Below are 71346 nucleotides of genomic sequence, written 5' to 3'. Positions count from 1 at the left end.
TATGATGAGCAGTACTATGACTAGAAATAATAGTAGTAGCAGTGCAGGGCGTAGCAGGGCGTCGAGCAGGACCACAGCAACAGGTGCAAACACAATTTAGCTGCCACCCCAGTCCAAGAAAGTCCAAAGACTCCGGGGAATAAGCTCCCCGGAGCCAAGTTAGTAACAAGCATTACTGGGACATGAATGCACACAGATGGAAAGAGAGAGGAGCTCAGTGTGTCAAAGGAAGTCCCCTGGCAGTCTAAAACTATAGCAGCATAACTAAGAGCTGGTCTGAGGCAGACCTGAGCCAGGCCTACAAAGGGCTGGTAGATGAATCTGACAACTATGAAGAGAAGCAGAGCAAAGGAGGGGGCGGGTCGAGGCTGTGGCTACACACCCTCCCCCGCCGGCCTAGGCGAACGCTGCCACTCCTCACTCCCTAACTATAAGCTTTAAGAGGAGAGTTTTAAGCTTACTTTTAAATGTGAGGACGGTGCACAGCGTTGTTTGGAGCTAAATGCTAATGTTGGTATGCTTACATTGACACAATGACATGTCATTGTCGTTTAGAAGGTATCTTTGTTATCAATGATAGCAGGCTTAGTTTGTTAGCATGCTAACATTTGTCAATTACCACTAAATCCAAAGTACAGCGGAGGCTGATAGGAATGTAATTTGTTTTGTTTTTTTTCTAACTTATATTTTCCCCAAAATACTTGGCTAAGACAGTGTTGCAAAATCAGGACCCAACATGAAGGAGACAAATAAGCAGAGGTGCACGAATTCCAACACAGATCTTGACACATGCATTTTGACAGCTTAAGATAGATGTTAACTTTAATGAGTGTTGAGGAAATCAGCAAAAACAATATTCAATTCTAATACAAAACGTATGTTGCTCAAACAGCTGGTTACCAGGCCTTGAACTTTCTGACACTGAAAGTAATGACAAAGCTTTGCAAAAAAAATCCTCTCTGACATTTTCACTTTATATGGTGCAATACGCTTCTGGGAGTTAATGCCTTGAACTTCACAACTTTAGTTGATTATGTGTTAGTTGCTGTATCGTTCAGTCTGGAACATCATTAAAAAGAATGGTTCGGCATTTGGGGAAATGTGCTTTTTGCCCAGAGTTAAATAAGAAGATCAATACCACTCTCGTGTCTGTACTATAAATTTAGCAATCTACAGCCAGCAGCCAGTTAGCGTATCTTAACATAAAGACTGAAAACAAGGGGAAACAGCTGGCCTAGCCTCGCTTTGTCCAAAGGTAACAAAGTCGGCTTACCAGCAGCACCTCTCATTAGGTCACTAACTAACACATTTGTTTCACAAAAATTGGTTATGTGCGCAGGGGCGTCCCCACAACATTTTTGTACCAATTTAACAAATAAGAATTAAACACCTTTCCCTCTCTCCCTCCCCTCCCCTCTGCCCCCAAGAACTCTGGACTCTGACCCCCCCCCCCCTCCATCAGTTACAGCAATGGCCACTGAGGAACACTTTTTCACTTTCATTTTATATTTTTCCTTTATATTACACATTTTCAGTTTCTTTAGTTTTCTATACTGTTTGGTTTTGCCTTACTTTTGCACTATTTAGAATGTATTTATTGTTATTAATTAGCTAACTTTAGAGGTGTTGGTAGGTGGATTTTGTTACTTTTGAACAATCCCTCGTCTTTAACCTAAGCTAAACTAAGCTAAGCTATACTAAGCTAACCGGCTGCTGGCTCCAGCTTCATATTTAGCGTACAGACATAAGAGTGGTATCAATCTTCTTAGCTTACTCTCTGCAAAAGAGCAAATAAGTGTTCATCCCAAAATCTCAAACTATTACTTTAATGAAGTTTATCATGACAATATTCATAAATATGGTCAGTGCAGGTCTATTAAATGATAATACCTTCAAATATTTGACATGCCTGTGTTCATATGAAAGCATTATTTCAGACTTTTTGTCATAAGCATGTGACTTTTGGTCGCCTAAATCAGGATCAGTTATAGTAAACATCTTTATGTGTAAAACAAAATGCAGGTGACGCTTCACAAATTAACACAGTCAACGTGTGGCTGTTGTGGGATGCTGTTAGTGACAGTGCACAGGGGTTTCCACGCAGCGCAGAGAGGTGACAGAGTTTCTATGGTTGGCTCACCAAACAGACCTGCTCTGTCCCAACCCGCGGAGCGTCGGGCTCCCTGCGTCAGACCTGGCCTTGGAGAGAAGGGCTATATTATGGGGCCTTGGCCCCTGCCTCTCCCCTGTAGTTCACAACTTTTTCACCACAAGAAAATGTCAGGGATGGAGTTTTTTATTTCACCCCAAAATTTCCCTTTCTAATCACGCGTCTCAACTCTTGGCTCAAGCAGCTATGGAAACTCACCACCACATCATGTCCAGAAACAAGTCTGTGCTATCAGCCACTCCATCAAAATCTTATTTGCCATCCAAACAAGCAATAAATTAATTCAGAGCTGGGACACTGATTTAAATAGTCGTCTGGCTGTACCTTTGCAAATACCTGCACTGATATGTGATACTGGGAGGATTTACATGAGTGCTTTGTAGGCTTTGTCAGGAGAAATATATGACCAATAAAGGCAGCAGAGTCCTCATGTCCTCCTGCCGCACTGGAATGGCCTTGGTTTTTTTTTATCTAACTTGCCTAAAACATAATGCAAGATGAACCTTCCAAGCAGAAACGACGAGCAGGGATAGAGGATTTAAGACATCCAACTGATAAAACTTTCCCACAGCCACGCTGACATTTTGTAAATAGCTCCATGTGCTCCGCCGCTTGACCTTTGGCTCCCTCTATTTAAGGTGTCATGTCCAGGTCAAAGGAGAATATCATTCACTATAAAGCAAGACTTTAACAGTCTGCAAGTTTAGAACGCTCATTCTTCAAATATGTGAGGAGTGCTTCACTCAGAGGAATTTGCAAACATTTGCTGCACATTATCTTGTTACAAACACTTCTAATCCACACACTCACCCTGATAGAGGGGAAAGATAATTGCTCCTCCTCAGGGAGAGATTCATAGCAATTGTTTCTCTTAGTGTGCCGAGCCCTCTTTGCCAGATTCGTTGTACCTTAAATGATAGATAAACGTGTTGATTTGATGTTTGTGAGTTGGCTTCTGAGATGAAAATACATTAAAATGGTAGTCTTGGGAAAGAATATGCTCTAGATTGATCCTGTTTGCTCATAATTTAAATGACACGCTAGTTGCAATGGTTTAGGGGAAACACCTCAGAAACAAAAGATACATTTTTCAGTGGACTCTGGCTCTATGATTGCTCTGGGAAAGCGGCCCCCGAGTCTTTTGTTTGTGCAAAATCAAACTTTAATCTGGTGCTTTTGATAGATGTAGCCTTTTATTTAAAATGTTTATGGAAATACCCAACAACAGTCTTGTGTGGTCCTGTGTCTAATGAAACACACTCACGTACGCCTCCCGTAGCCATCAGATCCCTGGCCAGAACACAATGTTCACCATGGAGTGTGGTTTCTGAAGGGGCGAGCACATGGCGGGCATGGGACAGAACAAGAGGTTTTTCCTCCTCATCGGGGACTATCACATCTGTGAACGTGGGTGCTAAGAGGCTTTCAATCCCAGCTCGCGGCTCAGCAGGCCAGCTGTGTTGGTGCTGTCAGCCTCATCCTCCTCCGGTCCATCTCCTCTGTGGGACACATGAGCTCCCATGGAGGGCTCCAGGAGGATTAGCACACCAGAGGAGGGGGTGAAGGGTTCAGGAGCAAGTGTTCAGGGGTCAGCCTGGGGTTTTACATTTGATCTCCTCTCAAGTACAAATTAATGTGCTCTGATGTATTATTTTGATTGAACCGGTTTACACTGATTTGAACCTCAGCTCTTCAACCTATCAAGTGTAATTTACTCACACCCAAGCTTACACTTGGGATTCTGCTTGTCTAAGGGACACAAGATCACCTCGTGTTTTCCTGTCGAGTGCAATCGAGGAGAGAGCTGCAGGTTGTTTTGATTTGGGATGACGGATGGGGGTTGGGAGTGGTGGTCACAAACCACACAGCACATTGGGTTGTCATCAGTGTTCAACAACACAAGACCTCACATTATCTTCTTATTATTATTATTATTATTATTATTTCTGAACAAGGGAAAGGTGGTGGAGTGGGGCAGCTGTGTGTGCACATTTGATGAATAACAATTCTGTGTAGACAAATGGATTGTAATGCCACCCTGAGGCCAATTCTGTCAAACTCCCCACAGGTGGAAAAACTTCAAGTGATTCTGCAAATAAAGAGGTCTCTTTAAATTGCACACCTGCGTGGAGACGGCAGCATTTCAGAACTCAACCTGTAATAGCCTGTGGTTATATTCCTATGAACCCAAAAATCTAAAGGCTAAATATCTCAGAACAAACTCATCTCATGAAGATTTGATGCCACGATCAGATGCTGATCAGACATGAGGGAAGTTTAGACAAGAGAGAGTTTGGTTCTCCTGAGTCTGTGTTGCAACTGCATTGCGATAACTTAGTGGATGTCCCAAGCCACGTCTGCTGGTGTTCCTGTGTGCAAGAAGAAACTTGCTCCGTCAAAATAGCTGCCCTTTTAAAGGAGGAGAGGAGATTTAGTTGCTGCAGCCGAACCAGGCTTTTATGTCTTTGCCACCATCTTGATAAAACGTACATAAACAATGCACACAGACAGGACAAAGGACACAACAACTGACATTGTGTTGTATTTTTTCTATGACAGCAGAGCTTCCCTTCCCTAGATGCTGGGTTGGACAACAGACTTCCTCTCTGTGTGCATCAGTTTGTGCGTGAGAGAGAGGGGTGGATAAGGGACTGTTTATTTTAAATTCCTCCCTTTACACTTTTGCCTTTAAAAGGTTTAGTTCAGATCTTGAGACTTTGTTGAGGCAGACTATTAAAATATAAATGTTGGTCTTAATACATAATAGGGGTGTAAATCACAAGTTTTATCACAATACGATATTATATTGTTTTGTCGCACAACTATGCAATATTTGGTAATATCAGAAGGTCAGGGGCCTGCGATCAATATGATACTGTATCATAGGCTCATTTAACACAATCGCTTAAATTTATATCATCTCACAAAAAGCAACTAAAATATGATTTGACCATTTGAGCACTTCCAGACATTTTAATGAAAAAGAAACGATTGTTTTTAATAAAAAGAATAAATATAAAGTGGCAATTTCAAAAGAAAGGCACATTTTTAAAGATGCATCAATGGTATTTGATCGTTGATCATTCAATCAATACATCAATCCAGATCAATGTCTCGTTACATGCCTTATACATAATATAACAACAAAAATTGTCACTCAAAATCACAAATGTGAACCTCATGATGGTCAGAGGATCACCAAAGTCATTAGGATTCATCCTCTGGGTACCACTAATATCTGTACCAAATGTAATGGCAATCCACCCAATAGTTGTTGAGGCATTTCAGTCTCGAACAAAGTGACGGACTGACCGACCGACCGACCAACATTGGCATCCCCAGAGTGGCTAAAAACAGAAACAATCCTGTCTTCAGAACTACAGCTCTCTATGTACAATTTCACAAAACATCTCTTTGTGCAGCTCGATTGAGCCACAGTCGTTACTCCAAATGATTGCTGACTCAACCACCGTTGCACAATGAACATCTTTGACCAAAAGAAGAAATGTCGGTACCCTTAAGTACGTTCTTTGTGTGCATGCTGAGACTGTTGCTCAACTCTGTTACCCAGAAGTAAATTGCCACCTTAAGAGCTGCACTAATAAACTGTTTAAGATCAATAACTGTCTGGTCTGTTCTGCTGTTTGGACAGAAACAGAGCAGAGACTAGCAAACCACAAGAGGCTGTGATAGTGTGTCATCATTTAAATCTGGTTCGCACTGTAGTAATAATGTTCCTTTTATTAACAGATGTTGAATTCAGGTTAGTCCCTAACTCAGCAGAGGCTGCAGGGAAGTGTGGGTGTCCAGGGCCCTGCAGACAGGGTCAGTTAAGTACCATGTCCAAGTCTTACACAGCTCAGACATGTGTCTCCTATGAAAAGATATGGGCCATTTGAGACTCAGTGTCTCTTGTATGGACTTTGACACTTTTACATCCATGCCTGAAATGTAGCCTGCCTTCCCAGGGTGAATGATGTCTTTCAGACTTGTGTCTAGTTAATTTTGTTTTCCCCAAACAGACACATATACTGTTCACAAATATAAGTTGTCTCAAACCTCTATAAAATATTTGTGGGAGAAGCAGGTGTAAACAAAACAAACATGATAAAAAAAACTTCACATCACATTCACGGCAATTGTGCGTGGCACACTGTGCCCCTTGACAAATCCCCTTGGGGTTACACAGGGGGGGAAAAAACATTTTGCAAACAGCTCCCCCAGCTTGTCACACAAGAGGTATAGACCATCTACTGCTTTAAATTCTCCATGGGATCTTGCAGCACACTGCATTCATAGGTAAGGCAACACTAAATCAGTTAATTTAGACTGATGTCTTTATGATTTGCAAGAGTTCAGCATGAAAGCCAGACTCCCTCACTTGCTGAATAAACAAAAATTTGTTCAGCTCAAATAAAATTTGATGAGGAGATAATTTTGCAAGCACATGGCATAAAGGTCTCTCTTATGTGCAGGGGTGCTGTACTCTGAGGGGAAATCAACTGAAAGTCTAAATAGGTAGTTCAGCACACGGTGGACATGATGATAGAAAGAGATACGGCTGATCCGGTCCACCATTAGGGACAGGCCTCCACGTGCCCACAAAACAGTCTGCTATCAAAAATCCTCTTTAAAAATTATTCAATTGGTCTTTTTTTTTTTAACTTACAGGACTCAAACATTATAAGCTTCTCACAATGTGACTGGTATAACTGAGGAACCAATTCTAGAACTGCTTTAATGAATACCCCTCTGTATTATTTAATTAAATGTCCCTATTGGATGAAGTAAAGCAACCATAAAGATAATTCCAACATTAGACAGTTCATTCAACGTTTTTTGGCACGAACAACTCTCAATCAAAGCAAAAAAAAAAAACACAGAAAGAAGCCTCTAATCTGGGATTTCATCAGGAGATAAATCCTGGAGCTGCTCCACTGTCAATGAATTGGAAAACTGACATGGTGGATTGTGCAGTGACTGTCTGAGCTTTTGCTCTTCAGTAGGTTTGACAGCATCTGTAGGCGCTACCAGTTATAAAGCAGAACATATCTCAAATACCTTGTAAAAACCCTGGGACCTGTTACACGCATTGTCGATGTTAGTCAGTGTCAAAAGCAGCGGCGCGTTATGTTTCTTGGATACAGCTTTGAATACATTGGAAGTGTCCAATAAATTCAGAACAACAAATGAATTCTGCTTTCTGTTTCAGGATTTTAAGACACAAACAGCCTATCCCTAACATGTCTCATTGGTGAGATAAAGTTGGAGTGTTTTAGATTAGAAATCACTAGCGGCATTAAAAATAAGTCTATGGTTTCAAAACACCCAAAACCAAAGTAGAGGTGAATTCACTGGAAGCCTTTCTTTTAGAAGGATGTATCTATTTAAGAAGCTGCAGATAAAGAACAGATACATTTCATTTACAGTAAAACTCTCTTGGAAATAAAAATCTAATTCCATAATCTCGCTCGGTAACTCAGGAGCAGAGATCTACTGGTGAGGGGCCACATGTTAACATCAAAACATAGGGTGTGAGGTTCAGTCACACACTCATTCTGGCGTGTGGTGATTGTGCTGGAGGTGGTACAGTACAGCAGTGATCAGAGGTAGCAGAATGACGGAGGCTCTGTTATGAGACACGAGAGGCCACTTTGATCTCTGAAATTCCCTATCTTTGCCTGTGTTGATGACAGAATACCTGGGAAAGGGATTTTCAATCAGAGAACCTGCATGGGAATCCCCTGACACGCAACAAGAACAACACACGCAGAAATATGTGACAATACACAACGCCCCCCCCGGAAATAGCTCAAAATCAACAACACCCATCATAGGAATCCTGCTTCTTTTCAAGCAAGCATCGGAGTGTCTTCTGTATGATATCAGATTTGCCTCCTTTGAAGTCGTAAGCTCATAATGCCTACATGTGAAAAGTTTTTTTTTTTTTTTTTTTCCATGGACACAGAGCTGACAACAGATTCACTCCCTGGCTCTTCCTCTCACACATACACACAGACACTCACTCAGTCCCACATATGACAACACCCAATGTTTACCCCTCTGACTTCCATCCCACGCATCCTGTTTGTGGCAGCATCTTCCATTGTTCCCGTCTGTATCGAGCAGGTACAAACTCTTTCCACTGCAGCTGTTTTGAAGAAGTAGCATGGCTACAGTAAAAGGGATCCCTGCCCGTGTGCTTTTGTTTCGTTATCAACATTTGGCTGCTTTATCATTTCTTAAGTGGATGGGGGAAAAAGTGGGGAGGATGGAAAATCTGCTGATAAAGGCAGAACACAAAGGAGAAGCCACACAGAGAAATCCCGAGTGAGACAAAGTTGTTTGGAGTTAGCCTCGCAAAGTGGTGGGTAAAACATTTTTATTTGAGAAGCAAGACTGGATTTAGAAGTTGGCCGGCCATGTTGACTCCAGTACAAAGCCAACACTTGACTGCTAAATAGAGGGCACCTTTTGGAGCAGCACCCCAGCTGATGTCACCCTGAAGGAAGTGCTTTGAAGGGGATGGGGGCAGAGGGACATCCAGGCATCACAATGCAGCGTTGTATGCCAGCAGCATCACAAGGACATGACGCTATCCCTGTAAGGAGTGAGCTTCACAATGCACTGTATATTTTTGCTATAATGGGAACATTTTGATGAGGGGCCTACCTTCAAAGTGATGGGGATGTGTTTTTGCAATCAGGGATAAGTAAACAAGTGATCTAGCTCCATATCTCCCAAAGAAATCTGCAAATTCCATGATTAACTGCATGGTGAATGGATGAAACAGCTTCAGCTTGTGCCCAGGGTCATTCAATTTCATATTTCCGAATGAGAGAAATATGCAGCATCCATGAAATTGTCCACCAACAATATTTCGAAGTATAAAAAGAATCTCACAAGATTGAGAAGTGATGTGACACCGCCCTCTAGTGTCTTATTATTATTATGTTGTACATGTAATATAATTGTCTGTGAATGATGCTATTGTATTATATGCCATTCACAGCATGTAATCCATAGTTTAGCGATGAGAAATGTAGTTGATTTAGCTACTGTTTAAAATATTTTATAAATATTAATATCACCTTAACTCTGACAGACCGTATGTGTGTGTGTGTGTGTGTGTGTGTGTGTGTGTGTGTGTGTGTGTGTGTGTGTGTGTGCATGTGGCGTTTTGGTATTTTCTTTTAACTCCAGCTTCAAGATAGCTGCAGATATCAGCATGAAAGAATCTCCCCACCTGTGATACAGTGCGAACAGCAGCAGAGTAGGTGGATAGTCTGTAGACTACCTCACGTTTCCTTCACCTGTGATGAGGGCTCAATCATTCCCTCATTTATTTGTTATCAGATTATTGACAATGAGAACAAGTGCTTCCTTCGTCTCAGCTAGATGAACCGCAGCTCAGACGAAGAAGAAAAGAAGAGAAATACTGGGCCTGTGAGTCATATTGCTGTGAGCACAACAGAGATAAAACAACGAAGTGATATGATTTCATAAGGTATGTTGTTAGTAACTAAATGACGAAGCATAGACCTACAACAAAAAATAGTTTCACTGATTCTATATTACTACATTTAAGCACTGCCCCCAATAAATGAATGACATCCTTCTTTTTTTACTTACTTTACTTTAAAGTTTAGATACAACTGTTGACATTGACATTCTTGAGTTTTCAAGTACTTGCAAAAAACTAAACCACAGTCAGTGTCCTTTTATTTAGGCACTCGTAGCCTCAAACACAATATCACTGAAGTTCATATTTGTAGTAAAGTCTTTATTTTCATTTGCAGGCGTACTGTCATGCGTTTCATTATGTGGACTTGTTTCAGCCATTGAGTACATTGACTTAGGTTTGGTGAGTGTACTTTCATCCAATTGATAGTTTCCTAGCAACCATTAAAAGTATGCATAGGATATATCTTTGGTCTATGGCATTTACATCTTCAGGTATTCCCACAGTAACGAATACATTAAAATAATAAGTGGGATATCAAAATTCCTTTGTTTTTAACTTCCTCTTTTAAAGGGGACATATTATGCTTATTTTCAGGTTCATATTTGTATTTTGGGTTTCTACTACAACATGTTTACATGCTTTAATCTTCAAAAAACACATTATTTTTCTCATACTGCCTGCTTTCACTCTGTGTATGAAATGCTCCATTTTAGCGCCTTTGTCATTAAACACCCTCCTTAAAAAAGCCCAGTCTGCTCTGATTGGTCAGCGTTTCCCGGTCTTCCGCATCTGCACTCTTTGAGTCTCAGCACCGTCATTGCAGCCGGGGAATGACTTTCTACAGTATAGTTGTGACATACAGAAGTTCTGACGGCTCATTTAAAGGCACTTTCTCCAGCAGCACAGAGCTGTTAAGGAGCCTTTACTGAATGCTGACACTATTAAAGGTCCCATGGCATGAAAATTTCACTTTATGAGTTTTTTTAACATTAATATGTGTTCCCCCAGCCTGCCTATTGTCCCCCAGTGGCTAGAAATGGCGATAGGTGTAAACCGAGCCCTGGGTATCCTGCTCTGCCTTTGAGAAAATGAAAGCTCAGATGGGCTGATCTGGAATCTTCCCCTTATGACGTCATAAGGAGCAAGGTTACCTCCCCTTTCTCTGCTTTGCCTGCCCAGAGAATTTGGCCCGCCCATGAGAGAGAGACATCATGGCTTGAAAACAAGCTAAGCATGGCAGTTGGTCAAGGCCACACCCCCACCCTCCACCTTCCCCCCCCCCCCCCCCCCTCTCTCATTTTCAATAGCTTTTAAAGCTACAGACACAGAAATGGCACATCCTAAATAAAGCTCATTGTGGGGCTGGCTCTAGTGGCTGTAATTCTGGACCAAGGCTGAATTTCGGAAAAGAGACTTCAGATACAGTATTAGGGGACCACTAAGACCTATATAAAAGCATCCAAAAAGCAGCATGTCATGGGACCTTTAACCTAATTTTCAACATCCAATCAGATCATCCAATGAGATCTTTCCATGAATGACTTATTGGTGTCTTTGGAGGTAGCTCTTTACTCATCTTGTCCACAACAATTACATGTATATTCAGCTATTTCTTCACAAAGAAATACTGTCCTATTATCTTATTTCAGAAGTCTTGAAAGACATTTTAAGTACTTGTGTAAAGCCTCTCTCTCTTTATGTAGACTTTCATTTTAAGATCATTTATAGGTAGCTAACTTCTCAGCATAGGAGAGACACATGCATGGGGCTTAAACCCTTGAGCAGGTCAACAAATTGTAGTATTCTTTACAACCACAAGGGGGTAGCATTCATCTATCACCGGTCGATATTGTCACAACATCTATATTTTGTTTTCTCTCTCAAGTCTCTATTTCGTAGGCAAAATAGAAACACTAGCCTACTACTAAATGATTTGTGTTATATTATATAAACTAAAAAGTAATGTATGTGCTATAGATATGCTTGTTGTAAAGTAAAGCTTTGAGTTTGCACAGAACTATACATATAAGTTCAGTCCTTGTACAAAACATGTGGATTGAACTGCTTCAATGCCTGCTTTTCAGGTGATTACATTGTGTTTTGATTTGGTGTGTGATTGTTTCGTGATAATGAGCAGACATGCCATTTTACTCCCTGAAATCACTTACAGACTTAAAGTTGATCACATATCTCTCGGTAGCCTACCACTGGTGAGAATAACAGCAACACAACAATAGTGTAAATAGCATAATAATATGCTCATCATACCATGTGGTATTATGCAGATGATCTCAGTACATGCCTGGGCAGCTCTAGTGAGAACTTGAATGGGGAGGATTAGTACCAGATGTTCATTGGGACTCAGTGGCCAGCCAATAGGGAGGAGGGCCGTTTGGTCTGTGGGAGGAGCTCAGGCTCTCCTCTAAACTCAAGATTTATTCTAACAGGTAGTTTAAAAACCAAACAGGCCCCCAGCAGCAGCAGTAGTAGCAGAAAGACAGTAACTAACGAAGTCTGAGCAAAGGACGTTTCTTCAACAGCATCTTATTTCTGGATATGCCCGGACGCCGCTCTCCAGCATGCTGAGCAGGAAGGGTTCTAGTGCAGGGATGATGACCGCTGCTGCAGCGGGAATAGACCGCAGCAGGGTCGGGGAGAGGCTGCAGGCTGCTCTGGCCGGGCTGCAGGAGCTGCATCTGCTGAAGGACAGACAGAGCGACATGGTGAGCTGGGCGCTGCGGATGGACCGAGAGGAGCCGGCCACTGCTGTCCACGCAGGCCCGGAGAGTCCCACGATGATGGGGATTGAGGAACAGCGGCTGGAGGCGACCCTGACAACCCTGAAGCAACAGCTGGTAGGAAGCCGTTTCTATCAAAAGCCATAAAACAGAATCATTAAAATATCTTTCTAAGACATTATGTGCAGGCACTAGTTTGGTGTCACCATAATATATGTACTATTTATTATAGATTGTATTTATAACGATGGGACAAACACTCTCATTTACTTTTTTTAATTGTCCTTGGAATAAAGTCGTTCGTTTGAATATTGTAGTCAGCTGATGCTCATGTGCATTCCGTCTTCAATTATTAGCAGACACACTTTCTTGCTCTCAGCTGGGGGTAGGAAGTAGGATAGGTGTCATAAATCAAGGTTCACCGCAGGACCAAGAGGACTTTGAGTTGTGTATGGGCGCGCACACAGTGCATGTGCAGACTGCAGGGGGCCAAACCTCAATCATTAACCACTAATGCCAGGGAATATAAAAAACAATGATAAAGTGTTTTTTTAAAGGTGGTTAATTTGCTGTTTGACAGTCAGTCATGAGAGGCCTCTGAGTGTTAGAGACAGCTGGCTGTGTGGAGTTTTCCATGACAAGCTTTTTCCATTTAGGCTGCTATTATAACCGTTTACAGGAAGTGCAGGGATTAGGGTGCTATGCTTGACTTTTAGTAGAACTGGGCAAAAGCATGGAAAGACACATTGTAAAGTACTAGGGCAACATATGGTTTAAATTGTGTTGCAAAATGGAGCTTCTGCAGACTCTCAACACCCCATATATATTTTTTTAAAAACGCCACAGCTAAATATATAGACCTAATATAGACCCCAAGAAACGCTTTCCAAGAACTCTTTTTTTGCCACAGTTTGAATAGAAGTCAACCAAACTAACTTCATTTTACAAGAAAATGAGACATTAATTAAATGGTGCATTTTGCAGGCAGTGACCCCCAGACCTCATTTGAAGAGCCACTGTAACAGTAAATGCCCAGCCTGAGCTGCAGAGCAAACAGTCCTTCATCCCAACCCCCAAGCTTTCCTCCTCTATTAGTTTACACAATGGCCAGGACCTCGCTGTGGGGGAGAAATGAGTTACCCACCACTGCTTCTTCCATGCTCCCCCATGTCCTGCTGGGGTTAATCATCAGCCACAGCTGAGTCGCCTTTGTTTTTCTGATGGCTGTACATTAGAGCATCTTTTATCTGAACAACGGGCATCGTCTTAATGAAATTAAAGCATTTGCTAACCATCGTCCTGACTTTTCTGCTTAATTTTCACCTGTACAGAGAAATACATTTTTTGTGTAATTTTATACATGTGTGTGCGTGAGGAGATTTATTGCATAATCTTGAACTCCCTCCTTTCCTAAGATAATGGAATACGACTGGCCCTTTGGTTCAGGTCGTATTGCACATATTTCCAAGGGTGTTGGCTAAAATGTTATATGTTGTCTGTTTTACAGTCTCGTCTTCGGAAACAGGATGTAGGCCTGAAGACTCACTTGCAGCAGCTGGATCAACAGATCAGTGAGCTGAAGCTGGATGTGAGCAAGGCCTCCACAGAGCAGTTGGAGAGTGACAGCAGGCCAAGTTCAGGTGTGTAGGCAAACATTCGCACAAAACGCCCTGCAGTTGTTTACTCATAGCAAGCATCCACCAAAGCTACCATCACATGATACAAGAAAATACTCATGTGCATAATTGTCCCTTCTCTCTCCAGGCTTCTATGAGCTCAGTGATGGCGGCTCTTGCTCGTTGTCCAACTCCTGCACCTCTGTGTACAGCGAGTGCCTGTCATCCTCCCAGACAAGCCTTCTCCTCCTTCCCACGAGCCCTGCTAATTCCCAAATCAGCCCGCCATCACACATAGACGTATGCCGCCGGCGTTCTGCTGACGAGAGCACTACGCAGCCCAACCCGCCGCGGGCCACAGGCCTCCACCTGGGCAGCAGCAGGATCCGAGCAAGCAGCGAAAAGGCGCGACCAAGACCTGTGTCAACAGGTAACCATATCTCTCAATCTCTAATTCTTGGCATTAAGTCTCTTATGTTGTCATGGGGACCATGCAACTGCTGTTACAACATGTATTTTGCTGCATAATACCATATTTTTCAGTGGATGAGTGATTTGAAAGGTTAATCAGTATTTTGTGTTGTTTTTGTGTTAATCAGGTGATCTTGATAGGATGATGGCTCAAGGACCAAGCTACTACAAATCTGTTGATGCAAAGAAACCCTCAATGTGCTCAAACCTGAAGACCACCACAGTGGACCCCAAGTTCCACAGCAACCTGGTGTCCCGCAGTGGGACGGAAGTGTACCACTACCCCAGCCCCCTGCATGCTGTGGCTCTCCAGAGCCCAATCTTTTACCATGGTGGCGACCCAGCCACACCTGGACTTCTAGAGGGACAAGGACCCCCTACGAACGGTTCTGACACCCTCCAAAGAGCACAAATGGGCTATGAGACCAAGACTCTGGGTTACATTGACAAGCTCCTCCTGCGCAGCTTGAACAAAATCCAGAGTGAAACGAGCACAGAGACTCTGCAGAAACACAGTGACAATCACAGGAGGCCTACTGAACTTTTAACTGTGTTTTCTGACATGTCTCAGAGAGAGGTGTCTGTGCTGCAGCCTCTTCCAGCCCAGACCACGAACATTATCCCACTTGATAGCGACCCAAAGAGACACTGCATGACATTCTCCAGCCAAGAGCAAGCTGATAACGCAAACCACAATCAGTCAGTGAGAGCCCCGGAGGTTTCATACCGATACTCCTATCCTGCTGCCATGAGGGAGTACAGCTCTGATGAGGTCACCACTTTATCCATGAGAAAGAATGATAAAGGTGAATATGCTACTGTAGCAAAAGGCAATTCAAAGAATATATGTGGGGATCATCCAGAGTCAATGCCACAAGAGAGGAAGGGCAATAGGCAAAGATCGGTGATGGCCCACAGCTCCAGCACAGAGGAGAGTCAAAGCTTTGAGGTTCATGCTGGTCACAGAGCTTCCCCTGAGTTTGTTCATGCCAAATTTGTCCCTGCTGGATCTCAGAGGGTCAAAGTAAGACAGGCAGACCGTAAAACCAAAGCCGTGAAACTGAGAAGAAAAAACAGCGAGAAACCTCGAGCAATGAGGCAGCAACATGGCTACTCCTCGGGGGAAAGGACCAGAGAGGCTAGTGGCGGAACCAAGGGGGAACAGAGAAGATCAGGAAAAGGAAAAGTGACCCAGAAATGTACCACCTGTCAAACAGAGGAGCGCAGACAGGGCTCAGGCTCAGACTCCAGCCACTGTAGCCCTGGACTCATGTACACCCACAAGGCCCATCCCAAGCCACATCCCATCCCTGTTGTTACAAAGTCAAGCAAAAGCCGCAGACTGCAGTGCCTGGAGTATGAGCAGCCTGTAGAGCAGAGGAAAAGGAGGGAGGGGGCTGCCAAATGGCCGTCCGATGTGGAGATGTTCCAGGTCTCATGTGCTCAGCGTCAGAGGTCCAAAGAGCGCCATGTTCAGGCACCAGGGAGCATGCAGATGGTCCGCAGTATGAGTGCCAAGTCAGGCCAGTGGATAGGACCTCCTCGCTCCTTCCAATCCTCCACGTCCTCTAACTCTTTCTTCCAAAATCTGAATGCCAGATACCCTCCAGCAGCCTTCCACATGTCCAGCAACTACCCACCCAGATGTGAATCTGAGTACTCGGCCGAATGTGCCTCACTGTTTCACTCCACCATTGCTGAAAGCAGCGAGGGGGAGATGAGTGATAACACCACCAACCGCTTCGGAGACAGTGAGTCCAGCCAGAGCTTCCAGTCCTTCTCGGACTCTGACAGCAGCCTTTCCCTGGACGAGGAGGACCAGGTGGACAGCCAAGAGGAGAGAGGGTTGGTGTGGGCTCAGGCTGCTCTGGGGCCCACCGCAGCTGGACAGCCCCTCCAGCAGCTCCCACGCCCCGAGCCGTCAGCCTGCCGCATCAAAGCTTCCAGAGCCCTGAAGAAGAAGATTCGTCGATTCCAACCGGCCTCCCTTAAGGTCATGACCCTTGTGTAGCAAAGTTCCCCCTGGGCAGAGTGTGAACTTTTGGGAAAACACAGAGAGCTGTGGTCTTTGAGCTCAACACCCTTAATCATCACTGAAAAGCAGCAATTAAACTGGACTGCATTTGTGCACTGATTGTTTTGTTAAACTAAAAGAAAATGGCAAGAATTTACAATGGTTGAACCTGAAACTGTAAAGATGGTGCATGGTACAAAAGCATGTATAACACAATTATTACACTAACACTTAATTTGTAAATATTTATGTTGTAATTCAAGTTTATCATAGCATGTGGCTGCATTTGACAATTTCACAGACATTTCTGTCATATAATTGTATGTACCTGAGAAATAAAAACAATCTTTTTACATTTCCTATTGCAAATAGCTGTTTATTTTCTCTTCATTTTACTCATTGATTATAATTATCCATATCTGTCTTATTAGAATAAAAATATTTTATATATATTGGGATAGTTTATGTATTCTTCACTTTTATTTCATCTTTAGACAGCCAACGACATTATTGTCCGTAAGCTGATTGGAGTAAGTACTAGCTCTGGTATTAATGTCACCCAACTTTTCTTCATCAGTAGTCATGTTTCCATGTAATTGTCAAGGGAATTTTAGGCAAACTTTTAAAATGTCGCAAAAAAGAAAATGTGAATTAGAAGTGTTTCCATCAACTGGTTTAGAGCGAATAAACTAGACTATGCAAAGCATTGTTTCGTCACAAGTTGACGTTACGCATGGTTGTAGATTGCAAACTAGTCTATATCCTAACTCTAACCCTAACCCTTCCTTCCACTTTCTTTGTGTTGGAATTTTAAATTTGGTGGATTTATGAGGACTATTTTTGACTGCTCCTCAGATCTCTGCAGGGTAAATTGAAACAGCTAGCTAGACTATCTGTCTATCTGAGTTTTCTCTCACACAACTATTTTGCAGCGGCTCTGTGCGGAGCTTAGCGCCGCCCATGATGATTCTGATTGGTTTAAATAAATGCCATTAAACCAGAGCACGTTTTCCTCCCATCCCTGAATGCTTTGTGGAGTAGCCAGACCCTCCTTCAGCGCGCTTTGGAGGAGGGTCTGGCAAGGCGAGACTAATTGCAAGCCGGCTTGCTAAATCAAAGAGTTTAGAAGCTAAGTTAAATGGAGAGAGGTAGCATTGTATAAACTGGCCACCTGTGCAGAACACAGGGTTGTGGCAGAGACATTTGGTGTCAGTGAGACAAATGTTCACCGCTGTGTATACGCGGTGTGCAGGGCCATCCGATTGAAGCTGTTGAACCAATTGGTCAATTTACCCGATGTGGCTGAGGCACAGGCTATAGCGCACTGCAACTCCACTACACGCCCTGTGCCACAAGTGTACGGCACACTGGATGGGACCCATATCCCGATCCTTCCCGGGCATAGTCATGTGAGTTACATGTTCGCTACGTCACAACTTATTCGGCAAAGCTGTGTTATTAACTATTTTTCAAAAAAGTCAAAAACCACCTCAAGCGAGTGTAAAAACTTTTTCGTTCGGAATTTTTTTTTCAAATTTTGCTGTTTCCATCAACATTTTCTAATGCCATACTTCAAAATGCACATAAAAATACGTTGATGGAAACATGACTAGTGAGTACGCAATGTTTGCAAAAATTTGTAGACTCATTTTCTGGTGACTATTTGTCAGACATGTTGAAAAAAAATCTCCACTTAATCCTCACAGACGTCCCGCTGAGACTGACCAATTTAGCACAGATAGTGCTAACGGCTCCTTATCTGGTTTCCTGCCCAGCTGTTGGTTAATAAGTCGCGTCTTCAACAATCAACCCAGACGGTTTTGTTTAATTAGAGGGTGAAACCTATCAGTCTCAGTCATTTAAATGTAAGTAAACACAGTTGCACTGAAGTATTAAAACATATAGTCACACTCCTACAATTTCACAAACAGACATTAAGATGACGGGTAGCAGAAGCTCAGGTTTCTGAGGAGAGACCTGTGGTTTTAAAACAGTTGGTGTATATGGCAAGGGGCACATGGGATTTAGAAGGAATGACAGATGATAAGAGGCTCCTCATTTCGGAGCTGTCATGAGGAGATTAAACAGTGGGCAGCTGCACAGAGTTGCCCAATAATCTCATTTCCAAAATCTGCCTTGGTATCTTTCCATTAAAATTCTTTCAAAGACGGGGTGAGCAGAAGGGCACTCGTGAAGGTAAGTAGTCCAGTGACTGGCCTTCCACACATCAGCACACTCTCCCGTGGTCATACATAATAATGTTCTCTCCCATTAAAAAGCCACTGTGACCTTAAAGTTCCCAACTAAGAAGCTAATAGGGCTGACAAACATTTTCAGCATTTCATCAAATTTTACTTTGAAGTTTTGTTCCCTGCCGATTTTAACATTCGTGGATCCTTCATTTATTCATTCTCTCTCCTTTAACTGGAACTGTTCAGTTCGACATCAAAGAAGAAAAGGCATCTTTCAGTAAGAGGCATGTGTTAATTCGCTTGCATTCTTTTCTCTATTCATCAAACACAATGCAGGTCTAAAGGGGACAAACTCCACACATAGAATTTTTAGTTTAGGAGAGTTGCTACAATTGAATCAACCTATTAGGATTTGAACATCCAGCTGACCTCTGTCCTCTCCGAAAGAGCGTCCGTGAGTCGTGGGATCGGTGGGATTAGTGCTGCTGTTTTCCACCCGGCTCAGAGGGAGCATGACAGGCGCTGGACTTGTCTTTGATGTTGAGTGTTGCGGGGCCGTGTCGGCTTGACCGTGTGTGTTTGCTGACCCTTCCAGCTGTAGAGCTGGCTCATCTCTGAGGGCACATCTCCCCACAATAGAGAGGTCAGGGGCCTTTTTGTACCCTTGCTGTCTTTGGGCTTGTCTTTTTTGTGTTCAACATGTCTGTCATTTACTTCCTTTTGACTCATTGTTTGAGTCTGTTGTAAGAAGGTAAGTTCACATGTCTACTCCAAGTCCCGTGCAAAAGTTAGTTATTTCAATATAAATACATTACTTTTTGCAGAATCAGTACCTTCACAACTACATAATTGCATAAAGCTAATTCGGCAAGGGAATAAAACGTCTCTAGGGTTCGAATTGGAAGCGGCAAGCTGTGCAGCAGGTGTACAGGTGCACAACTGCAAACAAGATTTGGTCATTATATTTTATAGGGTATTAAACTGAGTGCAGAGGGGGGCGTTACTGAACCTCCTCCCTGTGGATGGATGTCAAGTCATACTGAAGGACTACAGATGTCATGTGGGATCTCATTACACAGAAGTGCTCTGACTTTGACATCATATACATGAGAACACATGGGCGAACGGTCGCGTCAAATCAACATCAAACATTTTCAGCTGACACCACACCTGCCAATAAAAGGTCTTAACTGAGATCTTTTAACCGTAACAAAGATAGAGCTGTGATGGCTAGAAATCCATGAATACAGTTGTATTTTACTTTAACTTTTACCTTAGTCTGGATAGAAAAAGTGAAATGTAATAAGAGTGTATCTAAGCAGTAAAAGTAGGGAAAGTGCATGGAAAATTAAAAATAATCGATTATTGACTTCACACTAACACCCAGCTTTCCTCACACGTTCATTCTAAAACAGTCTGCAGCAGAACATGCCTGTCAATGTCCAGTGAGATATAAATAGGTGGAAGTGTCAGGCCGAACTACTCTGAGTACTGAGACAGGTAAACACTGAGGTAATGCAGAGAACGCATGCCTCTGAGCCGCTTTGGACATTGATCTTATTTCACATCAGGTCACTGTACTCCTCTTTTCTTCTGCTAACACACATCTTATTTGATTGACAAACATTCCATTCAAGTCTCCATAATCAAAAGTAATCTAAAAAAAAAAGAAGAGTTATCAAAAAATGTATCCTAATATTAAATCCAGCACTGTTAAGTAGATTTAACAATACCGTGGCATCTGTTAAACAAGAAAAACATTGCAAAGAAATGCAAGAGAGCGAAAAGGGAGTTAAAATAACAAAGGGTGTGCCGCAGACAGGTGTTAATTAAACTTTGACTTGGTTCACATTGGGTCACAGTTGGAGAAGGGTTCTCTTCTTACGTGTGCATGAGTAATCCCAAAACCCAACACGCACCAGCCCTTCCCAGTCTGTCTCCACGCTCAAAACACATAATACCCCATCAAGCCGTCTGTGTTTTCTCTCTTCCTCATTGTCGATCTGTTGCAGCATGTAATACTCAGATTTTCCATTTACATTGAGAGTAACACTACTTATCTTGTAGTACAGTTTCTTGCCTGTGTATCTTTACCCTCTACTCATAAATATTTCCCACTGGATGTTCCTGAGGCCGTGTTGCTTCCCTAATGTGAAAACTGGAGAGAGGGTGCTGGGCCTCGGATATAAGATGTGGATTTACTATGTTGACAAGTGCGAGCTCAGAAACTCATTACCACCCCGATGAGAGGAGCTTTCCACTCCTACCCACAATGCACCCCTGGAAACACAGAGGAGGTCATGCTTTTCCGGGTTCCTGTGAAGCAAGAAGGATTATCTTTAGTTTGACATGTTAAATATCCGGCACCAAATCAGATATACTCAAGGAAACATATGAAGTTGCAGACAGATTCAGTAGTTGAAAAATTTGGCTAAAAAAACAGCATCTGAATAGCAGCTACAGACTATTCTTGTGGACTGTAGATTCTACTTTGCAAAGTGTATTGAGCATGAGAATGCGTTGCAGCCTGTTGTTGATAGTGAAACAACTGAGATCTACCCAGCTTCTTTGCATGGGGGATGGGCTCTATAGTGTGTGAGGTGGCTTTTGTCCCTTTGCTTACTGTACATATGAATGGGGCTGGACCGGAATGTCCAACCTCATGAATGTCAATTGTCTGAAGCCTGAGTTAAGGAGCGGGCTTCTCTGGTTGTGTAGAAGAGGACAATAGAGATAGAGAACGGCGAGATGAGATTGAAAGCGAGGGAAATGAGCAGGAAGAGATGAGCACAATTAAAATAGCTGGGAGCTTTTAATACACTGTGCAGATCTTTTGCCTGATTCTTGCCTCAGGAAGAGATGAGCTACCGGAGGACAAGTGTGAAAGATTGAGAGCATTAGAGACAGAGCATGAAAATGAGAAAAATGGAGAAGAAAGCTACAGGGAGATGCATGATGTTCGGCTTAGCTGGCCTTTCCTCAACCACCACCTGTCCCTCTTTAAGCACATCCTGTCTTTAATACCTAATCCCTTCATTCACTCCAGTGTGTTTACTAACCATTGTCTCAACTCTCTTCAAGCTGTGGTCAAGAGGTGGTTCAAAAGTTCGCAGTGTATGGGGAGCACGCACTCACAGTAACAGAGGGCATTGTGGAGTAGTTCGCTCCTGCCAAGCAATTGTCTGAGATAGAGAGAAATCCCTGTGCATGCATGTGAAGGAGTATTTGGGCTCTAGCTTTTGAGACTAACATCAGTTACTTTCTTTGACATGATCAAACCAATATTAGGGGACAGATAATTAGACTACAGTGCTCTGTAACATGCCATGTATTACCAATACATGCCATATAAAGATAGAGATATGTATTTTAATCCACTGGCACATTTCTTTCTACAACATACTGTATGTCATATTGTAAATCCTAACATTAGCAAGGCTACAGTAATATGCTCACAATGACAACACTAAACTAAAATTATGATGTTTAGGGCTGGGCGATATGGCCAAAATCTTCTGATATAGGTCATTTAATATCTAGATTAAAAAAAAATATATATATACACTACCAGTCAAAAGTTTGGGGTCACTTAGAAATTTCCATTCCACTCCATTATAGACAGAATACCAGCTGAGATCAGTTGCATTGTTTTTTTAACCAGGACGGCAGTTTTCAGATTACATTATGTGCTTACATAATTGCAAAAGGGTTCTCCAATGTTTTCTCAGTTAGCCTTTTAAAATGATATCAGATTAGTAAACAGAATGTGCCTTTGGAACATTGGATGAATGGTTGTTGATAATGGGCAATGTAGATATTGCATTAAAGATCAGCCACTTCTTTCTACAACAGTCGAGAACCCTTTTGCAATTATGTAAGCACATAATGTAATCTGAAAACTGCTGCCCTGATTAAAAAAACTGTCTGTAATGGAGTGGATATAAGTGGATATATGAACATGACGTTCAAGGATCAGACTTTAATGCGGCGTCCAAATGATGTAAATATTGTCGACATTGTGATAGAAACCATATAGAGAAATACATACAATAGATATTCTTATATCGTTTTGGCGATATATGTCGTCATATCGCCCAGCCTTAATTTAGTAGGTCTTTTGTTTATGTTATCTTAGTTTAGTGTGTAGGCATGTTAACATTTGCTAAAAGGCAGTTAACGCAAAGCACAGCTGACGCTGATGAGATTAGCTTTGCAGGTATTTGGTCATAAACCAAAGTATTGGACAAGTTTATATTTTGATCTGATGAAAGTGCTAAATGAAAAGCCAGGGATTCATCCTGAGGCTAAAGCATAGCTTACATGGCTGTAAAATCACTGTTTTTGTCACTTGTTGTTTCATACCGTTGGATAAGAAAGTAGGGAGAGCAGAAAACATGAGGCACACATGCTCTCTCGACTAAAAACAGTTGAGCCCCAAGATTAGACGAGTGGGATCTGAAACAGTAGTAATCCGGTAATCCTCAAAATGTGTGAATTTACTCTCATTTGGCTGAAACATGTTGGTGCTACTTGAGTCTCAAACTTGATCAAAACAGCTGTCGCTTACAAGAAGCTTTCGTGCTTGAGTAGGCAAAAATAATGACTCCACAATCTCCCTGTAGCTTACTGGGATTCTACTCAAAGTGTGCAATTTTCAAAGGAAGACATGACCTCACGAGGAACAGTGGCCAAGTTTATCTGTGAAGGAGTTTCAGATGAATACATGGTGTTTCCTGTTTTATCAGTCCCAGTGTCTCTGTGAGGACGTCCTGGCTGTTTTATGAGCAGGATGTCCTGTTTCAGTTCAGAGGGCTGCCTCTCTTTTGTCAAGCCTCAGGCTCTAAACAACTAAATTGAACTGCCCCAGCCCCACATCTCCTCAGAGAGCTGTAACTATCTTGCTTTATCTTGATTTTTTTTCCTACTGTGGGGTTTGTCAGCTGGCTCACTAACAAAGCCTCCAATCCTTGTTATTAACAAAAACAAGCCTTGACTCTTCTGAAGTGGTGTGTGTGTGTGTGTGTGTGTGTGTGTGTGTGTGTGTGTGTGTGTGTGTGTGTGTGTGTGTGTGTGTGTGTGTGTGTGTGTGTGTGTGTGTGTGCGCGCGCGCGTGAGCTCTGAAGAGGGACATCAAAAGAGCGGGGAGAGTGACAGCTGGTCCTCCTCTTGGTCCTCCTTAGTCAGGCCCCCTGATAAGATCAGAGTGACAGGAGAACATGGGACCCAACAGGTACCTCCCTCCCGTCCCAGCACCCTCCTTGCTGCTCCCATATGGCCACTAACAAGTCCCTCACCTACCAACATTTCAATTCCCTTTTGACTCTTCAGACTTTTTTTTCACCTCCTAGAAGTTGATTGTCTAAATTTCTAATGAAATCACATCTTTATTTTCTTCACCCATAAAGCTACATGACCATTTTTTATTTTATTTTCCAGTTTATCACCTCCACACTATTTGTCTGACCTTCACGTGTGACTGCTTTCCGTCTACAAGATGCCATAAACCCGTTGGGAGTGTTTTCACAATGACCACTTGAAAGCTGAGGCTTCCTACAGATCCAGGCCTAATGGACTCTAGTCTAACACCTATAAAAAATGTTTTTGACGTTCGACAAAGACTTCCACTTGTCTATTGCATGTGCTCCAGTTAAAGACGGGTTCAGCTGGCATGTCTGAATAGGTCAATATTCTATTAATTTTATGAGTACGAAACTGTTAAGCTCACAGTTTTATGGCCCCTCGTGCTCCTCTTTTCCTTCCTTTTTTAAACTGTGTTTTTAATTGCTTCTTTGTGATGTAGAGAAAAAACACATGATGAGTTGCGAAATGATGATCTAAATTAAAATGAAAAAAAGGCTTTTTTCCAAAGCATGGTAGACCATCCAATTAAATTTTATTCAGCTGGGGGAAATTGCTTGTCATGGGGCAAACTGCAGCATTTCCTTGGGGTCAGTAGTTTGCTGTTTGGTTTGTTTGCCTTTGTCTCCCAGGTATAGTTAGTGGTTAGCTTGCGCTCCCCCATCTGAGACAGGTCCCAGCCCGCAGGTGCAGTGGAAAAGATCCAACAGTGAGAAATTGTGTAAGATAATAAGGCTCTTTCTTCAACACACCCTGACTCAGAATTATAGTACAGTATATCTCCTTTCTATCCTCTTTTTTTGCATTAGTCTCTATTTCAAAGTTTTTTAGATTTTGTCTGGCATGTCAAGGCAAAAAGCAAAGAAACACGAACCTGCAGAGCAGGCAAATGTAATTTCAGCCAGCTCCTCTAGCACATTGCGAGTCACCCTGAGGTCCTATCTCTGCACAGGGGTCAGGGGTCATGCAGGGAACAGACCAAACCTCCATGCGGTATGAAATCTCTGTGCCCATAGCAAACACGATGAAGACAGACGGGTTCAAACAGCTGTCACCGCCAGACTAACCAGAACCAGTTTAGTTTATCATAATTAGTTTAAAAGCATGCATGGCTTTTACAACATGCATGGTTCAGCACATGACAATAAATATTGGCATGCATGCAAATCAAGGCATTATCAGCGAAGGACCGTTTACACCAAAATATTTACACCAAAATATTTAGTTATGCAGTATGTCATGTGAAACTTAATAATTTCAAGCTGAAGGGAGCCAAAGTTTGAAATGATGCATGGTATTGTCATTTGTGTATGTTATCCTGATAAATGGGTCTTTGAAACATGATACAAAAGCAACTGATGGGGGAGGGCTGGATTTAAGCCTTTGTACTAGAGTATTAGGGAAAGTTGAAGGCAATCTTGTTGTGAGCAGGGGTAAAAGGTATTGCAAGGGTAAGAGGTATAACAAAGGTTTACTAGTGGAAGGCAATGCAAAATACTATTTCTTCATTAATTATGTTGATTTTGAATGGGTAGACAGTGTGTTTTCACAGTGGTGCCTAAACGCAACATATGGCAAGCCTTCCTTTATCTGCTCCGGGCTGTTAGCACCACAGTTTCCTGGCATAAATATGTTAAAAGGGTGGCAACTGAACTTCCCTTTACGGCTCTAAGATAAACATTAACACCTGACAGTGAATGTGCTCCTAGATAAACCAAGATTAGTATTTTGATCTATGTTTTTTCTGGTGACAAAGATGAAGGGACTTCTGAAGAAACACAAGCTGGTCATGGCTAATGTTTCATCATGTTAACAACAGAGAAGTGGATAAATCTTCCAAATCTGGACCACAGCTCTGTGAAAAGTCCCCCCCCAGAGGCCTTGATGATGACATGTGGATGATATGTTTATATGTGGTGTGTACCGGGGCAATAAATCACCACAGGCCAGCAGTGTAAGCGAGGATGACAGTCTATCTGGGGCCCCATGTGTTTTTAGAGAGAAGGGGGCTAGTTTGGGGGTAAACTCTGTCACTTTGAGAGAGGTTGACCTGGCAGGTTTGACCCCGGAGTTCCTTTGAACAGGACAACCCAGGGTGACACTCTAGGCCAGTTTGTTGAGGGATTTGCACATGAAGGACAGAGGATTTCGGAAGATCTCAGAAGAGGACTGCAACTGAGATACCCATCTGCCATGTGTCTTACATTAAAATAGAAACAGATGAGGTCAATCAAAACATGATTCCCTTGAGAAATATATATGAGTGTTTGGGTGTGTTTTTATGTATCCTGATGAGGTCAAGTTTTAACATCAAAGTATCGCTGAAACTCTATTTAACACCAGTTAGATAGATATGCTCAGTTGGCAGTGATAGGCCTTAACTATCTACACAGTAAACAGAAAAGAGGTGAATCGATAGAATCAGCAGCTACATGATAGGTTTATTCATAGAAAATGTACATTATGGTATTGATAAAAGCAGTGCAAAAGGGTGCAAAAGCCATAAAACACTTGCCAACACGCTTTGTTGGTACAAAGTACTATAAGTGAGTGGGTGTCAGAGCATTTCAAACATATTAAGCAGCTGAGACCAAAAGCCGCTCTATTTTGTTCAAGTGCTAATCTCAAACAATAAAGGTTTGTTGCTATTCTAATGTAGTGAGGTGTGTGAGTGTTCAAACCAACAATTATAGTACTTTCCGTAGGAACTCTGCACAATATGGTCTCAGTTAGGATTATGTAGTCACGCTAACTCATGGCGCCACTTAACAGACGCCATAATCATTACATGTAAATAAATAAGACAAAAGATGACAGACAGGGTGACAGAGTCCTAAGAGGCTCCTGTCAGGCTGCTCTCGACGCTCATTCAGTACACACTCAGTTTGACACCATCACACTCATGGCTCCACAGCGGATCCATTCTATTGATCAGTGCTGGGTGTGCTCTAGTTGGATCAATGCCCATCCTCTTTCACTGCTCTTTACAATCTGCACCAAAAGTATATCCTTCCTCAGTGAGATCGATGACAGCGAAGACATCCTCTGCAGGATCCTCTGCAGGATGGACATATGGATTTCCTCCTCTCTGGTTATTGAAGCCATTAAAGCCAAAAGAAAAAGGGCTGAAAAGAAAAGAGAAGGATGACATAGAGACAGTTTGGGAGAGAGAAAGGGTCCAGCTTTGATGCCGGCTCTGTGTGGATCTGGCGTCCAGATGACCTGTGCTCGCAGAGCAGATTAGCCTTGACAGTTGTTTCAGGAGAGAGAGAGGGGGTAATCTAAAACGCTGTCTGGACATCCTCAGCCATGCAACTTTAAAGCCAGCACAGGTACGCTGTGTCAAAAAAACCAAAGAGCAGTTCTCTGAACCTTATCTCAAGACTCCAGTGTAACGGTCCATGAAGCAGATTAGAGTATTTACATTTAGTTAAGATTTTTATCCTGACATTCCTTTAAAATTAGGCATGCTGCAAACCAAGAGTGGATTTTTGTCTCACACAAATTCTGTGTTCCTGCAGCGAGAGGCTTCTTATTTTGGTGGTGTGACAGACATTCAGTGCATAAGCTAAAGCTGCACGCCCTCGCACAGAAGGGCACTGCTTGGGCATATCTCAGTGTGTATCCACCTAACAAACCCCCCGGCTCTCCAGGAGATCCACTTTGTGTTGTCATGGTAGTCCTCCAAACACAGTAGGGATGTATTTAGGGGCTTTGTATTTCCTGTGTTTACCAAGCGTCTTGGGCAATCCTGCAGTGAGGCACAGGATGCTGGTCTCCACAATGGCAGCAGTGAAGTCTTTAGATCCTCAATGGAGGAACAACACACAGGCAGAGAAGGGAAGCTAATCTTAGCTTACAATAGTGTGCAAGGACTGAGCTGTTATGTCACTACTCCATCGTACTGGCTAGAATGCCAATGACAGACATCCTCATTGCTTCTTACCCTTCCTCCTCATCACTTCTTACCTCACCCGTCGCATCAGTAGGCAGGACTCATTTGGCACATATACGCAGAGGTTAGGACATCTCTCTGTGCCATAAGTGGATTTGTAAACCAGGAGCGGGGCTGTATTTATAGCAGGATCGGTCAGAGGACAGTAATCTGATCTGTTTTAGCCTGACATTAGCTAACATGGTCAACTGCGAACTGGGTTGGAAGTTTAAGTGGCTTTTACAGGCATGAGATCAATTTCCCAAACATTGTTCCTTCTCACCAAGCACGCATATGCACCAGTAATGGAATACTGTAAATCCTTAATGTACCATTGAGTTTGCTGGAGTGGTGGCAGGGGAATAATTGTCATCAATCACCTATTGTTAACATCAGCTCAATTAAGAGGTGATGTGTGCTGGGGTTTAGCATAATGAATGGCAAGCCTGCTCCCCTGTTGATGAAAAGATCTTAACTGGGAGGCTGTTTCTTAACACACAAGTCAATTTGGTGGCTTGTTAGCTCTCACTGGAGAAGAAATTCTTACCATGGAGTAAGTGATAGTTTCTCTTTTATTGTTGAAATAAAACAATAAATGACAGACTGCAAATAATTGTTTTTACCATGTTAGTAAAATAACTCAGGTAAAAGCCTTTAGTTTGTCTGTTTAACATCATATTATTACAAAACTGTGAATGTTATTTGCATTTTAATTACTGGTTTTACACTGGTATGTTTTCCACTAGCATGTATTGTCTGTTTTGGCACTTTAAATCAACAATTTAACTGCTGATAAAGACAAAGCGGGCTCAAGCTGGACATTTTGAAGCAATTTTAGCCATGCTAGCGGTGTAGCTCAAGGGATGGCAATGTCTGTTGGTTGTTTAGTCTCAATAAACTATTAGCTTGATAGCAATGAAACTTAAATTGTACAGACATGAATGTTCCCCAGAGGATGAATCCTATTGGCTTTTGAGATCCCCTGACTTCTTCTCTGGCGCCCCCAGCAGGTCAACATTTATACTTAAACAGTCAAATATTCAGCTCAGCTGTACTTTGTGTAAATTAGCAAATGTTAGCATCTACAATAAACATACCTGCTAGACATATTTATTGTGAGTGCAGTATGTTAGCATGCTGGTGTTAGCATTCCACTCAAAGCATCACCGTGCCTAACTACAGCCTCACAGAGCTGTATCGACCAGATGCCCTGTTCAGACCTGGCAATAACATAGTGTCAATGGTGATCGGATAACAAGTGGACAGCTCTAAGTACATCAGTTCACACCTGGTGTTAGAATGTGTCTCCACATGCGTCTTGAGTGCCCACTTGTGATCGAATCTCACTAGCACGTACACCATTTCTGTTTGCATATACAAAAATACATATTTTAATGAAAATTAGTTTTTGTGTGAGAATAAATTTCATTTGTTTCTTTCACATAAATCATACATTATTACAGAAACGTGCAATGACAAATGAAAAAATACTGCCTACGGTCTTTGTCTGTGTTGTGAAGGGCGTAGGTGTGTGTAATATGTTAGGGTATTTTCCGGGCAAAACCAGTGTACAAGTATGTACTTCCGCCTATGCAGAGAAGTAGGTTGTCCTTTTGTGGACAGGACAGTACACATTTATGTACACACTGCTAAAAGAATGTGGTCAGAGTGATTGGATCTCAACGCGTCCTTAATGCGTCTTGGGTGCATTCACACCTGTACTTAGAGCTGTGCCACTTGTGATCGGATCACCCAAGACGCAAGTTAATACCAGGTCTGACCGAGGTCTTAAGGCAGCTACACACCGGGCCGATAATCGGCCGTTGGACAGTCTGGCGAGGTCAGTGACTCGAGTCTGTTCGGTGTGTTCCGTGACGTCTCAAAATCTGATGAAAATCTTTTAACCTGAACTTTGTCGATCTGAAATGAAGACAGATTCAGCAACTGCATGGCCTATTTCTCGCTAAAAATGTTTTCAGAAACACCTTTCGGTGAACTATTTTAGTACAATATGAGATTGTATTCTGAATGAGTCGCCATTAATGGCCGGTTGAAAAATTCGGAAGCAGCAGTCAGACCCACGTGAGACATTCGTCCAATCAGCTGCCGGTTTTCATTTTTTGGGTGACAACACAGATTAGCGGCGCCTGCTGTTATGAAGACGTATTACATCTCGCCGCTTTGGTGTGTTCCGAGGCACTTTTTTGACCAACTCGGGGAGACTGATCAGTCCAACTGCCTTTTCTGCCAGCGGTCGGCCGTCGGCCAGTGTGTAGCTGCCTTTAGTCTTGTTTAGAAATGTTTGAATTCTTTATCCTAAAATAATTGCCAATTGAGTTGGCTTGTTAGACACAATTAAATGCATTTTCATCACAATCCAGGCCACAATCTCAGATAAGACAAGTGAAAACTTCTGAGGCTTGTCTTGTGTTGTATTTGGACAGAAGCTAAAAGGTGCATCCGTTTCAATGAAACTCAGATATTTTCCAGCCTATAGAGTAATGTGTAGAAACCTCAACAATGCATTCATGTTCCTATGGTGTATTTAAGGGTATACTCAAATCTGGAAATACATGATGAAAGCAATGTTGATTACATAATTTGTAGAAAAGCTGAGGAAAATGCAGAGTGTGAACTGACGAGAAAGAAACTCAGTTCAAAGAGTAGTCAGCTGACTTTTACTTCACTACACATTCCTAGTGCTCTGCCATTTCCTCATAGCATATCTGACATTGGAGCCCCCTGCAGAGTCCCATCCTTCATCCCTGGATGAGTCTGTTGTCTAATGAGGGGCTTAAATTCAGACCCATTACTTCACCACTCTCCAGGGCCTGTCATTCCCATCATTTCTGCTCATGCCTTCTTTCTACTTTACTGTTCAAAGTGGTCAGAAAAGCAAGCACTTCAAATTGGAGTCACTTATTTTCAGAAGTGCCTAGTCATTATAAATTGTTGAGTAAAGTATTGTTGAGTCTTCATAGCGTGACGAAAGAAAAGTTTGAACTTTATTAGCTTCAGGCCACACCATAATACCACTGAACTGGTTGAATTCCTGATTTAAAATGATTTGCTGTCAGAATAAATATGCAGGAACAAAATAGAAGGACCTTGTTTCAAAATATTATCCTCAAAATGAACTAAAAATGTAACTGATATTTCCCATCATACTGTAGATTTATCAGGCAAGTTTGTCACATTATATGTAGAAAATCAGCAGATACCAAAATTGGATAACATATTGTCAGTTTGTGTGCACCCCCTTTTGAGACACATTTCTGAGTCAGAGTATTGAAAACCTAATCTCAGAATAGTAATGCCCTAAAAGAAAGGTTTTATTTTATTTTATTTTAGACGTATTATGGATTCCTTACACTTCATATGCATTTTCAATGCTCAAGCTACCTGACCTATACTTAGAAACATTGCACAATTGCACCCATCTTGTTGTCCCACTAAAAGTAATTACAGGGTAAGTAATGTATTTAGCCTATGCTGTTCTAATGATAATGCTAAGAGGTTCCAAATACAGGTTATCAACATGTAATTGCATGCTGTCAAACCAATAAAGAAGAAGCATAGGCAAATGTATCTGAGCTGAATTTATTTATACATAATAAAAGGATTTTTTTTAAAGAAAAGGTTATGACCACGGAGAAACACACACTTCACACAAGTCAGAGAGAGCGTGCTGAGCTCTGAGCAGAGAGTGGTGAAACAAGTTCCTCTTTACACACAAACACAAGGTTCTCTTTACACACAAACAAAACATGTCTGAAATGAGTTTTGGCGTGAGGCTTCTACCTCATGGTGTGAGGTACTTTTTTCAGCTAACACCCTTTCACCAAATGTCAACTGGCAAATAATCCCAGCCCACCCCTGAAGGAGACCCTGATTAGGCTAACCATTCTCTTTATACAGGGCAGGAGGCAAGAAGATGCTAAATAGAGGCAAATAAAGAATTAAAGACCTTTAAATGGTTGGAGCGTTCAAATACTAATCATTTCAAATCCTGCAAACACACAGATGCAGACAAACGCACAGAAACACCACTGTCTGCATGACAGTTGTCTTATTTATGGTTTGCAGACTTTGAATGCTTGCAATGTTATCATCCAGCGATCACAATATGAATGGAGACAAACAAGTAGAGGAAACACGCAAACATATCATCAGCAGCACAAAAGGTCCTCATCTCTGACAAGATAAAGACACAATAGTGACCAATGAGTCTCTACAAGCCTCTGGTAAGTGGACAGCATTCCTCCATTGGCTTTTGAACTTTCTCTGCTGCAGGCTATTTCTGCTACTCCAAGAAATGACCTGTGTGTGTGTGTGTGTGTGTGTGTGTGTGTGTGTGTGTGTGTGTGTGTGTGTGTGTGTGTGTGTGTGTGTGTGTGTGTGTGTGTGTGTGTGTGTGTGTGTGTGCGCGTGTGGCTTGTCTGCAGCTCCACGCTCCACTGATTCTTGTTTTGCCATCTGAACGATACCTGAACGATACCTACATCACTAATGCTCTTCCAGGGAAGGCAGGAGACATCAGCAACAGACCTGTGTGAGAAAACCATGACATCCACAACGCTTGACGACAATTCAATGCACACTGTAGCCTATTCATCTTCCATGACCGACAAAATACAGTGTTCTGTTTATGAGAGCTGAGGTAGAAGCGGACAATTTTCAGAGGGACAAAACTGCAGACAAACAAATTGATTGTTGTGTGAGAATGTGTTATATATTTTTTTCCCTCCACGGTGCAATTAATTCACATTTCCACCGCCTTTAGCATTGCCTCTGGCTTTTATTCAGCTTCTTGGCAAGTACTGACCCAATTACCTCTACTCAACATGTTCACATAGGACAGCCAGTCACTGGGTTCAACCCCACAGGTGTCCAGAGTGCAAGCCCAGAAACATCAAAAGACATCTTTTATGATTTTTTTTACATGGTCTACTTGCTTTGCCCATTCTGTTTACCAGAGATGTCTTTCTCAATGCTAAACGAAGCATCTTCTAACAATCTATTGCAAGTCCAGCTATGTAGATTTAAAAAACTTTGTACACGCCTTTGGTTTTTATACAATTAGAGATAGTTGTTTTGTTATTATTATGTGCTATAATACCTCTTTTGTTCTGCTCATTTAAAATGTGAAAGAAATATGGAATCCCACTTTTTTAGGACACCCAACTGAGTACATTGTAGGAATATAATATAAGAAATGTGGTAAAGAGAGCCAAGCAAAAGTACAGGTTTCGTGACTAATTACATGTTTCAGGGACAGGCAACCATTTCCCACGAAGAGCTATGAGAACTCATTTTGTGTACTTTGACCAGTTTTACATGTTTATAGTATAATTATGTGGTATTAATGTGGCATTCCAAAAATATAGTGTTTCGTATTAAATGTATATCCTGCCAACCATAATCATGTAAGACAAAATAAACAAACATTGTATGTTTATGTATATAAATTATAGAATTTTTACCCTATGTGGGTTTTGTTCATATTGGATAAAATGTTGTTGTTGTTGTTGTTGTTGTTGTTGTTGTTGTTGTTGTTGTTTTGTTTTTTTTTAACATTCATTCAACCAGGTGCATTTTCTGATTAGTTCCTCCTCTCCCTGGCGGACATTGGTACTAATCAGTGTACTAATGAGTTCGGCTGGAATGAAAACCTGCAGACTTGTGGCCTTCCTAGACAGTAATGAATAGCCACTTTAATAGACCAACCGAGCTAACCACCAGAAAAACAATGCACATCCGATTGTTTATAGCATCCAATTTGTGTCCAAGACGCAGGCCGTGCTGTTCATCCCACATCTGCACCTCCGGTCTATCTGCACACAGTCTGAGGGGACTACCCTCCTCCTGCTGCGTCCACTTCTTGTGCAGTGTTCCTGGAAGACCGCAAAGGAGTAATCAATGAGTCATGTGTCCTGATTACAACCAACTCCCTATGGGGCATCTTCAAAGGGCTCCCGAGGATAGGGAGAGAGGGAGCATTGCCCTCCATGGGGGTAATTACTAGTTGGGGCTCCATGGTTTCTTCTCCTTTTTCTGTGGAGAGTCAGGCTTAAAGACAGACCAGTTAACAATTCAGCCAGTCCTGTTAGCGCAGTGGGAGGCGCTTCCAACTACTGATCACCGACTAGTGGTGCATGCCATCCAGAATTATACAAATCCACCCTGATGCACACACAAAAGCCATGCCGTAGCACACTGTTTAGGGTGAGAGTAACAGATGAGGAGAACACTGACAAAAGATACTAAAAAGAAAGACAGGAAGACATTTTCAGGTTTGGTACAGCTGAGTACATGCCTGTCTGTCCCAGGAAAACAAGCCCAGTGTTTATGAGTTAAAAGGGCCATAAAACTAGACAAACACAATTAAGCACTGTCTGGATGCCTTTAGGCCTTCTGTTTTTCTCCACGACTTCCACCTATATGGCTTGTCCAACAATATTCACACGGTTTCTTTTCTTTATGAAGTCTTTTACTTTAGACAGCTGAAATCTGGTTCACATGGTTGTTTATCTTGTCTTACAGTAAAACACATGGTTACAGGTCTGAACAGAATCAGCAGGACCAGTTTTCCAAACAGCAGACTTCATGTTACAATAGAATATATTGTTTCCATTGCCTGGTCTGTCAGCACTGCAACTGAAAAGGCCATAGAGTTGTAATTACTATTATTACAGTTTGAAAAGCAGCTGCATAACTGAATCCAATGTTATGCATCTGCTGTCTATTTAGATGTGATTCTTTATCATTATGACTGTGAATGATGGTTAATTAGTGCTTAAAATGATGACTACATGGAAAGCTTACCAGAAACGGTAGCATGGAGACAGTATGGCTGATGGTGTCTTTGGGTTAAGACTCCAGTAAACCCTTGTCTGCAGGGTAGCAAACAGAGAGGGGTGATCAGAGACAAAACAGCCATTAGCTTCCTGTAATGAGGGAGAATAATACAGCAACAGTGTGTGTGTGTGTGTGTGTGTGTGTGTGTGTGTGTGTGTGTGTGTGTGTGTGTGTGTGTGTGTGTGTGTGTGTGTGTGTATGTGTGTGTGTGTGTGTGTGTGTGTTTGCTTGCGTGTAACCTGTGTCATGGCTGTCAATCAGGGGATTCCCATGCAGGTCCTGTAGGTCTTTTGGATGAAAAACCCCCTTACTACCTAAAAGCAAAATCTAAAAGAGACGAGGCATACATAATACGTGTAGGCTACTGCTTGTATTGTTTGTACCGTTGGCAATAGAATAAGTTATTCTGTGCTGCACTCATGCATTTATGTTGGCTGATGTGTAAAATGCAACACAAGAAAAGATGCAGCTTTTTCTTTTTCTTTTTTATCTTTTCATTATCTTTACTATGCAGGCTTTAATTTCTTGCCTCCTCTATAAAGAGTTTCTACTTCATTACAGTAACTATAGGAGAGTCAAATCTTTGCAACCACATCATCAGGGAACAAGCAGTCCATACTGGATTAGGTGCTTTATTTTGGTAGTTCAAACGCAATTCTCTTTGAGCATATCCATTTACATGTCATTTTTACAGTCACTGATTTTCACATAGCAAAAAAAGAATGTATTATTCGCTACTGCCCTCCTGTGGACAAATCGTAATTAGCCGACACGACAGACTACAGTGGCTTTTGCCCTCCCCTTGTATCTGTACTTTTTATTTATAAGCTATATCAGGCTATAGCATATGTTGGTTAGCAATATAAAATATTTAAGCTTTACAATAGCCTATAACATGTGATACAATATTATATTAACTAGGCCTATTTTGCGACCTGCACTAGCTAACAAAATGTGGTGTTGTAGCATTAAATTAAAATGTAAGAATGATATGAACTCTATGGAGCGGAAGAAGTAGTCTACCAAAATATAGGCCTATTAGTATGAATCTATGCTATATAGCCTATCTATATCAAGTTGTCATAGGTAAACGTGTAAGGGTAAAGAATAGGCATAATTTGAAATAGGCGTAATGGGCTAAGTAACGTTATTGATTTAATTGGAAAAAATTACCTGAGGAAAAAAACTCAAATAGTTTCCGGTCATTTTTTTCCGGTCAAATTTCCGGTCATTTTTACAAGCGGTAAATTTATAATTGGTCAGCTTCTGTTGCATTTGGACAGTGTTCACTCTGCTATATTCGTACAATGTTATTGATTTGATTTTGAAGCAAGGCTTAAAACCATTTAGGCTATTATAGAGATTATATTCCTTATTTAAAAATAATTAGTTGTACCAGCAATTTTAGCTATGAGAATCATGTATAGCCTGAATAGGAGTCAGGAGGAAACCATTACCATTGACAGAAGCAAACAATTTGCGTTACAGTAGGGTTTTTACAATAATACCAGCAGTTTGCGTCATTACTTGTTTGAACCGTTTCCATGCTGTCAGCCCCTAAAAGCCGAACACTGGAAAGTCACTTCGTATGTTGTTATAGGCCTACCAGACCTATTAATTATCACTCAATGAAAAAACCTTCTCTCAGAATCGGATAACGGTTGACATTTTTGATGTGTCTGACGGCCCATGAAGGCAGCATCACACCCAAATTTTTCCCAACATCCGGGACTTTTGGAGCTAACCAGTGTGTGTGGAAGGTGGAAATTGGGTAAGGAGGGCAGTGGAGAGCGGTGGAAAGGCGGACTGATGACAGCTGTCAGTGTGGACAAAAACACTACCAATCTCTGAAGAGAAGCCGAATGGCTCTCTCCTAAACCTCCAGGAAAGAAGGGACACACCTTAGCAGTATCGCGGGTTATTTAAAGGTGTCGCGAAGGTAACGTTATATTTTTGGGGTGGGAAATATGACGGGAGGATCAGTGCCAGTCTGCCCTGTCTGCCTCTCAGGATAGTTGAGTTTAGCCCTGCTGGCTATCCAAGCTAAAACTGGTCAGCTAGCCTAGCCTTGGCTCCAAGAGATTGTCGGCGGTGCTGGGGGTCATTGCTATGGAAGGGACATGTCTTGATAGTTCTCGTCTTTGTAAGCGCTAGCTTCAGCTGAAGCGGAGGAGGAACCTAAAAGGGTAACTTTTAATGAGAATTTTGGAAGGACGAAATGCTAGTTAGCACTCCTATTTAGCTTACCATTGAGCTGGCTAACCTTGGTCAACGTTAGTATAATTAGCTAGCTAACGCTAACAGGGCAGTACATTGGCGTAATTTTAGATTTAACCGAGCTAAGGTAACGTTAGTCACAATCTCTTTTCCATAATGGACATGGTGTAGGGACTGTAATGTTGGCTTTGTTACTGGTTGGAAAACTGTCCGAGTAGACGTTAATGTTTCAGTAAGTTAACGTTAGCTGAAGTTGGTTGATTAACGCAACGTTAAACTAATAGTAACGTATAATGCTGTGTTCAATTGACCAAGGATTATCCATTAATTTGTTAGCCAGCATTTCTGAGGTGGTCAGACTGCTAATTTTGAATCAACGTTATGGATCCACAGGGTTCAGATCATCAAACGTCTTCAAGGAGTGCTCATGCCTCGCTTGGGTCCTCTGACTCAGCCGGCGGGTCCTAAACTAGGCGTTTTCCTCTGTCTTTACCAGCCAGCACAAGTTCTCTTTTGTCTTTGATCTGTTAACTTTGGTATTGTCTTGACCTCCATAATAAACATCATGTTGATGATGATGATGATGATGAATACTATACCAGCTAATGCAAGCCTTATCAGTAAACAATCATGCTTTTGAGATCAGTTTCAAATGTGTACCTTAATATTATTATTCTCTCTGTTGACCTCATTAGCTGTTGTTTATTGGAATGTTATGTTCAAATGCTGATTTGTAAGGCTGCAGTGGTCCTGCATGTCACATTAAGGCTGGTTCATGTCAGCCACAACTGCTTGTTCAAAGACATTGTAGGTGCCATACATGAGTGGATTGTATGGGCTGTTTGTGAGATTAGAGTGCATAAAACCATGTACAATTTAATGTAGTTAAACTGGAGAATGCACGTCATATTATCTAACACTTGGCTTTGTTAACAGCCAGTTAAAATAAGCTTCTTTTATCTCTGCTTAATACCTGTAGGTATTTTCATACAGTGTATTTCCTGGCCTTACACATCATCGGTGGAGCTACAGTTGCATAGGCAACATGGGGACACAAGGCACTGGCAGAAAGCGTACCCCTCTAAAAGACCGGTTCTCAGCAGAGGATGATGCCTTGAGTAGTATTGCCAGGGAGGTAAGTTCAAACTCCATCACACATACACTCCTCCTACGTCTTTGCATTTTGGAGAAAACTGGAATGGATCTGTGCTATATTCATCCCTACATTGCTCCATTCATGCATTGCTTAATCAATGCTAATATGATTTCATCCAGCTCCAATTGTCTTGTTTATGCTTATCCAGATAATGCGTTCAGAAGATTGATTTTTTTCCTCTTTGTCTCCAATGTTAATCAGCAGCCCCATCACATTTTAAAGTAAAGGGAACATGACTAGACATTGTCAGCACTCATATGATTGGCTGACGTTGCACTGTGGCTGAAATAGAGACAGTTTAAGCTAAAACCTATATGAAATGTATTGCCAAAGTTTACAAATGTTAATGTATATGTAGGCTATTTTCAGTTGCATCTATAGTTTATGACGTATCCATTATCATGACCTAAAACAAAAAAAATGCTTTGATCATCTTCCAAGTGTTATGCTTGTCAATTGTGCGATACCATACTAGAAAACATAAGTATGATTTATGAAATTGACTAAGAAAGACTCAAATGTATTCAATTTGGCCTCTGCAATTTGTGCCAGACATGATTGCATTTTTGTTTTGCCAATATTTGCAGAAACCATTGTTAGTTCTTGAGCATGTCCAGGTAATTTGTTTTTCTAAAGATTGTGGAAATGATTCAACTATTCTTGTATCTTCCAAATATCAGTGGATCGTGATCATTTTTTGGTGTTCTTTTGAAAACCAAACTACTCATTACAACAGTGATATGCTGAGACTACTAACAAAATGAGCAGAAATATATTAAATTGATTTTACAGGTGGAATAAAACTTAAGCAGTTCTGATGATAATCAAGTACACTTTGAACATAAGATAAGATTTTTTTTAAGGACATGTTGTTTTGACAACAGCTCTGGGTAGATTTCTTGGATATTGGGATCAGATTAAAATGCAGAGTGTAACCTGGGAGATAATGTGTAATGTCTTAGGCTGGCTTACCAAGTTCTCCATTCAACACCCAGGTGTTTAGTCAACCTGTATCTATTACGCAATAAATTATGTTGAGTTGAAACATAGTGGTCAAAGTTATGTCAGCAAATGGGCCTCTGAAGCATATACTTAAATGTGGACTTTCAGGTTCTGCTGGATAATATGCATTTCGGTCCAAGTGAGTGGAGACAGCTGGTTTGGACAACAGAGATATTGACTTGACTTGTAGTCAACACAAGCAGAAGAGAGAAGCTGCCTAGCCTGTAGCGACATGCCTTGGGATTATTCCATTTTGTTCCACAGCAGGGCTGCCATTCCTTTGCCTTTTTTTCAGAGTGAGGTGGTTAACAACATTGAATGCAAAGATCAGTTTTCAAAGTTTAATGTTCATTTGTTTGGTAAGCATAGGTATAAAAAAAAGCCACATTGTCTGCAGATTTTCTGTAAAGAATTCAGCTCAAGTCAAATGATTTCTTGCTTTTACAGGTAGAAATGTAACAGTGGATGAATCTGCTTTTCATAAATATTTGCCGTGGCCCATTTTAAGAATGCTTCATCTATGCAGTGCCTCATTCTTGGGCACTAAGCACAAGGCTCCATTTGCTCTCTTTATAGTCATGCAGGCAGATCATAGAAACATGAGTCATCTGACCCTCCCAGTCAGGTCCTGAATCTGAATCTCTTTGTGGAGCAAGGCAGAGATTAGATCAACTGTGCAGGGGTCAGTGTCTAATTTGCACAACACCACCATCCCAAACAAATCTTCAGAACACTGCAGCTTCTGCCTCATGTTGTCTGTGCCTGGTTAAGAAAAGTTACAGCCTGCCTCTGCTTGGCACCGATCACTGATTGAGAATGACTGTGAATTTGAGCCTGCCCTGCACCAGCCCAGTTTTGAAGCCTCTTACATTACTAGGCAGTAAATCCTTTTGAATACCAGCAGCTTCCTTAGAAATCGGACAGTGGCTAAGTGTTCAAATTAGATGATCATCCCTCAGATTAGGATCTAAGGCAGCTAATCGTACTAAAACGCAAGGCAATCATTGACTTTCCTCAGTGTACAGAGGGCGTGTGCTTGTGTGGATGCTATAGTTCATAGTTCATAACAAGTGCAATGGAAAGTGTTGCACTTTCTTTTTGCGGAGACGGTTCGGAGATTGCTGAGGCTGCAGAGAACAAAGCATATATTACAGCGTCTGTCAACAACTGATGGACAAGGACTGTCAGTTTGATCCGACTTCATTCTCTGATAATGCAAGCTTTTTAATGGTACTTGTACATTTAAAATGTCGTGTTTTTGTCGTATTAGAAGCAAGCAATTAATGATTTTCAAGAACTAGACTATTTTAATGTTGAAAGAGAGAACCAAAGGTTAACAGTTTAGTGCACCTAGAGTGACTGTACTATAAAGGCCTATTTTTAAATCTGCGTTTAAACAAATCTACCAATTTGTAGGAGCTGATTTATATTTAGTTTGTACTTACTTTATGCTGTCTTGGCTTTTTGATGATTATAATTATGGGAATTGTTGAGTTGTCTTTGCAATCAGTGTATTTTTTGATTAAACTGCTAGGGATTATTGCTAGATAGAATTCTGCATTTATATATTTTAGTGGGTGTTAAAGTATTCTGTTTACATATTAGCACCTTCCATTTAATATACCTATTGCAAGCTAATGTCCTACAATTCTTTTTATTTGTAGTTTCATTATTGATTAATGTGTTGATTACTTTTTTGATTGTGGTAATTTGTCATCATTTCCCAGAGCCCAGATGTCTTCCTTTTTTTTCTGAACCAACAGTCCAAAACCCCAAATAGTCAATTTAAAATAACTTTAAAAAAAAAATGAGAAAAGTAATAAATCCCTAGATTTCACTGGAGCTACCCAAACGGTGGTATTAGATTAAATGTTATTTACCATGCTCTCACACAAGTCAGTGTTGTAGGTGCTCCAGGTGATCTCATGGCGGATTGCTGGACTTTTATTGCCCAGAGTGCTGGAGGTGTGTTTAAAGGTGAACTTCTGCTGCTGAGGTTACCCCAGCCCCATGATATGGCTGTCAGAGGGCTGGGGCCGGATGGGCCAGGCTATAGATAGGACAGAGACAGAGAGCTCAGCTGTGCTGCTGTGCAGAGCAAGTCATACTGTCAGACAGCTCAACAGGTGCAGAGCACAGGGCCAGCTGTCGCTCTTGCTTTCTCATTCGCTATCTCTTCATACACTAACAACTTTACATCCTTTTTCACCTTGTACAGAGTTATATTGTATGACCATCAGTTAGACTCCAAAATCACAGAGCGCCCATAGGAATTTTTTTTACAGAAATGTCCCACATTGCATGTACGTTTGCAAAACGGCATTTAATCGCAAGTGTTCTTGGGTTTTGGTTTGGTTTTTATGCAGTTTTAGAAAGTAGTAGAACGTAGTAAACTTAAATACACACAACAACAATCACAAATTATTTGATGATATTCCTTTGTTCACATTTGTTAGTGAGGATGACATTAAGAATTATCTCACTCATCTTCCGTACTTTGCTCAGACTATCATTCTGGGTCCTGGTTTTCACTCACTCTTGGAAAGTTAAATTAAGGTATCTTATCACTATAAAACAAGATGGTTATTATACTTGACTCAAACTATAGTCAGTCCAACTGGATACAAGTCACTTTCTCCTACTAGTGATATCGAACTAAGCTTTAGAAAGTGTTAAAATTGTTTTTGTCAATAACTAGGCTTAACAATGTGCTTTTACACAACACAAGGCAAAAAGATCCGAATTTGGGAGTTTGTTAAGCATTACTATACAACAGTGTTTGTTCACTCCAGGATAGTATTGAAACAGGAATGGCCTCTACCCACAGGCCTTCTATTCTGGCAGTGCAGATAAGAAATTGCTGGAATGCTGACAGTGTTTGTCTGCAGTGAGATACTGTACACACCACACGCTGTATGTATGGACTGTCTTTTAAGAGACAAAGGGCTAGGCTCCATGAGCAAGTGTGCCGTTCTTTGTTGGTGGGATGTTCAGTTTCAGAGCATGTACAGGATGTAATTGGTATTATGGACATAATGGAAGGATAGTCTAGTCTACGTACATAGTCACCTGTGTGACTCCACAGGGCCGTGTAGGAGCTCGCCTAAATTAGCTCCTTCTGCTGAGGTACTCTGTAAAATTAGCCCCTGTTCATATTCTGACTCAGTTGGGGGCACATTGTGTGATGACTCTTCTCACTTTTCCCCCCAGAGGAGAGTTTATTGGTCTCAGTTTGGCTTTGACTTAGCAAAATCAGCTCCATGTTTACCGACTGAGCAGAACCACACTATTGTGACTCACTTTTATTTCCTCTTGATTCTGTACTTATCTGTTAGCTTGTTTGTGCGCTACTGGTGTCTTTCCCCATGAGGTCTTTAAATCAGCCCTCCTGAAACTTATGGTTAGCACATGTTGTTGGTGATGAGGCATCCCAAGCACTCACTCTGGACAGGAGGACTACAGAGCTGTGACTCACGGGCGAAACTGGTCAGCAAGGCCACCCCGTACAGTATGAACTCTGTTGAGAGTTTATGCTGGACAGTGTCCATATTATAGCCCGACCGATAATGATATCGATATTTGAGAGAGTAAAAAAAAATCTCATAGTAATATATCAGCCGATATTAATATTTTGTTACGAGGATAAACAAACATTTTGACCCCCATGAATGTGTTTATTAAAGACCAACATTTGTACTGAGTGGAACATTTTACAGTGGAATAATAAAACGTGTCAGTGCTCTTTGGTGGATGAACTATGTGACTGAGTAACTCTTTTTAAATGACCCATATCTTTGGCATTTCTGTTCTGCAGTTTCTTGTTATTTATCTGACATAATATACGACGATACCTGTACAACTGCTTACATTGGTCAACCTGGCCGATGTATTGGTTGGGTGAACTGCATTATTTATAGTATGAGGTCAACACAGACTCTCTGTGGGTGGTCAGTTGTAGGGCTGCACGATATGAGGAGAATATGCGATAACGTTGTGAATATAGCGATAACGATATTACTTGAGATAAATAAAGAGATATTAAAGTGTACTCAGTTCTGCATTTCTGCTGCTTTCAGTTTTCTGCTAAAATACAACAAATTGCTTGTTGAACTGAAGACAAATGAAAGGAAATCATTTCCAACCCAACACTAAAAAAAGTGACAGTTTCTTTTTAAAGTGTTATTTCCTGCTGATATTTTCTTTCAACTAACACAAAAAAATATCTCTTGAGTGTCTATCGCGATATGTCGCAGCCTTTCGCGATATGTATATTGGGCCAGTTAATATTGCGATGACGATTAAAAAAAAACCGATATATTGTGCAGCCCTAGTTTGTTGTTTTGAATAATCAGTTGTTTTTAGAAAAGCCTTTTAAAAGGCAGTTGTAACTATTCCACTCATGATCTATTATCAGCAGAAAATGTATTATAGACTTAACATCTAGACATAACTGTCTAAACTGTCTCTAAAACTTAGATGGTATGTCTGAGAAAACAAAGCAGTTTTGCATTTTTTTCACATTTGAATTTGATTTGTTTAATATATCTGCACAATAAACTACAGTGTTGTAACTATGCAACGCTAGCATGAAGTCAACTTCTTCATCAAAAGGTTTGTTAATCAGGTTCCAGCTAGTATAAAAATCAACCCATGTGTACATTTTCCACTGTCTTTTTGTTTTAGGGGAAACTGATGAGTTAAGCACTCAAATACACTCATGCAATTCCCTTCCTTGTGTTTATTCCTTGCACTTGTTAGGGTGTGTCCTCAGGGAAAGGCACCTTTACAAGTTTCCAGTCATGGCTAACAAGTGTGTTCATGTTGTGTCTCACAGGCGGAGGCGAGGCTCGCAGCAAAGAGGGCAGCTCGGGCGGAGGCCAGGGATATTCGAATGAGGGAACTTGAACGGCAGCAGAAAGAGGTATATCCATATAACACAAAATGGAACTGACTGGCAAAGGTGCACTGTGACCATTATTCAACCCATCAAGCGAGCTTGTGCCCCATAACTGCTGCTCTCAGCACAGATCAACTGTAGATTGAACATGGGAGTTGGCCTGGTTTTCTCCTTGATTATTTTTTTATTTGTTGGTTTTACATGGACAGTTACTACATTAACTGACTGAGTGTTTGCAAGCTGCTCATCTGCCTCCATAGCCACTGGTGCAGAGGAGCTGTTTGGCTTCATGCCTTAGGCATTTTCAGATTAATCTGACAGGTCATACACAACAAACCTAATATACCCACAGAAAGAAAAATGAAAGTGCTGCATGTCCACAGATGTAACCAAAAGTTCTATTCCTAAAGTGAATGTCACCCAGTTTTTTACGTTTCAGCAGTTTTTAAGTGAAGTATGATTGTATGTTTTTCCTGGCACTTCCTCCCTCCATCCAGCGTTCTTACCAGTCATCGAGCAGCAGTAGCAACAGAAAATGGGGACAGATCCACCAGTGGATGGTAGGCGAGCGCAAGAGAGTGTTGTAGCCTCTCGCTCCACTAACAGCCTGTTGTGTGGGATTGAACCCCAGTCAAGCCTGACCATTTAGCTACACTTGACTCACAGACTACACTGTACCTCACTGTGGAAATATGCCTCAGCCGTGTGTTTGCTTTGGAGACACCGTAATCTGTGGCTGTGTGTATTCATAGAGCAAGCATTGGCCTTTGACTTTATTTAGGGTTGGTGAGACTGCATGCAAGGAGTTGGTTTGGACATTTAGTTTAGTTACTCCTCCAGCTTCCAGCTACATCAGAAAGGACGGATGCTTTTGAATGGTAATAAACAACTTTTGCATTCACTTGTGTCTCTGTGTGTTGCTGGTGTATCGACACAGTAAAGAGAAGCAGAGATTTTCATTGTATGCCGTTATGTTGCCTTTTTAAAGTGCTCATATTATGCTTTTTGGCTTTTTCCCTTTCCTTTATTGTGTTATATATCTTTTTTGCGCACATTATAGGTTTACAAAGTGAAAAAGCCCAAAGTCCATCCCAAAGGGACTTACCATCTCCAACAGAAAACACTGTTCACAAACTGCTCCAAACAGCTCTATTGTAGTCCAGCCTTTACTTTGTGCGTCACTTTGTAACACACGTTGTAATGCTCGCCTAGCTGCTAGCATGGCACGCCCTCATACTCTGCTTCTGACTGGCTAGTAGTGCTGACCTGAGTACTGAGCATGTGCGACTCCCAACAAAGATGGAACAGAAGTGAGATGTCTCACTCTGTAGCTAAAACAGAGAGCTCAACACACAGGGTGAAAAGAGGAGCTGCAGCAATGTGTAGTACAACAAAAATATGGTGTTTTTTGAAAATTAAACCATGTAAACCTATCCTGATATAACCTCTAAATACAATTATGAACCTGCAAATGAGCATAATATGAGCACTTTAAAAGAACAGATGAGACAAAAATGTGCAATATGTTAGCTGTTTGTGTATAACATTAATCTTGATATGTTGTGCTTAAAGAGGATAACATTTGCAAATGTTTATGACATCTATCTGGTTATAAACATACTGACAAAAGTTGTTTTGCATGGTTTGGGCTTTGCATTAGCAGCTGTTGAGCGTTGCAGTGACCTTACTCACCCCTGGGATTGAGCCTCTCTACTTTCACTCTATAATGTTTTCCAACTTTCCTTCCTTACTCCAGGCTGACTCAGAAAAAGCCCGAGGCTCTAGTAGTAGTAGTATATCCAGCAGCCGTCATCGCCGGGTCTGTATCTCCCCTACACACTTCCTCTTTGTCTGCCTGTATTTCCTTTCTACTTTCTCCTTTTTAATCCTGCAGTTAATCTCTCATCACCCATGTTCCTCTATGTCTGCTTTTCTGCTGTGACTCCATGTTTCCACATCAACAGGGGCTGGATGATGATGTCATGTCAGTCCGCAGCTACAGGGTGCGTAAAACAAAATAAATCCCTGCCAGTTTTATTAGGATCATGCTCTCATAGGGGCACATAGATGTGTGAAAGCCATTGTTCATGTTAGGAAAGCAAATGAATGCATTTGGGTTAAATACCTTTTTTTTGTAATTTGGTTGTGTTCATTTGCGTCATGGCATAAAATAGTTTGCAAGGTAAAGATTTCTTCTAATGTTTGCTTTTGTCTGTTTTTTATTTGAAGTCTACCTCATCATCAGCAATACGTGACTTGGGGTCTAAGAGTCGATCCAGTTCCCGTAGAAAAGATGCATTGGTGTGTTGTGTATGTGTGTGAGAGCATAATGTGTATTTGTGTGGAGTTTTGGCAACTGATTGAAAACTGTACCTGGATTCTTAACATGTAACCAGAGTTCAGGTCTGCTTAACTTTATTGTGCTAGGCAGATCAGAAGCAACCAACAGTTTTCTGATTTCAAATTTTCCTGGTGTTTCCACTTTCCTTCAGTCTGTCTCATCTACTCCTGCTCCAGTTATTCCCTTTTCATATCAGAGATTCACATAATGACAGATTAAGTTATATCTGGAAGGAGACATAGCATTGAGGGGAATGTTGGAGACATCGGTTTCAGCTTTTTAAAGTGCTGGACATTTGTACCTTGACAAGATGTTTAGTGCAGTAATCACCTAGAATCTGTCCAAATATACCATCAACCCAGAGAAACTCAAAGCTGTTTTCTACAGGATTACATAGTCTGCGTTTGTAGCAAAAAAAAACCATATGTTTACTACTCAAAGCCACCATGGCCGCCCGGATAGCTCAGTTGGTAGAGCAGGCGCCCATATATAGAGGTTTACTCCTCGATGCAGCGGGCCCGGGTTCGACTCCGACCTGCGGCCCTTTGCTGCATGTCATTCCCTCCTCTCTCTCACCCTTTCATTTCTTCAGCTATCCCGTCAATAAAGGCCTAAAAAATGCCCAAAAAATAATCTTTAAAAAAAACAAAGCCACCATAATGAGCTAAGAGCCACTGACGCATGTTTTTGTTCCTTCACTGTGGCCTTGGAAGGGTTTAGAAAGACGAATGGCTTGCTTGATCCATTGTGTTGGATTACTTGTTGCCTGTTGAACAACTAAACTAGTGTTAGTGGGACACATGAATTGTGTGCTGCCAGTGCACGCCTAACAGCAACCTAACAGCTTCTCAGAGGTTTGATCTGCTGCTGATCATAATTCTTGTGACTCCTGTTCCCTTTTCAGTCTGACGGCCTCTCCACTAGCTCCACCCTCAAGACTTCCCGCTCCACTGTATGTATCTTATGTGATGATCACCTGTTTATCACTGCTTCTACGCTTCTGCCTCTCGTCCTTTTGATCTCATTTTTGCTTTTCTTTACTTAAATTTTTTTTGGGGGGGGGGCTGAACAGAGTTCTGTGTACAATGACCTGCATGGCCATAAAAGGGCTTCATCCAGCTCCGCGAAGAAGGATCTGCTGGTCAGTGTACTCCTTTTTAATGTTGTTTAGAGTGTCTCTTCTGCAGCCTCAAGCATGAAGGCAGTGTAGTTAAAAGATATTGGCTTGCAGTGGTCATTTACTGTAGATTGACTTTACCCCCTGATATGATTGACTATTTATTGCCTTGTGAAGTGTCACACTCAAGTTGACCAAGCCATGTTGAATGTGTCTAAAATTAGACATTAGTCTGACACTTGAGGATGAAAGTTGTTGTCTGTTTGAGGTCACATTATGTTACCACTCTTCTAGACTGGACTTTACCACGATCAAAGGAACTACACCAGCCTAACGAAGACCAAACCAATGCCTCCTCCCTCCACATCCACCTATCAGCCTCGGGTTGGTCCCCCAGACAGTGCTGTCCAACTTTCAACCCTTTTCATACACAGGCTGAGGCAGTATATTCCTATCTGCATGGTCTAGTTTATTGGACATTTATATCCCTAACAAACCTGTTCTGTAACTACAATAAGATATATTGTTGATGCCATAAAAGCATCAAAGCAAAGATAGAATCCAAAGCTTGACTTTTAGGTTGAGATCTCTCTTTCCACTGTAAAACCGTTTTTATGATCATTTGAATTTATGTAAATGATTTGCTCACCGACAAAAGTGGTGCTCCTCCGCCAGTATTAAAACCGTGGACAGGGACAGTGTCACTTCACATCACTTCTCCTCTCAGCACTTATCACCCTAAATGTTACAGGGTCAGCAAAACAGTCATCCTGTTTCCACTTTCTGCAGCTCTTTAGTCTCTGTCCACCTCACATTCCCGCTACAGCTTTCCTCTGTCCTCTAAACTGACATTTCCCTTGCTCCCCTCCTCTCTGACAGGCCACCACTTCCTCATCCTCCACCACTGGCACAGGGCTGCCTCGCAGCTACAGCATGGTCAGTTCCTGTCCACGCTCTGCATGCCTCTAGTTACCTTAGGAAGTAGACATTCCCTCTCTCTTGTGGCCACATACATCTGATAGGATCCTGCTTATATTTAGCTCCAGGACACTCTGAGGCACGTGGTGGCTGGAGATTTGTGCATCAGTTAGATAAGACAGAAGTTTGCGTGAAGCCGAGACTTTTGTTGTAGAGCACTGAAACAAATGGTCTACTTGATGTTGGAAATACAGAGTGTTTCTGTTAATTGCATGGCCCAGAGAAAGTGAGTCTACTCAACCTACTTAGCTAGTGTGTCAAAGATTCATGCTCCCTCTTTTGTTTTTGCTAAGCCCTGTGTTGTTTCCCACGTGTGCCCTCAGGCCTCTATTTGCGACGACACCAGTCTTTACGGCTTGGGGAACAGTTCGAGAGCTGTAAGTCTTCTGAATGTTTGTCAAACAGCGTTTGAGCAATGTCACCACCACAGCAGCTAACTGTTGTGCCTCTGGCCTGACGTCTGTCGTCATGTTGATCCCCTGTCCTCCTCCCATCCGCAGCCCTCTGAATATAGCTGGTACTCCTCTGTAGCCAGCTCCACCCGCAGTAGCCCTGTGGTGAGAACCTTAAAACCACCGCCACCCTGCATGATGTCAGCTAACACCACAGCAGATGACCACTATTAACAAGCTTCCCCTCAACCCCTCTCAGCACCAGGCCTCCCTCCCTCCTAGGGAAAATGTTGATCACCCTTACCAAACTGGCTACAGCTTGCTTTAGGGAACAGCCTGGTTGATTGACATTAAAGTGTGTGAATTTGTGGCCGGGTTGGCTCAGTGGGTAGTGGAGCAGGCGCACATATACTGAGAGGTTTATGCCTTGACTTCGAATCCGACCTGTGACGATTTCCTGCATGTCTTCCCCCTCTCTCTCCCCTTTCTCACCTAGCTGTCCTATCAAATAAAAGCGGAAAAGCCCAAAAAATCTTAAAAAAAAGGAAAAAAAAGTGTATGAATTAAGGATTTCTTCTGCAGTGCTGCCGTGCAGGCTAAGATGTTATAGCAAGGTTGTCTTATCTTACTTAGCTCCAGTTAGTGCGTTTGACAAAATTGTCCTAATTGCATGAATTAACATTACTTGTAGTGTCACAGTCATTGGAGTAATCCAATAATCTGTTTAATACAGAGACTGCTACTGCTGTTTGAGTAAGAAGTGTGCGTGTCTCAGATAAAGCCTTGGGCATGCAGCCATCCTACTTTACTTTGGTGTGTGTGTGTGTGTGTGTGTGTGTGTGTGTGTGTGTGTGTGTGTGTGTGTGTGTGTGTGTGTGTGTGTGTGTGTGTGTGTGTGTGTGTGTGTGTGTGTGTGTGTGTGTGTGTGTGTGTGTGTGTGTGTGTGTATTCCTCTCAGTCTTCTTCAGATGATGACACTGTCAGCAGCGTGTCCCAGGAACGCCTCGGCAGAGGCCGCAGGGACAGCGTGGTGAGCTGTAGGGATCGGGCTGTACAAAATCTAGACTGATGCTGTTTTATCACAGTAGTTGATGATCTAATAATCAAAGCTTTTCAACTTTTTTTTATTGTATTGTGCTGTGTAAGAGCGTCAGCTTAATACATTTTAAATGTCTTCACCTTGAACAGTGATCTCCTCTGTCATTGCTTTCCTTCTGTCCCTTTTTTACTTGTCCCTCTGTTATTCTTTATTTCTCTGCGTCTATCTCCCTGTCTTCTTCATCCTGTGTGTGTTGTAAGCAGTCGTCTGACTTCTCGGACATTAGTGAGACGGCTGCTGATTATTTCAGCCGCACCAGCCGAAGAGGCAGCATTGTGTCTGACCTCGATGATTTGAGCATTCCAGATCTAGACGCTGTAAGTGGCTAAGCTAAGTTCACAACAGTGGGCTGAAAAGTGCATTGCAACCCCAATGCATGATTAAAAATAACATTTTGGTTTTCAAAACTTTTCCCACAGCGTGTTTTTTATTGACTATTAATAAGTAAAGTGGTATAAGTTCAGCTGAAGTGGATGTGACTGCAGTGTGCAGCAGCATGGACTTAGAAAATCTTCTTTAATGTAGTGCTGTGACTCACTCAGTGTTTTTATTTGCTTTCACTTGTTTGGTTGTCAACTCTTTATGATCTGTGAACATGCAGCACTTATCCCAGACTCATATTAACTCCTGGACTAACTCCCTGATTTGCAGATGAGGAAACGGCTCCAAGCATGACAACCCAGGATGGGCGTTCTCAAAATAGTCTTTATCTCTTTTTATAATATGTCTTCTCTTTCTTTTAGCTGGATGAAAAATGTGACAAGCAGTATACAGACTTTAGTCGGGTGAGTGCACCACTATTTAGCAATTTACTTTATTCATTCAAATTCTTCAGCGAGCACTGAATAGGCAATGCAGTAGTCGGTGAGTTTAATCTCACACTTACAGTAGCTATTAGGCAGCTACCATGTAACCACAACACACCCGCAAAGAAGCATCATCTGGCTTTTATACAAACGGCATGTGGCGATAGGGAGCTAGTTTGTCAAGTTTATAAAATACACTTCAGCACATGACGATGACAAATCCTTCCTGGGGAGGTTTTGAATTGGGCGGGATCACTTAAGAGCCCTGCTGTGCTCAGATGATGGTGTTGTATAACATGTCGGAATTGTGTTGCATTGTTCTTTTGTTTTTATGCGTTTCTGACTGGAGTTTTGTGGTACTTTGTGTTCTCAGCCATCTTCCCGATGTGCCACCCCAGGCCTGTCAGCAGCCACGTTGGCATCGCTGGGGGGCACCTCGTCACGACGGGGCAGCACAGACACGGGTAGCATCTATGACCCCGACACCAGTCTGAGTGAACTTAGGGTAAGGTGTACAAATCACAGTGTCACCCTTCTATACATGTGACTGAATAAACCGCTGAAAAAAGCTAGCAGATGAATACAATTGTATGTGTTTTATCTTCAGATGTTCATCATCACATTATCATAGAGCTTAAATGCTAATCTACATGTTCTGTGTCTGAGCAGTTTATGTATACATCTGTTCCTTCTGCATATGATCCTCCTACAGCATTTCCTCTGCTGTACCTTCCCTGCTGTTCTAAGTGTCTGCTTTCTTTATGGATGTGACATGTTTTCTTTTGAAGCTGTTACTTATATTTCGGTGCGCTGGTCATGTGTATGCCAGCTGGATTGTTTTTAGAATGGCAGCACGGGTGCTTTGTTATCTCTCCTTGGTACTCCCCACCCTCTGATGCCCCAGTTCACCCCAACCATTCCTTCCGTCTGCTCTACAGGATATCTATGAACTTAAGGACCAGATTCAGGATGTAGAAGGGCGGTACATGCAAGGGCTTAAAGAGCTAAAGGTAGAGGGGCTTGAGCTCACAGCATGCCTTCTCTTGTTCTCTGGGGAGCACTATGGCATCACTAACCCCTCTGCCTCCCCACTCATACCCCTCTGCACCCCCTCCTGTAGCTCCTAACACCACAGCCATGTATTTGCGTGTGCTCCCAGTGTGAATTGCGTAATGAATCCTTCTTTTTTGCATGATCTTCCCTCACTTCCTGTTTTGATCCAACTCACTGGTTGTGGCCTGAAATGAAGACACTCCCACTATTGAGCTGGGTTCAAAGTTTAAAGAAGAAGAGTCAAAATGCTCCACCTGCTGACAGATAACAGTCATGCTTTCAATTTTAAAGCTCTTCTTGCGGCCAGCCTACATTGCCACAGTGTTGGATGGCCTTCTGGCTGACCTGACTGCTGACACTTTCAGCGGCTTCACGTTCTCTTAGAAAGGACACTGAATGTTTTATTGATAATAAGAGTAGTTTACTAACAAACCTGACTCCTGGATTGTTCTTGTTAGAGTTTGATACAGCTGATGCACTATAGCTAGATCACTTTCCTTCTAGTTTTCTGATTGTTCACTTGTAGTTCTCTCTTTCAGATCCCCTTTCCACACAATTTCCTTGTTTCACTCCTGATTCAACACATTCTATTTATTGCGTGGTCAATGTCACCACTTGCACCACAAACATTAGTCCCAAATGACCTGTTAACAATGGAAAACTACCACAAAAGGTGGTGTGCCTTTACTTAATCATACATTTAGAAATAAGAATAGACGTGTGTAGTATGTTTGGCCAATGTGTGTTGAATTCTTTTTATACCAGAGAGCCCACCGGGTGCATGTAGGTGAGCTGTGCTTGGAACCAGTTTACTCTGTTTAACATGCTCCCACCCTTATCAGGAGTCCCTTGCAGAGGTGGAGGAGAAGTACAAGAAAGCCATGGTATCGAACGCACAGCTGGACAACGATAAAGGCAACCTCATCTATCAAGTGGACACACTAAAGGACGTCATCGAGGAGATGGAGGAACAAAGGGCTGAGATGAGGAGGGAGCTGGAAGACAAGTCAAAGGTGAAATATCTGTTGGTCAAAGAAAGGTTCTGAAGCTTAAATACATTTAATGTATGTAAAGTTACACAATATTTATATTGAAGGGTTGTGGCTGAACTATTCTGTCTGTGGTTTCAGGAACTAGAAAGACAAAAGCACACGTGTACAGTCCTGCAGCATAAACAAGAAGAACTGAAAGAGGGAATCCGCCAGAGAGATGAGCTTATAGAGGTAAGGCTGCCCTTGCATTAGAAAAACAAACCGTTTCTGCCAGCGTGACCCCCTCAGACTGCTATTCTGTCAACACCTTGAAAGGTGTTAGAGCCTCTGTGCAGGCTGCAGAGGAGGCTCTGTTCTGCAGGAATTTGATAAGGATTGATTGGCACTGGCCTGCCTCTAGGTCCTCTCTGTCTCTTCATTCATTCATTTCTCAGCATTATCTCCTCAAATGAGTGTCTTCTCACCCTGTTTCACCTGTTCCTATCTCTTATTTTGTATCTGTATGTTTTTATGTGCATTTTCACTTCTTTTGTCTTTGTTCCATTCAATTTTTTCCTATTCTGTTCTTATCCTGTACTGTGTCGTCTTGTTACTGCTCAACGCCGCTCCAGGAGAGCCAGCGAATGCAGACTAAGTTAGATGCCCTCACCAGAGAGGTGTTTGACCTGCAGGAAACGATAAACTGGAAGGACAAAAAGATTGGGGTAGGAGGTCCCACAGGGGTGCTCTGACAGAACACGAGAGGCCATAGGTGGTTGTGCTTTTTAGCCTTTAGACATACAGTAATGTCCATCCACCTTTTTGGCCTCTCATGCTGTCTCTGCATGATGGAGACCCTTAGGCATTAGCACATACCTGGACCCATCCACATTCACAGTTTGGAATTTTGCATGTCGAGATAACAGGGTTTTCAGTTTGGATTCCTTGACCTCAGCTAACAATGCAAGTGCACTGGCACTGTGATAAAGCCTGCAGTGGGCAGCCTGTGAAATTAACATAGTTTTATTTAGGATTGTCATGTAAACTAATGTGATCCATATATTCTGGCATGACATGCATGTTCCACTTGTGGATCACTTAATGTGTTAGTTTCTTAGTGATGAAAGCATCATACTTATATGTAGTTTTCACAAAGTGCTAAGTCAAAAAGATCTACCACCTTACAGATTCTGTATCTTCAGTCCCTGTGCTCTACCACACCTCTTTCTCATCTGTGTATTGTTTGTTTTCCATGTCCTTGTTGGCTTGATGTGCACAGTGCATGTTTGTGCATGTAAGATGTCTTGCTATAGCATGTGGCGTTGCATGTCTGTCCAGAGTCAATCCAACTTCTCCTCTGCTTCTTCTTTTCTCTCTTGTCCTTTTCTCGTCTGCGTGGCCAGGCCCTAGAGAGGCAGAAAGAGTACTTTGATTGCATTAGGAATGAGAGGGACGAGCTCAGAGATGAGCTTGCTGACATCAAGGGGAAGGCCCAAGCAGGAGAGGTAGGTCTTCTGAAAGTCCCAGCAGAAAAAACAAGATTAGAGGAATGAGTTGCTGGCACAAAAGTACTTTTTTATACTTTTCCTTTCGGTTGGAACTAAGCCAGTTAATGCTATCAAACCTGTTATTGTGTTGTACTTTGTACTTCTAACTCTTTGTTTTTCTTTCCATTTTATTTTCTTGACAACTTTATCACTATTTGGTACGTGGTAATCCGTACTTGACCGTGACTACAGTGTACTATATGAAATTACTGGTGGATTTGTTGTTTATAGAGGGTATGCACATAATGTCACTGTACGTACTGTAGATGTCACCACGGTAACTTCCCACAGTGGCAAACGCACAATAGTCAGCATCTGCTGTGCATTCTCATGTGTGTCAAAGAGCTGTCCGAATAGTTTCCTAAAAATTGTATAATTGAATTCTAAACAAAGTTTAAAAAAAAAAATAAAAAATAAGGTTTTCAAAAATGAGTCTTGTAATATAATAAAAGTATTCTTACAAAGTTATTTATTTATATCAGGGACCCTAATATTTGGCTACATGTTTTTAGAGTTGCACCAATATGGAATTGCAGGGCCAATAACTTTTTTTTGTAGCCAATACCGATACGATAACTGAAAATATTACTTGTTTGTAATTAGGCTCAGCCATTCCGTACAGTTAACGATGGTTTTTAGCTCATTCATAACAATTTACTATTGGCATAACAAGCACTGTATGGCTGTGCAGAGCACACCGGTGGGTTAAGAGGGAACAGGGAGTTGACTGTGAGCAGCGTGGTCGAAGAAGTCCCATTTCTGCAAGATCATGTTCTGCTTGGTCAACACATAAATTGCTCGTGCGGTCTCCCTTTTCTGGCGGTTTCTCTAGTATTTTACTAGACTTGAGTAAAACATGAACTCAAGTCTGTTTCAATCTCTCTGCCGTGGCCTCTCTGCTCCTGTGTGTGTGTGTGTGTGTGTGTGTGTGTGTGTGTGTGTGTGTGTGTGTGTGTGTGTGTGTGTGTGAGAGAGAGTGTAAGTGTAAAAAGCTCAGCCATGCTCCACGTTATTGGATGTAATTATTGACTGAAATTTAATTATTGGAACAATAATAGAATTTTCAGCCACTGATAGATAGATAGATAGATCTATCTATCTATCTATCTATCTATCTATCTATCTATCTATCTATCTATCATGCATCTCTACATTTTAACCTCCACAGACTGCTGACAGTTCAATACATCGTACAGATCGTCATTTACAATGGCGTTTTCCGTCCATTTCTAGTGGCCAACTGTTGGTCTGCGTGGTCACTCATTGGTGGTGAGGGGTGTGGTATATAAAAAGGTGACATCAGTGCATACCCTCTGTACTTGCCAACAGAGCGAGTGGAGCCAGTCCTCAGTAATGTGTGTTCTCTCACCACAGAAACATGGGCTGGTCATCATCCCAGACGGCACACCAAACGGGGATGTCAACCATGAGCCTCTGTCCTCAGGGATCACCGTGGTCTCCCAGGAGGCCGCTCAGGTGCTGGAGTCTGCAGGAGAAGGCCCGCTGGGTGAGTCAGGATATTACTTCGTACCACATGGATGCTAAATAAACTGATCCGATGAACACCAAAGCTGTAATAAGAAAAAACAACTGTCACATTTCAGTGTATTTTATCACGCCAACCTGCTGAACACATTCAAGTTTGTCCAGTCAGCATCTTTTGCGTGTTCCGGTAAATTGCATCAGCTTAATGTATTTTCCATCTGTTTTGTAGATGTCAGGCTACGGAAGTTGGCAGAGGAGAAAGATGAACTGTTGGCTCAGATCAGGAAGCTGAAGAATCAGCTGGAGGAGGAGAGACAGAAGCACTCAAAGATGGACAGTGCGTACACAGACGGGGAGAGGATGGAGAACGGTACAGACCTACACGTTATTGAGATGCAGAGTAAGTTGACCTCATGATCAAGTTTCGGCACACAGATCTCATGAACACTTTTTGGTATTTTCAAACTCACTGGTTTCTGTTTGTTTTTTTTCTCTGTAGGAGATGCCAACAGACAGATTAGTGAATACAAATTCAAGCTTTCTAAAGCAGAACAGGAAATAGGTACAATGGAACAAAATGTAAGTAGTCAAACTAAATAATAGTGCACACATTCAATTATAGAAACATGGTATATACAAAAAGTTGTATGTTTTAGGGCTCTAAGTCACCAAATAGTTCTCTTTTGTGTCCGTTTTCCAGATTAACAGACTTGAAGGACAAGTGTCCAGGTACAAGGCATCAGCCGATAACTCGGAGAAAGTAGAAGACGAACTTAAAGCAGAGAAACGGAAACTTCAAAGAGAGGTACAGACACAGACTTGCATTTCATAATGTGAAACAGGAAATGAAGAAGGCTGAATGTAACTTCTCCCTTCTGTTCCCCAACCCACACACACAGCTTCGCACAGCTCTAGATAAGATCGAGGAGATGGAGATGACCAACAACCACCTAGTAAAGCGCCTTGAGAAGATGAAGGCCAACAGGAACGCCCTTCTGTCACAGCAGTGAGGCAAGGCAGCGTCACCACAGAAGCCCTTAAACTCGCACCTCAGACCTCTGACTGCCATATTGCGTCTGGAGCACATTTCCAATTTCTAGCTGTAACACTTTAAGATTTGTAGCTAACCAAAAACACTTACAAAAACATGTAGCACAGGCAGCAAACTGAATTGTGTCCTTTTTTCTTTTTAAACGGAAGCGTTGTCGGGCAAGCCGCCAGTGTTTTTGGAGGAATGACTCAGAAACTTAACTAATAAAACTATAAAGTTGCTGGGAGATACATCTGAGGACATTTCTCGAGTCACTACTTACTTTTTCAGAGCTTTGTACTACATCATGTTATCCACGAGATTTTTTCTCTCTGGCTGGGTGCTCGGCTGTTTTGTTTTTGTTAAGTTGCATGAATGAGTATAATGATGCTTTTTAAACTATTCAACCCTCACGGCTGCTCCGGCCCCGCACCTTTCCAGCTTCCCCTCACACAGTGAAGTGCCTTTTCACACTAGGAGACTGGAGGGTCCGCACCGCTCAATGAAAACAATAATCATTTTTAACAAGGTACAGAATGATTTATTTAAAAAGGTGCAGTCAATATTTGAAAATATGTAGAACCAACTGTGTCTGCTGCGGTTTCATTGAAAATTTTCAAATATTTAAAAGATTTCTTGAAAATAAATGTGTAATTTACAGAACTGTGTATACAATCTGAATATTTTCTTTTTCGTGGTGCAGTTCAGATGTTTTCTACTTTTTTGAATCAGTATCGTTATTGTCAGTATTTTTCATTTGTAGCCTTGGTTTCCAATATACATAGTGGGTGTGTGTGTGGGTGGATGTGTGTGGGGGGATATGGGTGTGGGTGGGTGGATGTGTGTGGGGGTGTGGGTGGGTGGATGTGTGTGGGGGTGTGGGTGGGTGGATGTGTGTGGGTGTGTTTGGGTGTGTGTGTTCTTGTTTAACTATATTCGTGGGGTCCAAAAACCAGGAGTCCAGTATACTTGTGGGGTCCCGACAGCTTTGTGGGGCCAAAATGCTGGACCCCACAAGTTTAAAGGGCTGCTTGAGGGTTAAGACTTGGTTGTAGGATTAGGGATAGAATTAGGTTAGGGTTAAGGTTAGGCATTTAGTTGTGATGGTTAGGGTAAGGGGCTAGGGAATGCATTATGTCAATGACAGGTCCCCACAAAGATAGTGCCACAAACGTGTGTGATGACGAAATTATGTGACTGGAATAAAGATAGAAGCACAGTTGCTAAGCATAAGTCATGGAAATAATTTTCCAGGGAAATAGGTGTTGCAAACTTGTAATTGTTCAAAATGTATTTGGAAACATTAGTTGCGGTGTTAATTTCCTCCACACTGAGCTCTGATCCCTCCACACTGCCCACGTGTCTGACTGACAGGGAAGATGTAGCTGTAATCAAAGTCGAGCATGTTTAGGCATCATTAGGGGACTCGTGACCCAAATCTTTTTTTCTTTTTTTTCCCTGGCTGCGTGTTCCAGGTCTTACTTTTAGGAAACTATGTGTCGCCTTGGCACATTTAAATAGGCTATTCAGAACAAGGATGTCCTGTGACCTCATGGAATATGGTTTGTCACTCAAGAAGACATGCATCTGAAGCTTCACGCAAAGTATTTATTTACAGAACAAATGTTACATCAAGTTTAAAACGGCAGCATGTATTTTAGATTTGACGATCAGATTTAGCACCTCTCAAACACTTTATAGAGATCGGGTAAGTTGGCGATCTGCAGCACGGTGCCGTCCTCACTGAAGCTCTTCGGAGGACTGAAGAGGGTCCGGAAAGCTTTGAAGATGACGTGCTCAACTTTCCAACGCCACGAGTTCACCTCAGCATCCTGAAAATAGCATCACACTTATCAGTTCTTTGTCAACAGTTATTGTTTAAGTGCTCATAGTATGCTCATTTTCCGGTTCATAATTGTATTTAGAGGTTATATCAGAATAGGTTTACATTAGGGATGCACCGATCTGACTTTTTCAGTCCCGATATAGATGCCTGGACTTTGTATCTGTCGATACCCGATACCGATCCCGTTGGATTAATAATACACTGTACACCTTCCACCTTATACCTTCCTTCCACCATGTGAAAGAGACTAAAGGCACCAGACTTTCCTAATTGAACATTACTTTACTAACCAAGACAAAATAACATAGATGTATTGAATTATTTATTTGTACACTCAACTCTTCCAGCACGCGACACGTGCGTGCGACAGAGGGGGAAAAAAACTAACAAAACTGGATCGGCCCGTGGATCTGTTAATTTTTCCGATCCCAGATCCAGCTATTTTGTCAATATCGGGACCAATGTCCGATCTTAATATCGGAACGGTGCACCCCTAGTTTTCATGGTTTAATTTTCAAAAACACCATATTTTTATTGTACTGCACATTGCTGCAGCTCCTCTTTTCACCCTGTGTGTTGAGCTCTCTGTTTTAGCTACAGAGTGAGACATCTCACTTCTGTTCCATCTTTGTTGGGAGTCGCACATGCTCAGTACCTAGGTAACGACTACTAGCCAGTCAGAAGCAGAGTATGAGGTCGTGCCATGCTAGCAGCTAGGCGAGCATTATAACGTGTGCTACAAAGTGACGCACGTTCGTCACGAAGTAAAGGCTGGACTACAATAGAGCTGTTTGGAGCAGTTTGTGAACAGTGTTTTCTGTTGGAGATGGTAAGGCCCTTTGGGGTGGACTTTGGGCTTTTTCACTTTGTAAACCTATATAAAAGCATAATATGAGCACTTTAAGCAAAGTAAGTTAAAGTGCGTATAGCACTCGAGCATTTGTTTTAAAGGCGAGTCTGGTGTTCTGTCACACCTGCTCCTCTCCCGGCTCGGCCTCCAGGATGTACCGCTTCCTGACAGAGTAGAACATGCTGCACTCCTTGCTGAAGTCTCTGAAGCACTCCTTTTCAATGTCCCAGTTCACCTGCACAACACGGCCGAGCAAAAGCCTTCAGATAACAGTTTCCAGAATGTCATTGTAAATGAGGACAGAGCTCTGAGAAGTTCACCTCAGTGGCCAGGCGCAGGATGAACATGGGGAGACCCTCCATCACCGGGGTGTACTTGTCGAGCAGTAACGGCAGCCCTGTTAGATTCCCTTCCTAAAATTCACAAAGCTCAGTTTTACAGCGTGAGTAATAACAGACCGATAATGTCATGTTTTGTTAAAACATGAGAAAAGACACACGCAGCGAAATTAAACTTCAGATTTTATGGTCTATAGAGACTTATTTGACAAACGCCGCCCTGTTCCAACTGACCTGGTCTATCTCGATGGAGAAGTAGTCCCCCAGCATCTCAGTTTTATTCTTCAGGAAGTCCACTATGTACTGAGCCAGGCCTTCTTTAGGACCATCCTCTTCTGTCCAGCCGCTCTCCTCAGAGTCCAGAGCCAACATGGCCAGGTCATAAAGTGGAGCCGGTGTCTGAATGCAGATCAACCAGCCATGAAACCAATCCTAACCTGTACAGTATATATACTAATCATTCACAATCTAAGACTTTACTCACAGATAGTCTTAGTACACCGAAGTTCCCAAAGTCGTAGATGAGGATTTGGTAGAAAAGCTCCTGGCTGCAACAAGAAAACAAAAAAGAGTGAAATGGGACATCAAGCAGCATGCTGAATGAACAGAACAGAACAGTGTGTGTGTGTGTGTGTGTGTGTGTGTGTGTGTGTGTGTGTGTGTGTTTCTGTGGCTCTGACCTGAGTTTGGTGGTGTTGAGCAGGTACAGTTTGGTGTGATGTTGTACCAGAGTCCACTGAGGGTTGACGCAGCCCACAAACGAGTGGTTCTGCAGCATTTCTTGAAGACCTGGAGGAAATATGTGCATACTTAAAACATAGGTGTGATTGGCAAAGGACAAAAAAGCAGGAAAATATACGGCGCACCCATGACGCTGCGACAGCCCCCTCCCCCCCTCATTTTTAAAAAAAAAATAAACCATTAAATGGCACTTCCTGGAGAGTTTTGTGCAAAGAAATGGAGAAATTGAGTCTTACATGATATGTAGGTATTAGGGCATTTAGCATTTACATTACTGTTAATCAGTCATCACTTGATCACACATTGCATTACCTTGTTATAATATAAATAATAGTGCCACATGAAGAGACAGTGCAGCATATGACAGTAGCAACAGCTGAGAAGATTTGGGTCTGTGGTGACCAGGTCCACCTCACACAAACTTCCTTCTCCTATTCTTTCTCCTTACTACCACACCCACACCCACCCACACCCACACCAGCCCACATTACCACGCCCATGCAGCCCCACCCACGGACATTTACGGATTTTTAAACATTTAATGTAACTGGCAAACAATGCTTTCTACTTTTTAAAGAGCACACGTTTATAACAAATTTTTATTTATGCCGTTTGTATGCTGTTACTGTCATTCTCTACAGTATGTAGGTATGTAGTATGTATGTTGTCACTGTCTGTTCAATTGTCCGTGTTTCTCTGTTGACACTGTACATATTAAGTTATAACTCTAACTCTGCAATTTAAATGTTTTTTATGGCTGTCTGTGATTATACTTCAGGGTTTTTCCTTGCTCAGAATTTGTCTTTGCGGGAACACACAAAGCAGGGGGGGGAGGGGGTCTGGGTGTCCTCCCCCAGGAAATTCTGAGGGTAAATGACTTCAATTCCTGCATTCTGATACATTTTTAGGCACCAATTTATGGTAAAAATGTCAATATTTATTGCAAGGAAATCACAAAATTCTGGTGGCAGGTAACAATTCAAAATACAAAATATAATGGAATATTATTATATTCAGTAGTCCAGTAAGGAGGCTTTCACATCCGGGACATGGGCCGGATACAACAACACTTGACCCTAAAGTCCAGTTGTTTGTTGGATTGACTTAGGCTACTTAATCATTGATGTTGAATATAGCCTTGAGTGTAACGGACCACCACAGTTCATACATACATGTGAACCGCGGATTAATTGCAGAGTTTAATCTACATAGTGTAAAACTACTACGTGAATGGGGCACAGCAGAAAGACAGAGCAGAGCGACGCTGCTTGTTCAGGGTTTTCATGTGTACTCCTAATAGGCCTACACTTTGCATCAGGCGTTAAAACCAATTGTACCGAATTAGACTACTATTTAACGCGAGACGTTTTTAACCGCTAATGAAACTGTCTCAATTTAATACTGATGCCGTCAGACGGCCGCGCGGACAGACAGCAGTCGGAGTTCCGGTAGAGCTCTGCGCCGGTCAGCAGCGGCTTCTCACTGTACAGCCGGTCCCCCAGAGCAGCATGATCACCGGGAGGGTCCAGCCTGAACCCTGCAAACAGAGATCCCGTTTGAAGGTGACATGATTGATTTTGACTGAACGTCTCAATTTAAGTAACCTCTGATCGGGTCGTAGCAAATTAAGTAGCTACACTAAGTTTAAGATTAGGTGTTGGTCATTCTCAACACCTTTCTACACACACACACACACACACACACACACACACACACACACACACACACACACACACACACACACACACACACACACACACACACACACACACACACACACACTTAACTCTGGACTCTGTGCTGCTGCCAGCCTGTGTAACGTACGTTACTCACCATCGATCGACTGTTAGCTTCAGCTGGCTAACGTTAGCTGTCAACCTCCCGACTAGCTAGTGATCTAGCGAGGATTAGCCCTTCAGACCGCAGTGGACTTCAGTGGACTCTCCATCCAATATCCCGACTTCGTCTACCACAACTGCCGGACTCTTTCAAATACATGTACTCCCTGTCTCCGCCGATCACTTGGTAGCGTTGGTCAGCTGTCAGCTTACGCCAGCTAGCTTCTGTTAGCTTCGACCGACTGACGGCTCGCCCAGCACATCTTTTCGCTGTAGAGCTCTTTTAGCAATGTTTCCCGGCTCAACACTAAGTTAGTGTGGGCCACTACCTTTCTGCACTGCCGAAAATGGTGCTCCTAAAATATTCCTCACTGCAACTTCTCAACGTCATCTGCTACATCGCTTCAGCTTGCATTGCCAACATGCAACAATATTGTCCCGTTGTCGGCTTCAGCTAAGAAGCTAGTTCGCCCCCACACGTCCAAAATTCTTATTCAAATAACCTTCCGCAACGATTGCAGGCTCTTTGGTGAAGCTCTGCTTTGAATGAAGTTACATCGTGACAAATTAATGGACCACTTGCGGAGTGATATGAAGACATGAGTCAGAGTATGTTTACCAATACCCCCGACCTGTGCCTTGCGACAGCCCCCCACCCCCCCAAAAAAAAGAAAGAAAAAAAAGCGGATTTGCATGATTTACGAGAGCTTCATTTTCAGGTCAGAAAAGCCGGATTTCCGGAATTATCCGGAAGAATCACACCCCTGTTAAAAGTAGGAAACTGTGGATAAGGGGAGAAACAACCACACAGAAGTTGCGTGAAACTAGTTATGGAGATGGGTTAAAAAGCTCTGCGAAATTTAGAGGTGAGAGAAAAGATTCATGAAAAACTACACAGCTTAGCTGGAATAGATGGCGATACGCATTGGCCCAATCCCAAAGTCCGGACTCACAGACTCACAGACTTTGGTGCGCGTTCTCGCGAAATTCGTAAGGGCTTAGGGTTGTCCCAATGTCGAATTTCAAAGGGCGTGAGGGTTTGAGTACACACTTACCGAGCCCTTTCCGTGAGTCTGCATCGATGCAGACTTCACCAAAGGGAATTACCCACGGTTCAAAGCGTTGTGACGTTCACCGCGGAGACCATAGGGAAATCCGGAAATTACAAAAGGTAAACAACAGCACGACACACGACCACGGAACACAGACCAACCTGTTGTCCAGCTTGTAAAACAAAGAGTTTGAAAACATTTGGAATCAGGCAGCCGTCTCCTGTGCCTTGGCCGCGTGGAAAGCGACAAACTTCAAAATGAAAATTCCCAAACCGGCAAGTGTCAGCAACATCTTTGTTATTAAACGTCGCCAAGGTAACATGTGATCTCGTGAAGTGCTGTCCCAATCCCATTTCTACCTATCTGAGCCCGTGTGGCCTCACACACTCACTCACTTAGCACCTGAGATCAATGAAGTCTGTGAGCCTTTAGTCCTTCGTCCTCAGGGCTCACTTTGGGATTGGGCCATGGCGTACCTTTGTGCGTGTTCTCAGTGATCTCGGCTCGGAGCTCTTTGATGCTGGTCAGTTTTACGACTCGTCTCTTGGGCGTGGCTGCGGCCGTCAGGTCCTCGTCTTCTTCCGCCTGCTGCTGCTGCTCTTTCCTGGGTCGCTTCCTGGCTCAAACACATCCACACAAGCTGCTGTCACACCGCCCGCATACAGCACACTCTGCATGTTTACAGACTCTTGTACTCTCTGGACAACAAGTCACACCAGCTTACAGACACGCCATACTGTAAGACTTAACGGGCTGTTTATACATTTAATCACACACGCAATGGGCGGCAAGTACCTTTTGTCCTGCCATAATAAAAAGCAACCAGTACAGACAATAGGGCTGCACGATATGAGGAAAATTGTTTAATTGCGATTATTTTTGACTGATATTGCGATATGATTCACGATATTGGAGGGAATGATCATTTGTGCATCATTATTCTCATTTTCACTGAAAATGATTAACATTGAAAGAAATTAAAATGATTATAGTGTGATTTCTTTTTTGCGAGGATCTGTACCAAACAAAGATTTTTTTTCTTTAGTCTGTAGGGTGGGATTCGTAGTCCGGGACGTCTCTGCAGCACCACAATACTTCATTCTGAATGGTTTGACACATATTTTCCCTTTAACAAATACTGCGCCCCCATGCGATTTGGATATTACACTAGTCCATATTGCATTTTGGATACAATTGCGATTAATTGTGCAGCCCTACTTGACAAGTTATTAAAGCTGCATGAATTATGTTTTCAGCCACATGGGGGCAGAGGAAATCCACAATTCGATGACTATAAACTTGCCGTATGATTACTTTGTATAGTTGTAGTGACTCAGTTAACAAAGAACTGAAAATTCACACGAGTCATGTTTCTGGCAATCTGATCAATTGGAACTCCAATATTTACCCTCTCTTTGGCTGTTTTTGGTTTCTACCAACTACTGACAAGAGATATCTGGGTATTAAGCTGCTGGATGTCTTTTCTTTACCTAAGCAGGTAGTGTACACTGGATTTATCAAAACCTTTTTGCAAAAAAAAAACTGGATTAATGAGAGTAGTGAGACTTATAGAGTACTTTTGTTTGCCAAAACTAAAATAATAACCTAAAAGAGGCAACAAAAAAGGCGTGTGTGTGTTCATCACTGTAAGCAACATCTTTTAAAAAAAAAAATAATAATAAAATACTGATGGGTAGAGCTTTAAAAACAGATCAGTTTTTAGCTACTGTAATGTCAGCAGCAGGTAAACACAATGTGACATTTGTACTGATTGGCCCAGAGGAAGATGACGTCATCGTGAGTGATGATACACCGTGTACTGTTGCATTGTTCTACCTGCTCTGTTGCTCAACTCTTCTGCTGCCGGCCAATGTTCAGATGTGTTACAGGATTAATCATACATCAAGACCTGTCCTGATATGACTTGTAGAAATGCTATCTGGATTAATCATGATTGTATGATGAGTCCGTAATCCTCTGCTGAGCACACATAATGACCCACCCAAAATGTAGTACCAACATGATTGTTTTTGGTTTTTTTCACCTTTGAACGCTGTTATCGTCTTCATCGCCTTTTGGCACCTCTGCTTCCTGCTCTGCCAGGGCCTCTATCATGTCTGCATCATCTGTCTCCTCCATCTCTACGCCGCCAGGCTGGGCCTCCCTGCTGCTGGGACCGGCCGCTTCCCGATCAGGAGGCGGCTTCTCTCGGGGCTGGAGGAAGGCGTCCAGCTTCTGGGCACGACAGTCGGTCCTCACCATCTGATGTGCGTAGATTCGCTCGCTTGGCTCTGCCGCGGCGCTGGAGGACTTGACATCGCTGCCACCTGAGACTGACAGCCCTGGCAGCAACGTCTGCAAAACAAAAACACAGTGTATCTGTCACTTTTAGTGTCTGTAAAAGTGACAGATGATCTCTAGGAGGAGTGAAAACATGTTGTGGCAATAAAAGACAGCGATCCGAAGAATTCTGTGACACTGCCAGCATATTTGAAGAGACAGTGATCCATAGTGAGTCATTAGAGCTGTAATCGTGCCTTAAACGTTCAGCCCGACAAGGCCCGAGCCCAACAGAATTCGGCCCGACAAGTACATTTAGATGACAGCTTTTTAAAAGCCCAAACCCGTCTACAGCCCGGCATTATTCAAACGTGCGCACGCACACAGCTCTTTTGCCTTTTGTCAAGAATGAGTCATTTATACATTTTTTTAACATCATTTATTCATGACTAACGGAGGCTATAGGCCACTTGGAAGTTGGAACAAAGACATAAAATAAGTCCTCCAGAGGCCAGCCTCCGTTTCACCTCCTCAGCATCCATTTTCTAATCATAACACATCACCTGACCACTCATTTAGCACGCAACCCGGAGCGCAAGCCCGAGCCCGGCCTGAGCCCGTGTAAAATGATAGAAATTAAGACCGTCGGGTCCCGTCGGGTTCGGGCAAAGATCTTCAGCTCTATCAGTCATATCATACCTGAGTGAAATATGTGCGCGAGGAGTTGGAGCCCAGGAGTTTGCTCTCGACGTGCTTCTGCATGCTCTCGACGACGCTGTCTTCGTGTAAGAAATGCACCTCGTGTTTTGTGGGATGGACGTTGACGTCTACATTCTGCGGAGCGATCTCCAAGCTGTGGTGATTAGAAAAGCGCCAGTGAATGTCAAATGTGTTTGACCATAACAGAATGCGTTGAAGGAAACCGACAAATGCGCTTTAAGTCACCTGAGGTATAGAAAAGGGTGCGTGTTCTTGGGAAGGTATGCAGCGTAAACTGTCTCGATGGCTTTTTTCAAAGCACTCGACTCCACCAGACGATCTGAGACATCACAGATCACAATCTCCATTTAAACAAAGCGCCAATAAGATGACATCATCTTCATGTGACTCTTCTGTGATACGTACGGTTGATGAAAAGGACCAGGATGCATTTCTTGACCGAGTAATTTGCGTTGGAGATGTAGCCTTTCATCTTATAAGCGAGCTTCTGATCCTCGCAGCCAACTTCAATCAGCTCCCTGGGAACATACCACAGAACCAGTCATGCAGTCGGCGTTAAGGTGATAAGAGGTCGCACGACTGCAGAGAGCATCAAAGCGCATCTCTTTTCTTTCTTGGTTTATTAATACCTGCTGACTGCGTTGCCAAAAACTCCTCGAATATTATCCACTACGGATGCGTTGGGTAGAGTCCTCACATCTGCCACAGTCTCACCTTGCTGGGAAAAAAACAAGACCATAAATGATGAGTTTTTGCCAGTGCATTCACAAACGTACATAGATATACATGCATAGAAATGTAGTAATACAGAGATATTTTTTTTAAGAAACGTTACAAAAAGAAAAAAGGAAAAAGTAAGCACATCTCACCTTTTTCACAGAAAAACTTTTTCCTGAATTATGTATGGCGTACCTTCAAAATAACATGTTTACATGGGAGTTATCCAGACACAATGATGTTCATCAAAACAGCAGGAATCATAAGAGTAATGACAATGAGTAAAGCCACGATGACAGACCTGCTGACAACTTCCACAATCCTGGAGTACTCATCCGCGGGGCTCTTTAAAGCTTTCCTCCTGGTGGACACATTATAGAAGAGGTCCTCCACCTGCATGCAGGGGGAGCAAACTACTGTTGGTTTCTCAACACCCATATACTTCATTCTGTAACAGTTGATGTGCTCCATGAACTCACAAGAATCTGTGTCCCCTGGTTGCCAGCACATGGTTTGGGAGGGCCTTTTAGTTTGCCATCGCTGTAGCTGGCTCTGCAGAGAACCGACGCATCACAAGAGCTCTGCCATCCTGGTCACTTTATACCCGTTAAGGGCTCCTGCACACTGCCTGCGTGGCGTGAGCGTGGCGTTTGTGTTGCGTGTCAGTTGCGTGGTGGCTGCGTGGCGTTTTCTACTTCTTCGCACACCAGAAACGTGTCAGACGCGGCGCTGCTGCTACTCACATCTATGTTTCCCCATTGATAAAATGAAATAATAGCGTGTTCTTCAACTTTATTTTGTCAATATTTTTGTGTTTGTACGTTAGTTTGCACATATTTTGATATATATATATTTTTATATTTGCCAAATTACATTTATATCCGCATTTATGTCAAAACATAGAGACTTTCAAACATCAAAATGTCATTTATTAAATGTATTTGTGTCAAAATGACATATAAACGTCTTTTCCTATTCTAGTTTGCCTGGAAACGTTTACAACACGCTTGCGTGTCGCGTGATAAATAGGCGTCGGTCCAATTTCTAGCATGCACGTGTTTTCGGTGCGCCTGAGACGTGCGTGTCACGCAGGCAGCGTGCACGCTCTAACCTGTTAACATGGGTGCCGAAATAAAAAACGGACACGCCACGCAGGCAGTGTGCAGGAGCCCTATAATGTACATGTAAGCTTCAAGGAGGCAAGAGAGTAGATGAGTGAGTGAACCATGAATTAAAATGTTAGCATACCTGTAGGCGCACTTGGCATCAGCTGTCTTAGTCGTTATGGTGACATGGGCAACATGGCTCACACTAGCAAGAGCCTGTAAACAAGAACACAGACAATAAATGGGACAACTAAATATATGTTAACGTTTAATAACCTGAACGTTGATATTGCTCCAGAGCTCTTACCTCTCCTCTGAATCCATAGGTTGCAATAGCTGAGAGATCCTCAAAAGTCTGGAGTTTGCTGGTGGTAAACCTCTCACAAACTATTTCCATATCTTCTCTCTGCCTCGGAAATTAAAACAGACAAAGAAAAGACGTGTGCACACGCATTCTCTGGGCAGGGGAAAAACAAAACCAAACACTTAAAGTGCTCATATTATACTCATTTTCAGGTTCATAATTGTATTTAGAGGTTGTATCAGAATAGGTTTACATGGTTTCATTTTCAAAATACACCATATTTTTGTTATACTGCACATTGCTGCAGCTCCTCTTTTCACCCTGTGTGTTGAGCTCTCTGTTTTAGCTACAGAGTGAGACATCTCACTTCTGTTCCATCTTTGTTGGGAGTCACACATGTGCAGTAGCTAGGTAAGGACTACTAGCCAGTCAGAAGCAGAGTATGATGGAGTGCCACGCTAGCAGCTAGGCGAGCATTATAACATGTGTTATAAAGTGACGCACGTTCGTCACGGAAGTAAAGGCTGGACTACAACAGAGCTGTTTGGAGCAGTTTGTGAACAGTGTTTTCTGTTGGAGATGGTAAGTCCCTTTGGGGTGGACTTTGGGCTTTTTCACTTTGTAAATCTACAACGTGCATAAAAAAGATATATAACATAATAAAAGGAAAGGGAAAAAGCCAAAAAGCATAATATGAGCACTTTAATCTAACATAATGGGTACAGAGAGCCCAGACTCTATTAGACTAGATACTAGGGAGGGCACAAACAACACCTTTACCAATGTTCCTTTCTGTTATGTTTCAACTTTTTGGTAATCATGGCATCAATTTTAATTTGAAAGACCCGTTGACCACCACCTCAAACAGGGCTGGGGCTTCACCCTGCTCCCCCTGAGGGCGCCCCTGTCACCCACCCTGATGCCAGTGCCGTTGTCCTGAATCTGAAGGAGCTTCAGTCCGCCGTCTTTTACCGTCACCTGAATGTTGGTAGACTTGGCATCCAAACTGAAACATTTTAAAACACAAATGATAGTTATTATAAGCCACGGTTCATTGAAACAAGTGGAATCATCCAGTCGGTTCGCAGTGTCGCATAACTGTTATTAACTAGCTTTGTTACAGGTGTTGATAAGCGGCTTTGCCACAAACGTGATGTAAACAATGGTAGCTCCTGCCATATTTTATCACCTTTTTTGGTGACACTATGGGTTATTTATGCCACTATAGTCAAACACCTAACATTAAGCCTGCGCACATTATCAAAACTTTATTATGTAGCTAGCTAGCTAGTTAGTCAGTTACCAGTTTTCAATCAGTTCTTTGACGGCGTTGGCAGGACGCTGGATAACTTCTCCTGCAGCTATCCGATTGACAACAGTCTCGTCGAGCCTCCGGATAACTCCTGCCATTTTTACAGTGCTGCTGACTACGTTTCAGGGTAGTTAAGCAGCAGTTAATAGCTGTAAATACACTTACATATGGATAAAAAGTATGTATTTAAGCTTGAGTGTAGCATCACATATTGTACAAGTACACAGAGCATGCATGGAACCAGAGATGGGGGAAAAGGAAGAGCTCTCACTCTCATTTGAAATGCCAGAGCACAGTTAAAGTCATCTCATTCGCTCAACTTTCCCAATAACCGCCGTATGGGTGTTATTGAGAGGGTTAAATTGATTCACTTCTCCACAAAAAAAGCTTTATCATGTTATGCAATGCGTGGCTGTTAAATAAAACGATGTTGTTCCAGCTACCCTTTTCTCGCAATCAGGTGATTCATCTTCTTAATCATACACAATCTTTGATGATACTGCGCGGGGAGAAAACGTGGGGGCGGGCCTGCGTCCTGCAGGTGAACGTCATTCGTCGAAAGTCTTCTTCTCTGGTAAATATTTTTGGAACGTTGTAGCTTCGAAATATGCACAGCGCCTCATGACGATGGATTAATAATAATGCTTTTTCATTGAGACACATTTGCAGAATCTTTTCACATTATACCCAGTAGCGGTTTTTGGCACGGGCGAAGTCATTTTTTCATGACACATGGAGGGCGGCACGAGCACTTTTAAGCGCCGCGAAGCACAGAAGCTGTGTGAGAAGGGGAAAGGACTGTTGGGAACTAAAAGTAGGCTAGATAGTAGAAGTTCACGAAAGCAACCCAACTTGGTAAAAAAAAAGACAATACTGCTCTGCCAGATGTCTTCAAAGGAATGAAACGTTGATAATAAAGAACAGTGATTTAATAGTGATAAAGGGATGGTGCACATATCCGCGCTACCGGACACCCTGCTATGCCATCAGCTCTGTGGGTGGGTGTGTGTGTGTGTGTGTGTGTGTGTGTGTGTGTCCTACCAAAGCAGAGAATTAGCTCCACACATAGTTTATTATAGGCTAAGTCTTTATTTAAATTTGAAATATCCATTGAAATATTCACATTTTACATGAATGAATTATAAACAAAATAATGATTTAATATGTTTAATTACTCATAACGTTATTTTACCACTGAAGTTTCTTTTTGAACTCTTAGTACTAATAATACACTGATACAGATATGTGTGTGTGTGTGTGTGTGTGTGTGTGTGTGTGTGTGTGTGTGTGTGTGTGTGTGTGTGTGTGTGTGTATGTGTGTCTGTGTCTGTGTCT

The 71346-nt window shown here is 42.2% G+C and overlaps 3 protein-coding genes across 25 annotated transcripts; 2 read left to right on the top strand and 1 right to left on the bottom strand.

Annotated features, from left to right (window-relative positions):
• Nucleotides 1-12079: 12079 nt before the first annotated feature.
• dact2 (dishevelled-binding antagonist of beta-catenin 2) lies at nt 12080-16843 on the top strand. The gene is made up of 4 exons (XM_031284178.2): nt 12080-12490; nt 13881-14013; nt 14138-14419; nt 14589-16843. The coding sequence occupies exons 1-4, from the start codon at nt 12215-12217 to the stop codon at nt 16469-16471; spliced, it is 2574 nt and encodes an 857-aa protein (XP_031140038.1). The 5' UTR covers nt 12080-12214; the 3' UTR covers nt 16472-16843.
• Nucleotides 16844-36515: 19672 nt separating this feature from the next.
• Nucleotides 36516-57570, top strand: lrrfip2 (leucine rich repeat (in FLII) interacting protein 2). Of its 23 annotated transcripts, none has more exons than XM_031284185.2 (27): nt 36516-36755; nt 38013-38168; nt 44026-44112; nt 44586-44648; nt 45845-45907; nt 46053-46091; nt 46318-46389; nt 47334-47381; nt 47502-47570; nt 47841-47930; nt 48426-48482; nt 48848-48901; nt 49025-49081; nt 49875-49946; nt 50219-50332; nt 50759-50800; nt 51195-51326; nt 51760-51831; nt 52717-52887; nt 53005-53097; nt 53478-53570; nt 54249-54350; nt 55767-55899; nt 56107-56277; nt 56377-56456; nt 56578-56682; nt 56777-57570. In XM_031284185.2, exons 2-27 carry the CDS (start codon nt 38079-38081, stop codon nt 56885-56887), a joined length of 2280 nt encoding a protein of 759 aa, XP_031140045.1. In that variant the 5' UTR covers nt 36516-36755; nt 38013-38078; the 3' UTR covers nt 56888-57570. The 23 variants fall into 23 exon arrangements, with proteins under 23 accessions (XP_031140045.1, XP_035848398.1, XP_035848399.1 ...); XM_031284186.2 differs by lacking the exon at nt 36516-36755 and adding an exon at nt 36798-37002; XM_035992505.1 differs by lacking the exon at nt 44586-44648.
• Nucleotides 57571-58495: 925 nt separating this feature from the next.
• On the bottom strand, nt 58496-70523 carry mlh1 (mutL homolog 1, colon cancer, nonpolyposis type 2 (E. coli)). Its single transcript, XM_031284208.2, has 19 exons — nt 70003-70523; nt 69615-69705; nt 68703-68801; nt 68538-68611; nt 67769-67841; nt 67591-67682; nt 67442-67484; nt 67202-67290; nt 66978-67090; nt 66798-66891; nt 66552-66705; nt 65617-65927; nt 64049-64188; nt 60622-60730; nt 60426-60489; nt 60176-60340; nt 59924-60016; nt 59728-59838; nt 58496-58739 (listed from the first exon to the last, which is right to left on the bottom strand). Exons 1-19 carry the CDS (start codon nt 70107-70109, stop codon nt 58584-58586), a joined length of 2178 nt encoding a protein of 725 aa, XP_031140068.1. The 5' UTR covers nt 70110-70523; the 3' UTR covers nt 58496-58583.
• Nucleotides 70524-71346: the final 823 nt, after the last annotated feature.

This window comes from Sander lucioperca, chromosome 15 (genome assembly GCF_008315115.2).
Source record: "Sander lucioperca isolate FBNREF2018 chromosome 15, SLUC_FBN_1.2, whole genome shotgun sequence".
NCBI lineage: Eukaryota > Metazoa > Chordata > Actinopteri > Perciformes > Percidae > Sander > Sander lucioperca.
Note: the sequence above shows the minus strand (reverse complement) of the source record. Positions and strands in the feature narration are given on the sequence as shown.

Coding starts and splice junctions, on each gene's coding strand:
- mlh1 (XM_031284208.2), bottom strand. CDS start 70,109: ATGGCAGGAGTTATCCGGAGGCTCGACGAGACTGTTGTCAATCGGATA. Junction 65,928..66,551: donor CGCGCACATATTTCACTCAG/GTATGATATGAC, acceptor TTTGTTTTGCAG/ACGTTGCTGCCAGGGCTGTC. Junction 60,017..60,175: donor TCTCCATCGAGATAGACCAG/GTCAGTTGGAAC, acceptor TGTGAATTTTAG/GAAGGGAATCTAACAGGGCT.
- lrrfip2 (XM_031284185.2), top strand. CDS start 38,079: ATGGGGACACAAGGCACTGGCAGAAAGCGTACCCCTCTAAAAGACCGG. Junction 46,092..46,317: donor TGTCAGTCCGCAGCTACAGG/GTGCGTAAAACA, acceptor TTTTATTTGAAG/TCTACCTCATCATCAGCAAT. Junction 48,902..49,024: donor TGGGGAACAGTTCGAGAGCT/GTAAGTCTTCTG, acceptor TCCCATCCGCAG/CCCTCTGAATATAGCTGGTA.
- dact2 (XM_031284178.2), top strand. CDS start 12,215: ATGCTGAGCAGGAAGGGTTCTAGTGCAGGGATGATGACCGCTGCTGCA. Junction 12,491..13,880: donor CAACCCTGAAGCAACAGCTG/GTAGGAAGCCGT, acceptor TCTGTTTTACAG/TCTCGTCTTCGGAAACAGGA. Junction 14,014..14,137: donor TGACAGCAGGCCAAGTTCAG/GTGTGTAGGCAA, acceptor TTCTCTCTCCAG/GCTTCTATGAGCTCAGTGAT.